General features: G+C 41.9%; 1 protein-coding gene across 1 annotated transcript; it reads left to right on the top strand.

Annotated features, from left to right (window-relative positions):
- The first annotated feature begins 14,093 nt into the window (after positions 1–14,093).
- Positions 14,094–63,343, top strand: YJEFN3 (YjeF N-terminal domain containing 3). Its single transcript, XM_070732641.1, has 6 exons — positions 14,094–14,176; positions 29,972–30,080; positions 36,659–36,769; positions 43,603–43,716; positions 52,872–53,022; positions 61,958–63,343. The coding sequence occupies exons 1-6, from the start codon at positions 14,112–14,114 to the stop codon at positions 62,155–62,157; spliced, it is 750 nt and encodes a 249-aa protein (XP_070588742.1). The 5' UTR covers positions 14,094–14,111; the 3' UTR covers positions 62,158–63,343.
- The last annotated feature ends 5,465 nt before the right edge of the window (positions 63,344–68,808 follow it).

Raw genomic sequence — 68,808 nt, 5'->3', positions numbered from 1 at the left:
TTTCCCAAACTCCATCACTCTGCTAAACAAATAATTCCCTCAACACTGTCAACTTTTTACTAAGTCCGCACTTCTATTTCTACTAGTTTTTTCTCACCATTCCTATCATCCTTTTCTTCCCACTTAGGGCTGTATGACTGTAACTTGTTGCTTGTATCCTAAGATTTTTATTAATATTGATTGTTTCTTCATTGCTTAGTTGACCCCTATGACCATCATTAAGTATTGTACCACATGATTCTTGACAAATGTTTCTTTTTCTTTTATGTACGTTGAGAGCATATGCACCAAGACATATTCCTTGTGTGTCCAATCACCCTTGGCCAATAAAGAATTCTATTCTATTCTATTCTGTACATTAAAAGAATCTAGAAAATCTGAAATTACATCTCTTTCCCCCCTCACCTTTCCAATCCAAGAAACTAGGGAAGGTCACTCAGAAGAAGTTTGCCATACCCCCATTCCTTTTGGGGACTCAGACTTCATTTATCAGACCATTATGCAATCTGCAATTCTTCCATCTATCTCCTAAGATCCTTTCCCACACCTACTATTAGAATAGAATAGAATAGAATAGAATAAGAATAGAAATAGAGTAGAATAAGAATAGAATAGAATTAGTTTATTGGCCGTGTGATTGGACACACAAGGAATTGGTCTTTGGTGCATATGCTCTCAGTGTACATAAAAGAAAAAGATACATTTGTCAAGAATCATGAGGTACAACACTTAATGATTGTCATAGGGGGTCAAATAAGCAACGAGGAAACAATCAATATTGTTTCCTACTCTCTTCATTCTCTACATTAATGACCTCTGTGACCAAATCGAAAGCAACTGTGTTCTTTTTGCCGACGATGTGAAACTTTTCAACACCACTGATAACACGCTCACTCTCCAAAGAGACCTGGACTTTGTCTCAGACTGGTCTAACACCTGGCAACTTCAAATATCAACCAACAAATGCTCTACCCTCCACATCGGCAAAAAGAATCCAAACCACACATACGAACTGAACAAACAATCTCCCACTGCTAACCCACACTCAGTAAAAGACCTTGGAATACTAATATCGAATGACTTAAGTACTAAAACCCACTGCAACTATATCGCCAAAAAAGCTTCTAGAGTTGTTAACCTGATCCTTCGCAGCTTCTGCTCAGGCAATCTCACACTACTCACAAGAGCCTACAAAACTTTTGCCAGACCCATCCTAGACTACTGCTCATCTGTCTGGAACCCATACCACACCTCAGACATCAACACCCTTGAAAATGTCCAAAGATATTTCACCAGAAGAGCCCTTCACTCCTCCACTCGAAACAGAATATCCTACGAAAATAGACTAACAATCCTGGGCCTAGAAAGCCTAGAACTACGGCGCCTAAAACACGATTTGAGTATTGCCCACACGATCATATGCTGCAACGTCCTACCGGTCAATGACTACTTCAGCTTCAACCGCAACAACACAAGAGTACGCAACAGATTCAAACTTAATACAAACCGCTCCAAATTTGACTGTAAAAAATATGATTTCAACAATCGAGTTATCGAAGCGTGGAACTCATTACCGGACTCAATTGTGTCAACCCCTAACCCCCAACATTTCTCCCTTAGACTATCCACGATTGACCTCTCCAGGTTCCTAAGAGGCCAGTAAGGGGCGTACATAAGTGCACTGGTGTGCCTTTCGTCCCCTGTCCAATTGTCTTTCCTTTCTCTCACTTATCATATATATTTTCTTCCTTTCATATATCCTCTCATCTAAGTTCACTTTTACCCTTATATATATTACCACATGTCTTTTTTTTCTTCCTATGTATTTGTGTATTGGACAAATGAATAAATAAATAAATAAAAATATTAATTAAAATCTTAAGGATACAAGCAACAAGTTACAATCATAGAATCATAGAGTTGGAAGGATCATTGGGTCCAACCCCCTGCTCAATGCAGGAAATGAGTGATAGAAATGATAGTCATACAGTCATAAGTGGGAGGAAATGAGTCATAGAAACGATGGGGAAAAACTAGTAGTAATACCAATGCGGACTTACTAAATAGTTTGATAGTGTTGAGGGAATAACATTTTTGATGGAGATAATACTGAGTACCAATGTTATTGTAATGCATGGTTAGAATCCAGACATTGCTGATAAGCCATATCCTATTACAGTGTTCCCTCGATTTTCGCGGGTTCGAACTTTGCGAATAGCCTATACCACGGTTTTTCAAAAAATATTAATTATAAAATACTTCACGGGTTTTTTTCTGTACCACGGTTTTTCCTGCCCGATGATATCATACGTCATCGCCAAACTAATAATTTTTGCAAATAAATAACAAAAAAAAAACAATTATTGTTAATAAATAATTATGTTTATAAATATCAGGATCATTAAGTGTCTTATTCAACAGTGAGTACCAGTAATAATGATGAGTAAATGGTTGTTAAGGGAATGGGAAATGGTAATTTAGGGGTTTAAAGTGTTCAGGGAAGGCTTGTGATACTGTCCATAGCCAAAAATGGTGTATTTACTTCCGCATCTCTACTTCTCGGAAATTCGACTTTCGCGGGCGGTCTCGGAACGCATCCCCTGCAAAAATCGAGGGAACACTGTACTTTCCACATTAAGCAACCCCAATCAGCAATCATGGGTGATAGATTAGGATTAAACAAACCGTTGTTTAATAGTGTGGGTCAATATCCTCAAAATGAAGGACATACGAGCTTATTACAAATGTTTTTACCTCAAAAAATCTTTCAGAACCAAGTTTTTCCATTACCTTTTGTTGTTTACAAGTCCTCTCAGAGATAAAAAGACTTCGGCCATTCTCTGCTTTTGAGACTTGGTGATAATGCAATTTTTTTAAAAAAACAAACATGAAAATAAATATAGTTTAGATGCTGTGCCTCTCTCTGAGTCACGACTGGAACTCTGTTGATACATGAATCAAGAGGAAAGAGAGAAAAATGAAGATAAAAAAAACAACATGAGGCACTTAGATATATTTTTATACCCAGATTTTTGCAGTATATTGGATATTATTATACAAAAAAATAAAGTCTTCAAACCGCCAGCTGTGAATTCTCGAGCCATGACAATTTTCAAAGGCTGGAGCCTTGTGGTTGCTATCTCAGTGATGGCGAACCTTTTTTTGGCTCTGGTGACATCCCGCGCATGGGTGCAACCACCCCCGCACTGTTCTCCCGCATATGCGCACAGGTCTCATTGAAGCCTTCGGACTCTTGAAGCCTGGGGATGGCAAAAAAACCCAGCCAAATGGGCCAAACAGAAGTTCGGAAATGAACTTTTTCTCCATCCCAGGTTTCAGGGAATCTTCCTGAAGACTGGGGATGGTGAAAAACAGCCCAATAGGCCAACTGGAAGTTCATTTCCAAATGGGCTGTTTTTTGCCATCTCCAGGGTTCAGGAAGCTTTCGTGAAGCCTGGGGAGAGCAAAAATGGCCGGAAAAAAGGCTGAAAATCAGCTGGAGCTGACATAGGGACAAGGCCTCGCGCACCTTCAGATATGGTTCTATGTTAAAGTGACAAGATTTTAAGATTGGGAAAGGGGGACACCATTGAGGGGGGGGGGCTAAAAAAAGTTTTGCCAAAAAATATTAGCAAAAAAATTTCTTTCTTTCTTTCTTTCTTTCTTTCTTTCTTTCTTTCTGTTTCTCTATTCCTTCCTCTTTTATCTCTTTCTTTCCCTCTTTCTTTCTTCTTTCTTTCTCTATTCCTTCCTTTTTTATCTCTTTCTTTCTTCTTTCTTTCTTTCTGTTTCTCTATTGCTTCCTCTTTTATCTTTCTTTCTTTCTCTATTCCTTCCTTTTTATCTTTTTCTTTCTTTCTTCTTTCTTTCTGTTTCTCTATTCCTTCCTCTTTTATCTCTTTCTTTCTTTCTTTCTCTATTTTCCTTTTTTATCTCTTTCTTTTTTTTCTTTCCTTCTTTCTTTCTTTTTCTCTTTCTTTCTGTTTCTCTATTCCTTCCTCTTTTATCTCTTTCTTTCTTTCTCTATTTTCCTTTTTTATCTCTTTCTTTCTTTCTTTCTTTCTTTTTCTCTTTCTTTCTATTTCTCTATTCCTTCCTCTTTTCTCTTTCCTTCCTTCCTTCCTTCCTTTCTCTCTTTTTCCTCTTTCTCTCCCTTTCTTTTCTCTCTCTCTCTCCCTCCTTCCCTCCCTCTCTTTCTTTCTCTCCTTCCCTTCCTTCCTCCCCCCCACGAACCCAGCCCCTTCCCTGGGGCTCAGTAGGCGCTCCGGCCCAGGAGCATCTTAACCTGGAGAGAGAGGGCGGGGCTTCCACTCCTCCTTCGGGCTCAGAGGCCGACGGCCGGGATGTCTGCAACACAGGAGCCGCCCGGCTTCCCTGTCCCGATGGTGCCCGAGTGGAGGCGAAGGCAGGAGAGGAGGCGGGGCAGGGAAAATGGGGGAGCAAAGACCCTGCACAGCTCGCCGGAAGTAAGGGCAGAGACCTCCGGCCAAGCTGGGTTGGGGCGGGGAGGGTGAGGCAGCAGGGGAGAGCTTGGAATCCCCTCCCTCCAGCCTCCTCCCAAGGGGACTGGTTGGGAGGGGGGGGGGAAAGTGGGACATTTTTCAAAGGGCGCGGGACGCAGCACAAATAATGAAAAAGTGTAACTGTCCCGCTGAAAACGGGACGTCTGGTCACACTACTTCTATGTGCCACCTGTGGCATGCATGCCATACTTCGCCATCACTGACTTAGTGTATAATAGGAACCTTTCTTTTTTAGTTTATGCTTTTGATATGGGATGCAACCTGTTACTCAATTGAGTAAATTTTAATTAACTATGGGAATGTATTAGTCTAGGTGCAGCTGCTATGGGCTGATTGACATAACATGCTATGTCAAATATATACAGACCTACACAAGTCATGTGTGAATTACAGTAGAGCCTTGAGTCTTCTGGTTGAAGATAGGGTGCGGAGAAAGAAAGGACCTTTTTTGCAGATTTTAAAAAAAAGAAAATATAATCTTTATTGGTGATAAATAGGGGAGGGGATACATAAAGCAAAAGGACTATGCAAATATTGGTAGAAGTATATGAATTTGAGTATACAGATATAAGTCAAAGTACACAAATATATATATAAAAGGAACAAAACTAAAGGGAAAGGAAGAGAAGGAGAAAAAAGGAAGAGGAAAGAGAAAGAAGGGAAAAAATAAGAGAAGTGAAAGAAGAAAGAAAAGAGGTGAATTCATATCTATAAATTTATCAGATGTCGTAAATAATGACCCGATTATTCTACAGCATTTAAATTCTTTACTATCCGTAGAAATGAAAATTTGGAGTTTCTAAACTTGAGTTAGAGTGTAAATTTAGATTTTTTTAAAATTATACCTCACTAAATGTATACGGGTGCCCCATTCAGCCTCACCCCATTAAACTGAATTTCAGTCAATTAAGCTTTTGAAAAGGCAAGGTGTGTGATTCCCTTTATACAAATCTCTCAGATTTCTCTCTCTGCTGCGCGGCTCTTTTATCCTACTCAGCAGCAATATGAAAAGGCTGATTATACTTTAACAGCAGAAATTGATTTGCATGCTTTGAGTCAACTCCGCATTTTGGATCACACCTTCAAACATTCCTGATCGGCTTGTGTGTCAGAACTGGAAAGTTGGGTGCTTGATCATCCTGAAGGGTTTAGAGACATAAGTTGCTATTCCACATTCCAGATCCTGCAAATCCAAAATGGCAATATACACATCAACTTAGAACTTGATTAAAAACTCATTTAAACAAGAACTTGACTTTCTGTCTACCACAATGCTTCTCAACTGTGGCAATTTTAATATTCCTGGACTTCCAACTCCCAGAATTCTACGCAGTGTTCCCTCTAATTTTTTTTGGGGGGGGGGGCAGAAAAGTATAGTGTCTGAGCGGCAGTCCCTTTGGGACTGGGCGGCACAGAAATAATAGATAGATAGATAGATAGATAGATAGATAGATAGATAGATAGATAGATAGATAGATAGATAGATAGATAGATGATAGATAGATAGACAGATAGACAGACAGACAGACAGACAGACAGACAAACAAATAAAAAACCCACCCTGTTTTGCTTCAGAGAATTTCAAAATAAAATACTGTACTGTGTGTCTATAACAGTGAGCTCATAATAGGGCAACTCTATCAATATCAAAATGCCACTTAAATAGTTGAGCTAGTTTCAAACTAGATTTTGATTTTCTTTCGCTCTTCCTTACTCCCATTCTTTTTCTTTCTCTTTTCCTTCCTCTCTTTTTTCTATCTGTTTCTCTCTCTTCCTCTCTTCCTCTCTCTCTCCTTCCCTCTCACTCTTTCCCTCTCGGCTTCTGGGCAGGTTTGGAAAACTCTGAGTTGATGATGATTTTTAAGTGAGCGATTGCTCACTGCTCAGCTTAGAGGGAACTATGACTACGGCTAGCTGCTCTTAAAGCTGCCAAAGATGAGAAACATTGATCTGCAATGTAAAATGTACGGTTTTAAAATCTGGGTCGCAGAGGTATCTAGTTGAGTAATAAAATATCTGCCAGAAAGCAACTAAACTCGGAGAACTTCAAGGATTCTATATCGATTGCCATTAGAGGGCAGCACAGCAATAAATTAGAATTTTCTGTATCACTTTGCTGCCCTTTAGTGGTCATTTAGATTGTTGTAACCCGGATAGGACAGGTCTAAAAACATACAGTGATACCTTCTCTTACAAACTTAATTGGTTCCGGGACGAGGTTCTTAAGGTGAAAAGTTTGTAAGATGAAACAATGTTTCCCATAGGAATCAATGGAAAAGCGATTAATGCGTGCAAGCCCAAAATTCACCCCTTTTGCCAGCCAAAGCACCCGTTTTTGCGCTGCTGGGATTCCCCTGAGGTTCCCCTCCATGGGAAACCCCACCTCCGGACTTCTGTGTTTTTGCGATGCTGCAGGGCAATCCCAGCAGGGGAATCCCAGCATCGCAAAAACAAGCGCTTCGCTGGCAACAGAAGTCCAGAAGTGGGGTTTCCATGGAGGGGAGCCTCAGAAGAATCCCAGCAGCGCAAAAACGGGTGCTTCGCTGGCAACGGAAGTCCGGAGGCAGGGCATCCCAGCTGCGGCGGTGGGTTTGTAAGGTGAAAATAGTTTGTAAGAAGAGGCAAAAAAATCTTAAAGCCCAGGTTTGTATCTCGAAAAGTTTGTATGATGAGACCTTTGTAAGATGATGTATCACTGTATTGTGATGGTGTGCTCGCATCCTGCACAAATAGTTATGGATTCCGAGGATGCAGAGACAGTGGATGGATGAGACAGGCATCCTGTATTCTTGGCATCTGAGAGTGACAGTGAAAGTGATGAGGGGTCAGGGGCAGAATGACAGCCAGGACCTTCAGCACTTCCTGGCATGGATGAGTCAACACTTCCTGTCAGGAATGAGTTAGCATTTCCAGGGCTGAGTGATTCAGTGGAAGAGGAGGAGCCGCTACTGGATGCTAGGGTTCGGAGGTCATATAAAAGGCATGAATGGTTGGCTAGAAGAAGAGTCACTCATAAGAAGTGCTCCATTTTGAGGGAGGGGGAATCTGCCACCTGGTGTTTTAGGCACCCTTTTTGCAATTGGGGAGGGACATCTGCCACCTGAAAACTTCATATTAAATCCTTTGCTTTCTGAGGGTTGAACAAGAAGCAATGGGTGTAAACTTAACAGGGAGGGAAGTAAGTTAGAACTAAGGAGAAATTTCCTGAGAGTTAGAACAATTAATCAGTGGAACAGCTTACCTCTAGAAGTTGTGAATGCCTCAACACTGGATGTTTTTAGAAGAAGGACTAGAAGACCTCCAAGGGTCCCTTCCAATTCTATTGTTGTTGTTGTTGTTGTTGTTGTTGATATCCTTATTTTTAGGAACAATGTGGACACTTTTGGACTTGGTGTTGGAGACATCTCCTGAGAATATCATGGACAGGCAACTTGATATCAAAACCAAGGATGGAAATCCCAACCACTTGCTTAGTTGGGTGTTCAGATGAACAATCTGTCCCAGGCAGCAGCATGGAAGCTCCTGGTCTCTGAGATCTCCCGCATCTCATCATTTCTATCATCCTTTTCCTCCCACTTAGGACTGTATGACTGTAACTTGTTGCTTGTATCCTAAGATTTTTATTAATATTGATTGTTTCTTCATTGCTTATTTGACCCCTATGACAATCATTAAGTGTTGTACCACATGATTTTTGACAAATCTATATTTTCTTTTATGTACGCTGAGAGCATCTGCACCAAGACAAATTCCTTTTGTGTCCAATCACACCTGGCCAATAAAGAATCCTATCCTATCCTACCCTACCCTACCCTACTCTACTCTATTCTATATTCTATTCTACCCTACCCTACCCATTCTATTCTTTTCTACCCTACCTTACCCTTCCCTTCCATTCCATCCCACCCCACCCTACCTATTCTATTCTATTCTATTCTATTCTACCCTACCTTACCTTTCCCTTCCCTTCCCTTCCACCCCACCCCACCCCACCCTACCCATTCTATTCTATTCTATTCTTTTCTACCCTACCTTACCCTTCCCTTCCATTCCATCCCACCCCACCCTACCCTACCCATTCTATTCTATTCTATTCTACCCTACCTTACCCTTCCCTTCCATCCCACCCCACCCCACCCTACCCATTCTATTCTATTCTATTCTATTCTATTCTATTCTATTCTACCCTACCTTACCCTTCCATTCCATTCCATCCCACCCCACCCCACCCTACCCATTCTATTCTATTCTATTCTATTCTACCCTACCTTACCCTTCCCTTCCCTTCCATCCCACCCCACCCCACCCCACCCCACCCCACCCTACCCATTCTATTCTATTCTATTCTTTTCTATTCTACCCTACCTTACCCTTCCCTTCCATTCCATTCCATCCCACCCCACCCCACCCTACCCTACCCATTCTATTCTATTCTATTCTATTCTACCCTACCTTACCCTTCCCTTCCCTTCCATTCTATCCCATCCCACCCCACCCTACCCATTCTATTCTATTCTATTCTTTTCTACCCTACCTTACCATTCCCTTCCCTTCCATCCCACCCCACCCCACCCCACCCTACCCATTCTATTCTATTCTATTCTTTTCTATTCTACCCTACCTTACCCTTCCCTTCCATTCCATTCCATCCCACCCCACCCCACCCTACCCTACCCATTCTATTCTATTCTATTCTTTTCTACCCTACCTTACCCTTCCCTTCCATTCCATTCCATCCCACCCCACCCCACCCTACCCATTCTATTCTATTCTATTCTACCCTACCTTACCCTTCCATCCCACCCCACCCTACCCATTCTATTTTATTCTATTCTATTCTATTCTATCCTATCCATTCTATTCTATTCTATTCTACTTTACCCTCGAAGTAGATTGTATTCCCCGATGCTCATTCTTTGACATTTTTCCTCCTTTTTACTAAAGTAGCTTGTTAAGACATGTAGTGTTCCTGCTGTGCCTTACTAATGAAAGAGAAGATGAAAGGACGCTTTGTACAATATATGGGGACCATATGAAGGCGACATCTGGAATTTGTCACGATACACTTATCTTTTCTGTATAATTTCTCTTTACTTCAAAGACTGTCTTCTGAGAGATTCAGCAGATGTTATCCAATGCTTGATACTTAACACCCAGGAGACCTCAGAAACTAGGATGTTTGTCTCAAAGAAATCCTGCACTGACATAGCACACTTGGGGGTATTGTTAATACAGAGAGTTGTTTAGCGCCAGAGTTTTACTGGCGAAATTCAAGGTATTATCGATGGGGAAATGCTTTTGACTCATTTTAAAACTATTTGGGGCCATGCGTTATAAGGAAATATGGAATAACTGGGTTTTGATAACGGCCAGAGTTTTATTCAGCAAAGTCTGGATTGGACTGGATATTCAACAAAGCTGGACTGGGCCTCAACTTGAACATTGGGCGCTATCTAACGAAATGAAATTCAGTGGTGGAAAAAGTAGGGTTCTATGTTTAGGCAAGAAAAACAAACTGCACAGCTACAGTATATGTGGTACCTTGCTCCACAGTAGTAACTGGGAGAGGGAACTTGGAGTCCTAGTGGACAACCATTTAAATATGAGCCAGCAGTGTGCAGCAGCTGCCAAAAAAGCCAACACAGTTCTAGGCTGCATAAACAGAGAGATAGAATCAAGATCACGTGAAGTGTTAATACCACTTTATAAGACCTTGGTAAGGCCACACTTGGAATATTTGCATTCAGTTTTGGTTGCCACAATGCAAAAATAATGTTGAGACTCTAGAAAGAGTACAGAGAAGAGCAACGAAGATGATTAGGGGACTGGAAACTAAAGAACAGTTGCTGGAAATTGGCAAAAATTGGCAAAATGTCATGAGTGTGCTTGTCCTTGCGTGAGATTTGGCTTTTTTTAGAAGCAAAAAATAGCTAAAAAATGGTGGCGGCTGCTGCTCTTCTGTGGCACGGGGAGCCGGCCGCAGTTGCTGTTGCTGCTGGCTGGGACTCTCAGGCACGTGGCAAGATTTGGCTGTTGCGCATGCGCAGCAACAAAAAATCTTGCGCGAGCATCATTCAAGAACAGGATTTGGGTGATTTTTCTGGTTTTTGTAAAAAAAAACAACCCACAAAAATCACCAGAATCTCACCGGTTGGGCCTGTGAACACCTGCCAGTCAGCTGGAGCTGCTCATGTAGCTCCATTTTTGCTGGAGTTGTGTGTGTAGCTCCATTTTTGCCGAAGCTGCACGCTCAACTCCATTTTTCCTACTGGAATGGCATGCCCCCCGTTCCAGGGGCTGCCCACCTGTGGGCGGTGCCATAGGCTCCATCTTGCTTTTCGCTTCTGCACATGTGCAGAAGCTGCTTTTAGCTCGGTTTTCAGCACTGTGCATGCGCACTTGTGCGGTGCAGCCATGCAACGCAGGAGGAAGCGAACCATCAACAAGGTAAGTCAGGACCCTCTCCCGAACCGTGTATATTCTGAGACCTTTTGCAAACTGCCTACACACAGCAGAGAGCAAGAGTAGGGTGGGTGACTGGGGAATCCTGGAAGCTGAAACATAATAATAATAATAATAATAATAATAATAATAATAATAATAATTATTATTATTATTATTTATTAGATTTGTATGCCGCCTCTCTCCGAGGACTCGGTGCGGCTCACAACAACAATCCATAATGTACAAATCTAATGTTAAAAGAACAATTTAAAACCCTTATAAAAAACAAACACACAACCTAACAAACCATACATAAAAATCAGTAGCTAAGGGCCATATCAGTTTCCCCATGCCTGGCGACATAAGTGGGTTTTCAGGAGCTTTTGAAAGGCAAGGAGGGTGGGGGCAGCACTAATCTCTGGGGGGAGTTGATTCCAGAGGGCCGGGGCCACCACAGAGAAGGCTCTTTCCCTGGGTCCCGCCAGACAGCATTGTTTAATCGACGAGATCTGGAGAAAACCAACTCTGTGGGACCTAATTGGTTGCTGGGATTCGTGTGGCTTAAGGCGGTCCCGAAGACATCCCGACCTCTTCAAATAAAAATTATTTCTAAAGCTTTTTTCGTGTACAAATCATCTTGTTTCCTTCCACCAGGAGTCACTCTCCATTCACAATTCTTTCTCCACTGGTAGCGACTCATAGTCTGTGTCTCTCCTCTGAGCTGGGACTCAGCTGGAAAGAATAGATTTGCAAGCGTTTACGGAGAGAGTTGAGATTTTTCTAAATAAAGTCCTGTAATGCTGTTGATTACCCTCACCTTTCTATTTTTAGGAAGTCCTCCTCCTTTTTAAAGTCCTAGCCACCCGGCAGCCTGTTGTAGGAACTGGCTGACAGTGGCCCTCATTCGTTGAATTTTAGAGAAGCGAAGAACCAGCTTTCTCAGTTTGGAATAAAAGCAAATGCATATTGCTAAACAAAAGCCCCAATTTATGAAGACCCACCCCCTGCTGTACGTTTTGAGCATGGGAAAACCAATAAGCCGTGCATTATGAAGCAATAACATGTTCTGTTCAGCCCTGATTGGCATAGGTCTGATTGGACCAATGATGCTATTCATCCTTTTTTATCTTACAGATTGTCTTTTGGGGCAGGTTGGGCCTTAAAAATGCATTTTTGTTCAAGAAAGAGAGAGAGACACACAGACAGACAGACACACACACACACACACAGAGACAGAGACAGACAGACACACACACACACACACACACACACACACACGCAGAGAGACAGAGAGATAGACAGAGAGAGAAGGAAAGAGAAAGGTGATAAGCATTTGAAGTGGAAAGAACCCATAAGGAATACCTGTAGATGGTGGAAATGGGGAAAAAAGTTTACCAACCATACCAGCAGATAATTTGCAAGTGAGCCAAGTTAGAGGAAAATATAAAAATTTGCTTGAGTGGGACAATTATTAAGCCGGGTGAATTATGGGCCATGCTCTCACCTTAATTTTTCCTAAAGATTTATAATTTTTCCTAAAGATTTATAAAGATTGAAGAATGCCTGCCTGCCTGCCTGCCTGCCTGCCTGCCTGCCTGTCTAATCTATCTATCTATCTATCTATCTATCTATCTATCTATCTATCTATCTATCTATCTATCTATCTATCTATCTATCTATCTACCTACCTACCTACCTACCTACCTATCTACCTACCTACCTACCTACCTACCTATCTCTCAAAGCCATAAAGCTTACAAACTTGAAATTTGGCATGCATGTTCCTCTTGGTTTCTATAATAAAATAAATTGGCAAGAAGGCATAGCAGGCTCTAAAGCAGTATTTCCCAACCTTAGCAATTTGAAGATATCAGACTTTGCCAATAAAATTCTATTCTATTCTATTCTTCAAATTTATTAACAATACAACGGCATATGAGCAGAAAGACAATACATTCCGTCTCATTTAATTACGTGGAATGTGGAACACTCAAACATTATGCCTTTGTTACTATATTTATACTATGAGTTTAAACCAGGTAAAGTTTAAAAAAACCAGCATTATCAAAAATTTCCATTGGGGGTTTTTACAATGTTTCCATTAGACCCTTATGGTGATATTCAAATCATTTCCTAGGTGCTTGCTGCAGCTGATCAGGTTGCCCGCAGTGAGTTTTTAATAATAACAACAAAATTTGGAAAGGACCTTGGAGGTCTTCTAGTCCAACCCCCCTGCTTAGGTAGGAAACCCTATACAACTTCAGACAGATGGTTATCCAACATTTTCTTAAAAATTTCCAGTGTTAGAGCATTCACAACTTCTGGTGGCAAGTTGTTCCACGGATTAATTGTTCTAACTTCCAGGAAAAAAATAAATAAATTAGGATTTTAAAAATCCCATCAATTCTTTAGGTCTCAAAATGCTATTTGGGTTACCAAGAAAACCTAGGCCAACGCAGAATCCAATATAACTGGTCTTATTTTCATATTTTTTAAAAAGTGATGGTCTGAAAAACCTAGACAACTTTCCAAGGCCACCCCATAAATTAGAGGTCTCCTGGGCATCTGCTATCCCACCTTCGTTTCCTAATCTGCCATGCCAACCTGAGTTAGAGAGCAGAAGGTGTAGAACAGTGTTTCTCAACCTTGGCCGTTTGAAGATGTGTGGACTTCAATTCCCAGAATTCCCCAGGGCTGTGGAATTCTGGGAGTTGAAGTCCACACATCTTCAAACAGCCAAGGTTGAGAAACACTGGTGTAGAAGATCAGCCACCCTAATCCCCCTCTTTTGAGAACAGAAAGAGTTAACCACTCCCCCCCCAGCTCTGCTTTTCCATTGGGTGACTGCAAAGCTTTCTCTCCCCCCCCTTTGATTTTTGTTCTTTGGAAGAGCCAGCCAATCAAGCGCCATCATGCTCCTGGGGTGCCCACATTGGCGAAACTGCCAGTCGGGGAGAAATTATTACCGCTGCCCATTTCATTAAATCTCTTCTCATTACTTCTCTCCCACCTTCTATCAGTCCTAGAAGAGAGGAAAAGGAGGAAGCTGTCGAGGGTCTTTTTGAGGGTGGGGGGCGGGGAGCAAAGGATCCCCCAGGTGTAAAACTTGGAAAGCCAGCCTCTCTCCTTCCCTCCCTTCCTGCCATGGAGAAACCCACTTGCAATTCGGCTCACAGCAAGAAGGCGATCCAACCCCTTCATTATCTTAGGTAAGTGACTGTGCACTGAAAGGAGTGAACCGTTACTACATCTTTCCCTTCCCAACAGGGGCTCCTGCCTCTACCTGTTGGGATGGGAGGCAGAGGTGAGTCAACCCTGTGCCTGTTTTTTTCCCCCGGAGTTGAAAAGGAACCACCTGAGTTTGCATGCTAATTGTCCCAGGCAGCGTGGGAGAATTCTAGCTAGGAGAGGGGCGTCCAGACACCAGTTGGGTTGTGGAGTTGCCACTAGGGCTGGACCAAAGAGGGAAATCCAGGCTGTGAACGATGCACCTTATTTGCACGGCGGGGGGGAATGTTATTTTTGGGGGTGTTGCTGAACAATGCAGGGGCTGAGATGGACGAAGAGCAAAATTGTTGCTAGCTCCTGCAGTACAAATGAGCAAACCAGTAAAACGTAGTGGTATGAGTTCTGACCCCTTCTTTTTTCCCCCACCTCCACCCCACACACCTGCAGTTGCATGCTTCAAGTGTCGTCAAGTGAACCCAAGAACAAGGGGGCACAATCTGAGGTTAGTTGGCAGAAATATGGGGAAAGATATGGATAAAATTGAACGGGTCCAAAGACGGGCTACAAGAATGGTGGAAGATCTTAAGCATAAAACATATCAGGAAAGACTTCATGAACTCAATCTGTATAGTCTGGAGGACAGAAGGAAAAGGGGGGGACATGATCGAAACATTTAAATATGTCAAAGGGTTAAATAAGGTCCAGGAGGGAAGTGTTTTTAATAGGAAAGTGAACACAAGAACAAGGGGGCACAATCTGAGGTTAATTGGGGGAAAGATTAGAAGTAACGTGAGAAAATATTATTTTACTGAAAGAGTAGTAGATGCTTGGAACAAACTTCCACCAGATGTGGTTGGTAAATGCACCGTAACTGAAGTTAAACCATGCCTGGGATAATAAACATAGACCCACCCTAAGATAAAATACAGGAAATTGTATAAGGACAGACTAGATGGACCATGAGGTCTTTTTTTGTGCCATCGTCTATGTTTCTATTGTGCAGCCGTTAACATGTTCGAGGAGGACCGGGGAGAACGCTGTTTTGCCCCTAAGTTTGTTGTTGAGTTTTGGGGGTCCGTCCCCACCTAACTAGGCTAGAAAGTAAGGATGCAGACTAAAAATAAACCGGCGAAGTCTCGTTTGCACACCCGATAATGCATTTTGCCGGCACGTTGATGCACAGCTCATAGCAGAAAAATGCAGCGGCCGCTGTTTTGCAAGTTTTCTTCCCCTGCTTAGGTCCACCAGCACCTCCCCAAAAACCTCTATAAATAATAAAAACAAAACCCAGCAGCGAGAAGAAGAGGTGGGGTGGTTGAACACCCCTTTCCCCCATTTCCTGGAGTAGGGTAGCAACCGAAATCGTCCATCCCACCCTCTTTGCAATTTGACAAGAGTGTTGTGTGAATAGCTTGGTGTATGTACCCCTTTGCCACCGATCACCATAGTGACCAAAAGGGAGCCGCTTTTCATGTGGGTGGCGAGGAAGGTGTACAAGGAAAAGAGGGGGGGCATTTCCCCCCCCAACGCTTAACGGTTTGATTGCTGGTGACGGCTGGTGTCCTTCTGAACCCAAGCTTATCGAGTCGGGTTTTATTTTTTTATTTTTTTTAATAGTTTATTGAATTGAAATAGTTTTTTAAAAAAGGGATAGGGAAGAGGGCTAGGAAACAGGGAGAGAGGAAGGGGGTACATAATGAAAAAAAAAGGGAAATCTTATAATATACATAAAATAATCTATATCCACGTATTATTTATTTATTTTGTTTATTGATTGATTTTGTCCATTGCACAATGAGAGTTATATTGGGTATACATATAGTAAATATATAATGAAGGTTATAGAGCAGTGTTTTCCAACCTTGGCGACTTGGAGATATCTGGACTTCAACTCCCAGAATTCCCCAGCCAGCATTTGCTGGCTGGGGAATTCTGGGAGTTGAAGTCCAAATATCTTCAAGTTGCCAAGGTTGGGAAAACACTGTTATAGAGGATATACTCATAGTAAAATATATCTAAGAAAGAAGAGAAGAGAAGAACAGCAATTGTATATTTTTATACATTACAGAGAATGAAAGATAAGTATGCCCAGTATACATAATATATACTATATATATATAATATATAATAATATATATAAGTATGCCCAGCATACAAATCTAATAAATTGAATTGAATTGAAATGCCCAGTATATAATAGGCAAGGGTAATCATAAAGCAGGAAGAAAAAAGAAAAAGAGAAAAAAAGAACAAAAGAAGAGGGAAGGGAGAGAAAAGAAAGTGTAGACATTATCCAAGTGTACGACTTTATAGTCTCGGGAGGTATTGGGTGGATATGGTAAGAGGTAGTAAGGTCAAATGTAAGATTAAGACTATAAGTCTTGGACTTCTTGTAACGTGGTAGATAGTTTAGTGTTTCAAAGTGGTTGAAAAATTATGCTGCAAGAGTCTGTTTTTAATTTTACCGCTGTCTAGAATTTTGGTCTTTCCCAGAATAAGAGGTTTCACACCACGGGGGTTAAAAAAAGTCCAACAACTGTAACAATGAAAAAAAAATTGAAAAGATCTTTCAAAGAAGGAGAAAAAGGATGGACGCCCCAAAACACAGGCATTTATATAGAATAGGGCCATGCACATTAACGCGTTTAGAAAATCTCTCGCTTTCTTTGATGTCTCCCTTATATTTCTACTAGCTCCATGTATATGAACTCTACTATTCCCAGTGATTATTTCTTCTTTATTATTCCTAACGTCTTCCCTTCTATTCTTCTATTGATGTCTTTTACTATAATTATATCCCCTGAAAACTACATTATGCATTAGAGAAAATAAAATAAATAAAATAAATTTGCAAGAAGGTCGTAGCAGGCTCTAAAGCAGTGTTTCCCAACCTTGGCAATTTGAAGATATCTGGACTTCAACTCCCAGAATTCCCCAGCCAGCATTCGCTGGCTGGGGAATTCTGGGAGTTGAAGTCCAAATATCTTCAAGTTGCCAAGGTTGGGAAACACTGCTCTAAAGAACTCTCTGCCACTGAATCGTCTTGAGCAAAATGCAAACAGCACAGCGTGAGGAAGATTATTTTTTTTTAAAGGAGAATTTACAGGATAGAATTCCCTGCTTTTGTGTGTGTGGGTGTGTGGGGGAAACCCACTTGGCATATTATTTATTTATTTATTCATTCATTCATTCATTCATTCATTCATTCATTTATTTATTTGATTTTTTAAATATATACTTTTATAGGTACTCATAATCCTACAAAAATAGCTTCTAGGGCTCAGGGAAGAAGACATTGATAAATAATAAATAATAAGTAGAAGCTTTCTTTTTTTGAAAAATAAAATAAAAATGAAGTATTATCGTTACAATGAGTATAACAGGGATGAGATATCCAGAGATACAGAGAACCCGTGGCTTTTTAGGGTAAGCAGAAGTCACCAAGATCGGCTTGTGTGCCGCTGTATTGTTTGAATCAGATTAGTTCTCTTGGAACAAAATCCTCCTGTTTCCCCCGTTACTGTAGCAACCGATGCAAAGGCTCCATCAAGCTGGGGGAAAAAGGGGGGAAAAGTCACTTGAAAGAGCTTCCTAGCAAAGTGGGTGAGACTCGCAGGGCTGTATTAACTCACGAGCCTGATGGGAACTTGCCTGTGGGGGCCATCAGCATAGGGGCCCCCATACAAATCTAATAAATAATAATAATAATAATAATAATAATAATAATAATAATAATAATCTCTGTATGTTAACCCTTCAGTGCACCATGTATCGTATAAATCAGTGTTTCCCAACCTTGGCAATTTGAAGATACAGTATTTGGACTTCAACTCCCAGAATTCCCCAGCCAGTGAAGGCTGGCTGGGGAATTCTGGGAGTTGAAGTCCAGATATCTCCAAGTTGCCAAGGTTGGGAAACACTGCTCTATAACCTTCATTATATATTTACTATATGCATCAGACAGTCACACTAAGGGGACAATAGTATGCCCCATTTGTATAGGGAGTCTTGGCAGATGCCGTGCTTATACCGGTACATATCTCTCAAATTTCAGCTTACTATTTTGTGCAAAGTTATGTAAGTCCCCAAGGCTTTTTAATTAGAAATATTAGAGTAGGCAATGTGCATAGTCCAACCAACAGCTCTGTCCATTCCCTCCAGCCCTCCATGGGGAATAGCAATAGCAATAACGCTTAGACTTATATACCTTCGGAACCGTCCTCTGCCGCATGAATCCTAGTGACCGATAAGGTCCACAGAATTGGCCTTCTCCGGGTCCCGTCGACTAAACAATGTCATCTAGCAGGCCCCCTGGGAAGAGCCTTCTCTGTGGCGGCCCCGGCCCTCTGGAATCAACTCCCCCCCCCCCCGGAGATTAGAACCGCCCCCACCCTCCTTGCCTTTCATAAGCTACTTAAGACCCACCTATGCTGCCAGGCATGGGGAATTTGAGATACCCCTGGGCTTATATGGTTTATGCATGGTATGACTGTGTTGTATGGTTTTAATGACGGGTTTTAGATGTCTTTTAAATATATTGGATTTGTCACATTGTTGTTGTTGTGAGCCGCCCCGAGCCTTTGGAGAGGGGAAGCATACAAATCTAATAAATTATTATTATTATTATTATTATTATTATTATTATTATTATTATTATTATTATTCCACTCCATAATGCTTTTACAGCCCTCTCCAAGCAGTTTACAGAGCCACCATATTGCCCCCCAACAATCCACCTCGGAAGGATTTTATTTATTTATTAATCTGACTTATATGCTGCCTAACTCCCGAAGGATGGACGGATGACTCAACCGTGAAAGAATGATAAATTCATTCAACCTCGAATGATAAATATTGCGCACACAAAAAAGAGAAATAGGCTTGCAGGCAGTCCTTGACTTAAGACCATTTGTTTAAAAACCATTCCAAGTTATGACTGTGTTGAAAAAAGTGACTTGGGACTAGTCCTCACTTGATGGTTGTAGCATGTCTGCAGTCACATGGTCAAAATTTGGTCACATGGCAACCGGCCTCTATTTAGTATGATTGTGGTTTCCTGGGGGGGGGGGGGTGTCACCTGACCCTCATATGTCAGAGCCAGGGTGGTGCAGTGGTTAGAGTGCAGCACTGCAGGCTATTTCAGGTAACTGCTAGCTCTAGTTCAGCAGTTCAAATCTCACCACTGGCTCAAGTTTGACTCAGCCTTCCATCCTTCCGAGGTGGGTCAAATGAGGACCCAGATTGTTGGGGGTGATATGTTGATTGTGTAAATTTAATTTAATTTATTAGATTTGTATGCCGCCCCTCTCCGAAGACTCGGGGCAGCTCACAACAATAATAAAAACAATATTCCAGCGAAAACAAAGCTAATATTAAAAAGCACATAAAACCCTATCATATTTTAAAAAGCAAACAACCTATACATACCAGAAAAAAAATATTAAAAAGCCTGGGGGAAAGGTGTCTCAACTCCCCCATGCCTGGCGGTATAGATGGGTCTTGAGTAATTTACGAAAGACAAGGAGTGTGGGGGCAGTTCTAATCTCCGGGGGGAGTTGATTCCAGAGGGCCGGGGCTGCCACAGAGAAGGCTCTTCCCCTGGGGCCCGCCAAATGACATTGTTTGGTCGACGGGACCAGGAGAAGGCCAACTCTGTGGGACCTTATCGGTCGCTGAGATTCATGCGGTAGCAGGCGGTTCTGGAGGTACTCTGGTCCAATGCCATGCAGGGAGAGGGCTGTAAAAGCACTATGAAGTGGTATATAGGTCTAAACACTATTGCTAATATGTGACCTTTTCAGGAGCTACTGATGAGTAAAATCAGTGGGGGACCTGGATTTGCTTAAAAGCTCTGTGACTTACAGCTGTGGCAAAAAAAAAGGTTGCAAAATCAGGTGCAGCTCATTTAACAAGCACATGGCTTAGCTATGGAAGCGCTGTCTTCGTTGTGGTCGTAAGTTGAGGACCACCTGTACTTTCTAGTTAACTTCTATCCAGTGATGGGCTACCATAATTTTTACTACCACGCTGTGGGTGTGGCTTATGCATTTTGTTTCAACATCTTTCAGTGCAAATTGGGTGCTCTGGGCTGGAGCTACAAATTTTTCTACCGGAACTGCGTTCCTGACAGTTCCCATAGGAGCCCATCACTGCTTCTATCCCTCTAGGAAGCCTTGAGGAATGTGCATATACTGTATATCTCTGATATATTTTGTCCATAATGCATGTAGTGTACAGATTCCCTGGTTAACATTCCTTCATTAGCCACCCTGAGTCCTTCGGGATTGGGTGGCATAGAAGTTGAATCAATCAATCAATCAATCAATCAAACAAACAATCAAACAAACAAACAAACAATCTAATGTTTGTTTACGCATGGTATGTTTGTATGTATGTTTGGTTTTATAATAAGGTTTTTTTTAGTTGTTTAGCATTGGATTGTTACATGCTGTTTTTTATAACTGTTGTTAGCCACCCCTAGTCTGCGGAGAGGGGCGGCATACAAATCCAATAAATAAATGAATGAATGAATGAATGAACAATAAAATAAAATAAAATAAAATAAAATAAATAATAAAATAAAATAAAATAAAATAAATATAATAACAACAGAGTTGGAAGGGATCTTGGAGGTCTTCTAGTCCAACCCCCTGCTTTGGCAGGACACCCTATTCTACTTCAGACCGATGGTTATCCAACATCTTCTTAAAAACGTCTGGTGTTGGAGCATTCACAGCTTCTAGAGGCAAGCTGTTCCACTGATTAATTGTTCTAACTGTCAGGGAATTTTTCCTTAGTTCTTAGTTGCTTCTCCCCTGGTTTAGTTTCCACCCATTGTTTCTTGTACTGCCCTCAAATGCTTTGGAGAATAGGTTGACTCCTTCTTCTTTGTGGCAACCACTGAGATACTGGAACACTGCTATCTCCCCTGGTCCTTCTTTGCATTAAAGTAGACATACCCAATTCCAGCAACTGTCCTTTATATGTTTTAGCCTCCATTCCCTAATCACCTTCGTTGCTCTTATCTGCACTTTGCATCTTTCTAGAGCAGGGCTGTCAAACTCCTGGCCAGCAAGTGTCATGTGCTGGCTGCTACATCAACGCCCGGTTTAGCGAAGGAGAAAAAAGTCGCAATATGTAACATGATGCCACTGTGATTACGTGAATTTGACACCCCTGTTCTACAGCCTCAACTTGTTTTACTTCATAGCAACCAAAGGTGGATTCAGTATTCCAAATGTGGCCTTACCAAGGCCTTATAAAGTGGTATTAACACTTCACGTGATCTTGATTCTCTCCCTCTGTTAATGCAGTGTAGAGAACTGTGTTGCCTTTTTTGGCAGCTGCTGCACACTGCGGGCTCATATTTAAATGGTTGTCCACTAAGACTCCAAAGTCCCTCTCACAGTTACTAACGCAACTTGGGCGTCCTCCTCGATCCACAGCTCACATTAGAGAAACATCTTTCAGCTGTGGCGAGGGGGGCGTTTGCATAGGTTCGCCTAGTGCACCAGTTGCGGCCCTATTTGGGCTAGGAGTCATTGCTCACAGTCACTCATGCCCCCATCACCTCGAGATTCGACTACTGTAACGCTCTCTACATGGGGCTACCTTTGAAGAGTGTTCAGAAACTTCAGATCGTGCAAAATGCAGCTGCGAGAGCAATCATGGGCTTCCCTAGCTATGTCCATGTCACTCCTACACTCCGCACTCTGCATTGGTTGCCAATCAGTTTCCAGTCACAATTCAAAGTGTTGGTTATAACCTATAAAGCCCTTCATGGCACTGGACCAAGATATCTGCGAGACCGCCTTCTGCCGCACGAATCCCAGCGGCCGGTTGGGTCCCACAGAGTTGGCCATCCCTGGGTCCCATCGACTAAACAATGTCGGCTGGCGGGACCCAGGGGAAGAGCCTTCTCTGTGGCGGCCCCGACCCTCTGGAACCAGCTCCCCCCAGAGATTAGGACTGCCTCCACCCTCCTTGCCTTTCGTAAACTTCTCAAAAGTTACCTCTGCCGTCAGGCATGGGGGAACTGAGACATCAGCCTATGTAGTTTTATGGATGATATATTTGTGTCTATGTTTTTTATATACTGGGGTTTTTAGGGTTTTTAATGTAAAAATTGTTATTTTAGATTTTAATATTAGATTTGTTACTATATATTGTTTTTTATCATTGCTGTGAGCCGCCCCGAGTCTGCGGAGAGGGGCGGCATACAAATCTTATTAATAATAATAATAATAATAATAATAATAATAATAATAATAATAAATCACATATACTGTACCTGTGTATTTTGTTTTTCTTGCCTAAATGTAGAACCTTACTTTTTTCACCACTGAATTTCATTTTGTTAAACAGCGCCCAATGTTCAACTTTGTCAAGATCCTTCTGTATTTTGTGCCTGTCTTCTGGAGTGTTGGCTATCTCCATGAAATGTAACATCAAATTGCTGCAGGCTGATTCTTTCCGAGAGCGAGCAGTTTATAAATGCAATAAATAAATAATTTGTTCTGCCTCAGGCGCAGAAGTAATAACCACAGTAAACTCTGCAGACTTTAACCAATCCCCCAGCCTCTCTTCTACCTCCTCTCATTCAGCTAAATAGCAGAGAAGGAGCTTCCATGATTAGCATTAAAAAAAAAAAAAATCTATTGCTTAGGGGTCCCCCGCCTGTCACCTGGACAGTGGGCCGAATTTGAACCATCTGAGTGAAGAGATAAGATTTCATCTCTTGTTCGTGTAGCAACAGACCTGATGCTTGGGGGCTGGGGGTGGAAACATCAATTTCTTTTTTCTGCTCTAATGTCTTAATGTTGTGAAAGGTGGAAGGAAAGATAAGAAGATGACCAGCAACAATTGAATGGACTCAGTTACAGCGCACCGCTGAGAGGCTTAAGGCAGTGTTTCCCAACCTTGGCAACTTGAAGATATCTGGACTTCAACTCCCAGAATTCCCCAGCCAGCGAATGCTGGCTGGGGAATTCTGGGAGTTGAAGTCCAGATATCTTCAAGTTGCCAAGGTAGGGAAACACTGGCTTAAGGGACCACCTTAGAGATAGTTCCTCCCGGAGAAAATGTTTCTGTGTGGTTGCTAAGAGTTTCACTGACTTGACAGCACGCAATTAACCTGTTGGGCAGACCGTCAGTCAGTCAATCAATCAATCAATTCCTTTGCTTAGTTGGTCATCTGAAAATAGCCAAGAAGGAGGAGATGGATGGTTTTTATCTGCAGCTCTGCCCCTTTCTTGCCACCTCATAGAAACATAGAAGACTGATGGCAGAAAAAGACCTCATGGTCCATCTAGTCTGCCCTTATACTATTTCCTGTATTTTATCTTACAATGGATATATGTTTATCCCAGGCATATTTAAATTCAGTTACTGTGGATTTACCAACCACGTCTGCTGGAAGTTTGTTCCAAGGATCTACTACTCTTTCAGTAAAATAATATTTTCTCATATTGCTTTTAATCTTTCCCCCAACTTGGTCTTCCCCAAATAGCTGTGTGGATGGAAAGAAAGAAAGGGGAGAAAGAGGAGGATGGGTGTGCCTTCTGTGACTCCATTCTCACGCGTTCATTCCAGTGATGGGTTCTACTACCCTTCATTACCGGTTTGCATTGTGATGTTACTAACAGGCAGCAGCCAGTGCTTCTAAGTGCAAAGCTCCGGTAGGAAAATTCCGGCTGTGTGCGCAGCTGCGCAGCCTAGTGCTCCCCATGCGAGATTTGGCTTCTGAGCCGGGGTGGCGCAGCAGGTAAAGTGCGGTACTGCAGGCCACTGAAGCTGACTGCTAGATCTGTAGGTCAGCGGTTCAGATCTCATCACTGGCTCAAGGTTGACTCAGCCTTCCATCCTTCCGAGGTGGGTAAAATGAGGAGCCGGATTGTGGAGGGGATATGCTGGCTCTGTTAAAAAGTGCTATTGCACAGTATATATATGGATAAATAAGAAGAAGAAGTAAAAGTAAAACTTATTTGAGAACTGTAAAAGTATCGAGTCTGCGGACAGGGGCGGCATACAAATCTAAATAATAAATAAATAAATAAATAAATAAATGATTTAAATTTTTTGTTTTATCTTGAGTATATGAAGGTTTTTTTATATAAGGTTAAACAAAATTTCTTCTTTTCTTTTAAATTAATATGTTGATTTAAAGTATTAATAATGTATCATTTTTTCTGTATGGAAATTTGACTTCTAGAATAAGAGGGGAAATTGCAGCCCCAATTTTATGTTAAATGTGTGTTTGTATGTTTGTCAATTTTTATGAAAAATCAATAAAGTTTATCTTTTTAAAAAAAAGTGCTATTGCTAACATGTTGTAAGCCGCCCTGAGTCTAAGGAGAAAGGCGGCATAAAAATCAACTCAACTCAACTCAACTCAACTCAACTCAAATCAAATCATAAAATCAAATCAAATCAAATCAAAAAATAAATATAAACAAACAAATAAATATAAACAAACAAATAAATATAAGCAAATGAATAAATAAATCTTGTGCAAGGACTTGCACGAGAGTGAAATTTCAGCTATTTTCGCTGATTTTTTGCTTCTGCACATGTGTGGATGCAAAAATATAGGCAAAAATAGCCAAAATCTCACACTTGTGCGCATCCTCGTACAAGATTTGGGTTGCTGCACATGTGCAGAAGGCTAATCTCACGTATGCATGACAGCCTCCAGGGAAGCTCTGGTAACAGGTAAGTGACATCATTACGTGACATCATTGTGTGCAAATGACCCTGTGTAGAGGGTTCATTGCCAACCGCTTTCAAGGAGCGGAAACTGGAAGGAGCGGTTTGGGGGCATGGCCAGCTGGCTATCGCTGCTAGTTTGGCAAGGGGTGGCAAATCCCCACCATCAGTACGGGCAAACTGGTCTGAACAGGTAGCAACCCACCACTGATGCATTCATGTTATCATTTTCATTCAATTCTTTAATATTAATGCACTTCCAGGGGTGGGCAGCAGGCAGGATGGTGTGGAACGTAGTTCCCCTGGCGGAAATGAAGATGCATGCGCAGCTCCAGCTGATCGGCAGCTGTCACTTCCTGGATTACTGGTCTCGGCTCGGTTCTCCTTTTTTTCCCAGCTGCTGCTGCTGCGTCTGTGCTCCTCGCTTTTTTCCTCTTTCCTCCTTCCTGGTCTCAGACGAGCTTCTCTGTCTCCTGCCTGGCTCCCCTCCAGCCTCACGCGGCCACCTCCCAAGGCCAGGAGAGCTGCACCACGCCGAAGCAGTCTGGGCTGCGGTCTTTTTCCCCTTGCGAAGCCCTCACTCTGCCCACAGCTGAGATGAAAAGGCATTGTGCGGCAATAACAGTTCACTTGAACAATGATGACTCCCACCTGGTCAGATAGCCAGCAAGCCACTCCTACCCAGTCATATGACCATCAAGCCACACCCACAAAATAAGCCACACCCACAGTGTGCCAGTAAAAATTTGGGCTGCCTATTACTGTGTGTATGTACACACACACACACACGCACACACAGCTTTTCTAAAATTATACACATTCAACCACATTTACTGCAACAGGAAAAAAAAAACCAAAGCCCAGAAGGGAAAAAAAGAAAAAAATTCAAAATTTTTCTACCGGTTCTGCGTACCTGACTGTACCTGTAGCAGCCTGTCACTGTTCAGATGCAAAAAGGGTGTGTGTGTGTATGCTAGCATGCACAAACTTGCTCACATCCATTCCCTCCCCCTCATGCGTGCGCAACCCCATGCTGTCTTCTATGCATGTGCATACACATGCGCGCGGATGCTCACCGACCTCACTAAAGCTTGGGACGGTGAAAAAAACAGCCAAAGGGGCAAACAGGAAGTTCAGAAAAACGGATTTCCTGTTTGCCTGTTGGCCGAATTTTTGCACTCCAAGGCTACAGGGAAGCTTCCTTGAAGCCTCTAGAGGGCGAAACAGCCTTCCCCAAGGCCGAAAATCAGATTGCACATGTGCACTGAATCTGACATAGGACGATGCCTTATATGCCCTCCGATAGGGTTCCATGTGCCATCTGTGCCACACTTGCCATAGGTTCACCATTATTACATTATTATTATTATTATTATTATTATTATTATTATTATTATTATTATTATTATTATTAGATTTAGATTAGATTTATTCAATTTGTATGCCGCTCCTCTCCGGAGACTCAGAGCGGCTCACAACACAAAACATGGTACAAATCCAACAATAAAAAGCTAATTAAAATTTATTACATCAGATGATGATGATCATGATGATGATGGTTGTTGTTTATTTATTTATTTATTTATTTATTGATTGATTGATTGATTGGATTTGTATGCCGCCCCTCTCCGTAGACTCGGGGCGGCTAACAACAGTAATAAAAAACAGCATATAAATACAATACTAAAACAACTAAAAAACCCTTATTGTAAAACCAAACATACATGTAAAGGCCTAGGGGGAAAGAATATCTCAGTTCCCCCATGCCTGACAGCAGAGGTGGGTTTTAAGGAGCTTACGAAAGGCGAGGAGGGTGGGGGCAATTCTAATCTCCGTGGGGAGTTGGTTCCAGAGGGCTGGGGCCGCCACAGAGAAGGTTCTTCCCCTGGGCCCCGCCAAACGACATTGTTTAGTTGACGGGACCCGGAGAAGACCCACTCTGTGGGACCTAACTGGTTGCTGGGATTCGTGCAGCAGAAGGCGGTCCCTGAGATAAGCTGGTCCGGTGCCATGAAGGGCTTTATAGGTCATAACCAACACTTTGAATTGTTGTTGTTGTTGTTATTGTTATTATTATTAATAATAATAATAATAATAATGATAATAATAATAATAATAATAATAATAATAATAATAATAATAATAATATTTGTATGCCGCCCTTCTCCAAAGACTCGGGGCAGCATACAAGATCCTTACATCCAGTAACTTGCACTTGTTTAACTACTGTATTGTCTATTCCCAAAGATTAGAATACCATTAGCAGATCCTCAAGGCTTCCTCCAGATCCACCTCGCCCCATTTTTCCTTCTAACCACCAACAATGGTGGTCAGTAACGTGACCTTTCTCTCTCTTTTTTGATCCCCCGGGTTGAATGAACTAACATATGTGAACAATTCTTTCCATCCCTCACTCCGGCCCTTACAGCGCCTGCTAGGGCTTTCAGGGGCGGTGAGCCAGGATTAGAACAATCGGAGTATTGTCTCCATTTTTGCCCTGTACAGATTCCTGTCTGTGGCTTCTCTCATTCCGGAATGGAAAGCCCAGAGGTAACTGTTAAGGGAAGAAAAATGGGGTGAGGGAAACAGTCTGTAGCAGTTATTGTCGGGAAGCCAGATGACCTGATTTTGGCTTGCGCAATTAAAATGAATAATATGGATAATATATTCACATACACACACATGCAAACACAGCTAAGCACTATTGTCTAAATGCAATCCTAATTAAAAAGTCAGCTTGTACAGGTTGAACAGAGAAACGTGACAGATTGAGGACATGTATATAGGAGGGCTGTCACTGCTGCATTTTCACACAGTGGTAAATGCCCAATTTATTTTATTTTATTATTAGAGTTGAAAGGGACCTTGCAGGTCATCTAGTCCAACCCACTGCTCAAGCAGGAGACCGTACTCCACCACAGTCAGATGGCAGTCCAATCTCTTTGAGTGTTGGGGGGGTGTTCACGACCTCTGCCGTTCCCTGATTGATCACTCTCACCGTCAGAAAGTTCCTCTTTATTTCCGGGTTGAATCTCTTCTTGGTCAGCTTCCATCCATCGCTCCTGGTCTGGCCTTCTGGTTTAATTTAATTTAATTTATTAGATTTATAAACTGGCCGACTCCTTCTGGACTCTGGGCCGTGTACTGTCAAGGATTAGCTCAATCCTAGGTGACATTCCATTATATTACCATATAAGGTAAAAGAAGGATGTAAGCATGAATGAATGCTGAGTCATAGGGTGTAAACTGCAACCTGATTGGGCCAGAGCATTATAAAATGCAAAGCAACTTTACAATGATTGTTGGCTGTTAGCTCTTGTTGGCTGTTTATGTTGGCTAACTGGAGCAGTTTTGAGCATGAGTTAATTATTAAGTTACATTGGTTTAGTATCTATGTGTAAGTAAGCTTTACTTTGTTCCTGTAAATAGAAGACAAAGACAGAAGACATTTTGATTACACTGAAGAGTAAAACTGTTTACTACTACTGTTTTCTACAAATGTCACTAGCTTAGAAAAGAACCTCCAACAAGATCCAACAAACAATCAGACTCTAAAACTTTTGAGGGACGCTAAACACAAAATAAACTCTATCGATCAACAAGAATTAATCAGAAACATAAAACAAACAAAACAAAAAATTATTCCGAAACAGCCAATAAACTAGGCAGATGGCTTTCCCAAAAAATCAAAAAAGCAAAAAGTGATAAACTGATATATCAACTAGAAGATAAAAATGGAATAACCCAGCATACAGAACAACAGAAAAAAGAAATAATACAGGATGTGTCTTTGTTATTTCTTTGCACTGGGTCATAAATTGCCACACTATAATTCTGGTATCTTGTCAAGTCCTACTGCATGGCTCTGTATATCCGGACACGTACAGCAAGTAAAAACAACAGAACACAGTTAAAACCCCTAAAAATATAATCATTCGTCCTTCTTGATTGGAGCTAGATGGTCTTGCTCAGTGGCACCAGGCCTGCTGGAAGAACCAGGTCTTAACAGCTTTCTGGAAGGCCAGGAGGGTGGGGGCAGTGCGGGTCTCTGGAAGCAATTGGTTCCTGGGTTGTTGTGGGTGTATTGGAGGTTTTAAAGAAAAGATTGTGCAATCATTTGTCTAGTGTTTCCAGCTTGAGCAGGGGGTTTATTTTATTTTATTTATTTATTTATTTATTTATTCATTCATTCATTCATTCATTTATTTATTTATTTATTTTGTCCAACACATAATACACATGGAAGAGAATAGATATGTAATAATATAAATAAAGAAAAGAATAGAAGAAAAGATATAAAAGTATAGGTGAACATATTTGAAAGGAAGAAAAGATAAATGAGATAAGGAGAGACAATTGGACAGGGGACGGAAGGCACACTGGTGCACTTATGCACGCCCCTTACTGACCTCTAAGGAACCTGGAGAGGTCAATCGTGGATAGTCTAAGGGAAAAATGTTGGGGGTTAGGAGTTGACACTACTGAGTCAGGTAATGAGTTCCACGCTTCGACAACTCGGTTGCTCATATTTTTTACAGTCAAGTTTGGAGCGGTTAATATTAAGTTTGAATCTGTTACGTGCTCTTGTGTTATTGTGGTTGAAGCTGAAGTAGTCATTGACAGGTAGAACGTTGCAGCATATGATCTCGTGGGCAATACTTAGATCGTGTTTTAGGCGTCGTAGTTCTAAGCTTTCCAGACCCAGGATTGTTAGTCTACTTTCGTAGGGTATTCTGTTTCGAGTGGAGGAGTGAAGGGCTCTTCTGGTGAAGTGTCTTTGGACATTTTCAAGGGTGTTGATGTCCGAGATGTGGTATGGGTTGGACTAGAAGACCTCCAAAGTCCCTTCCAACTCTGTTTTTCTGTCATTCTATTATTGTCTCCTGCTCCTGCATCTGGGATTTAGAATTAAACTAACTCTGGATGTGGACATTCCGTCAGGTAATTTGGTAAGAAATTCATCAGACTGTTCCTCCTGGCGCATTGATTACAGCCTAGCTTTTGGAAGAACATGTGCAAAATGGAATATTCAGGAGAAGTGTAACTGTGGTTCCCCTGTCCTTCTTCTGCAGCAGAGCGGAAGCCACGGCCATTGAGAAGGAGCTGCTAGAAGAGTTTAAATTTGGCCGCCAGCAGTTAATTGAAATCTGGGGACATGCATCTGCCATGGCAGTGACCAAGGTGAGTTCATCGTATCCACAATAGTTTTCCAGATTATCAAATATTGTTGGCATGTCTCGGTATAGCTAGGCTATGAGACCTTCGACATACACCGAGCAGAGAATTTTAACAGAGTGTGGGTGTGTGATAAAGCCAAAAAAACCAAAGACACAGACGTAGTTATGCTTAATAAGTACTATTTACATATAGACAAAAGATAGAAACAATTCCATAACAAGCACTAAGCAAATACAATAAAATACGGTGACGTAGTGGAAGTGATGTGCCGGTGCCTGGAGGCTGTTGGGGCCTGGATGGGTGTCAACAAACTCAAACTCAACCCAGACAAGACAGAGTGGCTGTGGGTCTTGCCTCCCAAGGACAATTCCATCTGTCCGTCCATTACCCTGGGGGGAGAATCATTGACCCCCTCAGAGAGGGTTCGCAACTTGGGCGTCCTCCTCGATCCACAGCTCACATTAGAGAAACATCTTTCAGCTGTGACGAGGGGGGCGTTTGCCCATGTTCGCCTGGTGCACCAGTTGCGACCCTATCTGGACCGGGAGTCACTGCTCACAGTCACTCATGCCCTCATCACCTCGAGGCTCGACAACTGTAACGCTCTCTACATGGGGCTACCTTTGAAAAGTGTTCGGAAACTTCAGATCATGCAGAATGCAGCTGCGAGAGCAATCATGGGCTTCCCTAAATTTGCCCATGTCACACCAACACTCCGCAGTCTGCATTGGTTGCCGATCAGTTTCCGGTCACAATTCAAAGTATTGGTTATGACCTATAAAGCCCTTCATGGCACCGGACCAGATTATCTCAGGGACCGCCTTCTGCCGCACGAATCCCAGCGGCCAGTTAGGTCCCACAGAGTGGGCCTTCTCCGGGTCCCGTCAACTAAACAATGCCACTTGGTGGGACCCAGGGGAAGAGCCTTCTCTGTGGCGGCCCCGGCCCTCTGGAACCAACTCCCCCCAGAGATTAGAATTGCCCCCACCCTCCTTGCCTTTCGTAAGCTACTTAAAACCCACCTCTGTCGCCAGGCATGGGGGAATAAAGACTTCTTTTCCCCCTAGGCCGTTACAACTGTATACATGGTATGTTTGTATGTATGTTTGGTTTTTATATATTAAGGGGTTTTAATTTGCTTTTAGTATTGGATTTTATTGTATATTGTTCATGATTGTTGTTAGCCGCCCCGAGTTTTCGGAGAGGGGCGGCATATAAATCCAATAAAACTTGAAACTTGAAACTTAGTTATGCTTAATAAGTACTATTTACATATAGACAAAAGATAGAAACAATTCCATAACAAGCACTAAGCAAATACAATAAAATACGCACAAAGCTAATTACACTCCCCCTCTCAAGGCAAAGTAAAAATGACTGAGCAGAAATGTGTGTCATAGCGTCATAGCGTCATTTGAGGGAAGGAGTACTGGCGCCCTCTAATGACGTAGCAGCCTAGAATATTTAACAGTTAAAGTAACAGTACAGTTTTACAGTGGCAACTGTAACATTTAAAGTGATAGTAGAAGTTTACAGTGGCAAACCCTAACACACATGTACCCTGTCCTAAGGAAGGAACCTCATTATCAATAAATTGCTTCAAAGAATCTCAGTTGGCTACCCTGGCAGTATGGACAGCTGGATGTGGGCCAAACTTTAAACAACTTTACGATGGGTAGACTTCACTTCTTAGAATTCCCCAGTCAGTCGGTCAACTTCCTTTCTGGAAGCTGAAGTCCACATATTTTAAGCGGGAGGTGAGATTGAGACGCACCGATCAAGGAAACAGCAAGGGTGATTTCAGGCCAAGTGTTGGGGTTTCATAGAAACATAGAAGATTGACGGCAGAAAAAGACCTCATGGCCAATCTAGTCTGCCCTTACACTTTTTTCTGTATTTTATCTTAGGATGGATCTATGTTTATCCCAGGCATGTTTAAATTCAGTTACTGTGGATTTATCAACCACATCTGCTGGAAGTTTGTTCCAAGCATCTACTACTCTTTCAGTAAAATAATATTTTCTCACGTTGCTTTTGATCTTTCCCCCAACTAACCTCAGATAGTGTCCCCTTGTTCATGTGTTCACTTTCCTATTAAAAACACTTCCCTCCTGAACCTTATTTAACCCTTTTACATATTTAAATGTTTTGATCATGTCCCCCCTTTTCCTTCTGTCCTCCAGACGAAAACAGATTGAGTTCATTAAGTCTTTCCTATAAGTTTTATGCTTAAGACCTTCCACCATTTTTGTAGCCTATCTTTGGACACGTTCAATTTTATCAATTTTATTTAAAAGGCAAGTTGTTGGTCACAGCAATGTGATGAAGCCCGTGCCCCTTTGCATGTTTGCTTGTTTAACCTACTGCAATATAGAGACTTTCAGCAGTTACAATCTGAAGCACCAAACACTGTGAAGAATGTTTATAACCATCAGTAATAATTGAAAGTGAAATCCTAGTACAGCCAATCAAAAAGAAGGCGCCGTCTCTAACTCTTAAACCTCTGTTTTTAATCATCTCTTGAAGCCTAGCAAAGTCGGAGCTATTGGATTTTGGAGGGAGAGGCAGGGAAACTTGAAGCCTTAACCCTGTCAAAGAATGTCTATGTGTTGTTGTTGTTTTTTTCCTGTACGGGATACAGAAACCGGGAGAACAAAATTGGAGGATATGTAGCATTGGCAAAATTGTCAGTTTATATATCCATAACAGAAGCTAACTCAATTTAAGCATGGATAGCTCCCATGGATGCAACACGCAACAAGACAAATTGAGATTATTTGGAGCATGATTTCTAGGAAGACAGTCATGAGACCAATAAAAAGTTATAGATGGCATGATTTAAATACATATTAGCTACAATCCACGGCGCTCAATGCCCATTGCAAAGTACAAATATTTAGGTCAGCGGTTGGGAAACAAATGGAAGGAAAGACAACATCACTATATATATATATATACACATGTATATGCCTTACAGGCAAATTGCCCAAATTCAAAAGCCGGTAAGGGTATGGCTAGCTGATGAGAGCAAAATAGCTTAAACTAGATCTATACTATAAGGCAATGGGTCCAGATGGCATCCACCCCAGAGTTCTTAAAGAACTCAGATCTGTCATTGCTACCCCCCTGACTGATTTGTTTAACCAATCCCTGTTAACAGGAGATGTTCCTGAGGGTTGGAGAATGACCAGTGTTGTGCCTATCCACAAGAAGGGCAGTAGAGAAGAAGCTGGTAACTACAGGCCAGTTAGCTTGACATCAGTTATAGTTAAAATGATGGAGACTCTACTCCAAAAGAGAATAAATCAGCACCTAAAAAACCCCAACTTATTGGACCCAAATCAGCATGGCTTTACTGAAGGCAAATCATGTCAGACTAATCTCATTGATTTCTTTGACTATGTCACAAAGGTGTTGGATGAAGGTGGTGCGGTGGATATTGCCTATCTGGACTTCAGCAAAGCCTTTGACACGGTTCCACATAAAGAGCTGATAGATAAATTAGTGAAGATTGGACTTAATCCCTGGATAGTTCAGTGGATTTGAAGCTGGCTGAAGCGTAGACATTAGAGAGTTATTGTTAATGGTGAGTATTCTGAGCAGAGACAGGTTACCAGCGGTGTGCCACAAGGGTCTGTTCTGGGTCCTATTCTTTTTAATATGTTTGTGAGTGACATAGGGGAAGGTTTGGTAGGGAAGGTTTGCCTATTTGCCGATGACTCTAAAGTGTGCAATAGGGTTGATATTCCTGGAGGGGTCTGTAATATGGTAAATGATTTAGCTTTACTAGATAAATGGTTAAAGCAATGGAAACTGCAGTTTAATGTTTCCAAATGTAAAATAATGCATTTGGGGAAAAGGAATCCTCAATCTGAGTATTGTATTGGCAGTTCTGTGTTAGCAAAAACTTCAGAAGAGAAGGATTTAGGGGTAGTGATTTCTGACAATCTCAAAATGGGTGAGCAGTGTGGTCGGGCGGTAGGATAAGCAAGTAGGATGCTTGGTTTCATAGCTAGAGGTATAACAAGCAGGAAGAGGGAGATTGTGATCCCCTTATATAGAGCGCTAGTGAGACCACATTTGAAATACTGTGTTCAGTTCTGGAGACCTCACCTACAAAAAGATATTGACAAAATTGAACGGGTCCAAAGACGGGCTACAAGAATGGTGGAAGGTCTTAAGCATAAAACGTATCAGGAAAGACTTTATGAACTCAATCTGTATAGTCTGGAGGACAGAAGGAAAAGGGGGGACATGATCGAAACATTTAAATATGTTAAAGGGTTAAATAAGGTCCAGGAGGGAAGTGTTTTTAATAGGAAAGTGAACACAAGAACAAGGGGACACAATCTGAAGTTAGTTGGGGGAAAGATCAAAAGCAACATGAGAAAATATTATTTTAGTGAAAGAGTAGTAGATCCTTGGAAGAAACTTCCAGCAGATGTGGTTGGTAAATCCACAGTAACTGAATTTAATCATGCCTGGGATAAACATATATCCATGCTAAGATAAAATACAAAAAAAGGTATAAGGGCAAACTAGATGGATCACGAGGTCTTTTTCTGTCGTCAGTCTTCTATGTTTCTATGTTTCTACTGGTCTCCCTTCCTTTTCCTTATCAGCAAAAATATGTTACACACACACACACACACACACACATATAGGTCTTGACATATTCAGGTTGCTTCCTGTGTAAGTTTCAAAGAATCCTGGCGATGTTTTGATGAGGTCCCACTCGTCATCTTCAGGTGAACAAAGCCCGAGCATATATACACCAAAGACAAATTCCTTGTATGTCCAATCACACTTGGCCAATAAATTGTTCTGTTCTGTTCTGTCACACACACACATATATAACAGAAAAATGCTGAACTTTATCCTTGTAATCTGCTAGGGGAAAAAATATGTATTGGGAAACTGCTAAAGTTAATCCTTTACTTACAATCATTCATTTAGTGACCATTCAAAGTCACAGCCCCACTGAAGAAAGTGACTTATTACCATTTTCCATGCTTATGCAGCACTGTAGGCTGAACTACAGCGAACCGCTAGCTGTAGTTCACTGGTTCAAATCTCACCACCGGCTGACTCAGCCTTCCATCCTTCCAAGGTGGGTAAAATGAGGACCCAGATTGTTGGGGGCAAGAGGCTGATTCTGTAAACCACTTAGAGAGGGCTGTAAAAGCAGTATGAAGCGGTATATAAGTCTAAGTGCTCCTGCTATTATGACTGTTGCAGCATCGCCATGATCACATGATCAAAATTCAGTCGCTTGGTAACTGGCATGTCACGCTGAATATTGCCAGCCCTAGAGACATTTAGTAATTAAAGAGTTAACTTTGTGTGCCTTACTAAGATCCTCCTATTATGATGTAATATCCTGCCACATCTAACATTACTTCCTTCTTCTTCATCCTAAAACTCCATTCTCCTTTCTATCCACCATCGTGTAAGATGTATTTGTTATGTTGTCCATCGTGACATGTTTTATTTTGTACTTTTATAATAAAAGAAATCTTGTTTTGAAAAAATGACTAAAGGCTTCATCCATCGACCTCCGCGGTGTTAATATTCTAACACAGTGTTTCCCAACCTTGGCAACTTGAAGATATCTGGACTTCAACTCCCAGAATTCCCCAGCCAGCGAATGCTGGCTGGGGAATTCTGGGAGTTGAAGTCCAGATATCTTCAAGTTGCCAAGGTTGGGAAACACTGTTCTAACGGACATTAATCATTTACAAACCGCAACACGGCATGTATTTATGATGTGTCCTGGGGTCACGTGATCACCTTTTGTGACATGCAAAGACCATGGGGAAGCCAGATTCACTTACCAACCATGTTTCTAACTTAACAGCTGGAGTGATTCACTTAACAACCGTGGCAAGGAAAGTTGTAAAATAGAGCAAAATTGGTTTAACAAATTCTCACTTAGCAACAGAAATGTGGGGTTTCAATTGTGGTTGTCAGTCAAGCCAGGCACCCAAACTTTGACCACATAACCACACGGATGCTGCAATGGTTGTTAAGTGTGAAAAACTGTCAGAAGTCACTTTTTTTTCAGTGCCGTCGTAGCTTCAAATGGTTAATAAACGAATAGTTACAAGTTGAGGATTATCTGATATCCAGTCAGCATTGCAACAGCATCGTCTGTTGAGCCAGGATTGGAGAATGTATAACCGGGTACAATCATTTATTTAATTGCATAATTCTATTTGTTATGCTTCCTGATTCCTAGCAACGCTGGTTGACTTTTTATCCATTTTATGAACTTCTTTTCATCCGCTAAGTTGAAGAAGTATATTATGTACTTTGTGTGCTGTGAACTGTGTTGGAATCCTGCCCCCTTCTAAGCTTTAGTTTTAAATTAAACTTGAACAATATTATTCTTTCTTTCTTTCTTTCTTTCTTTCTTTCTTTCTTTCTTTCTTTCTTTCTTTCTTTCTTTCTTTCTGTCTTTCCCTCCTTCCTTCTTTCTTCTTCCTTCCTTCCTTCCTTCTTCTTCCTTCCTTCCTTCCTTCCTTCCTTCCTTCTTTCTTTCCTTGTGCACCTTCATTTACTAGATTTTTTTTAAATTTCAGGTTTTCCCCAGACAGTCTCTCTCAAAGAAGCAGCCGACACTATTAGTGATCTGTGGTTGTGAACAGAATGGGGCCATCGGACTGGCATGTGCCCGGCATCTGCGTGTATTTGTAAGTATCCAATTTGTATTTGTAAGTATCCAGAGGGCCAGACGAGGAACAGCGGTTGGAAGTTGACCAAGGAGAGATTCAACCTGGAAATAAGGAAGAACTTCCTGACAGTCAGAGCGATCAACCAGTGGAACGGCCTGCTGGCGGAGGTTGTGAACGCCCCAACTCTTGACATATTCAAGAGGAGATTGGACTGCCATCTGGCTGGGGAAGTGTAGGATTTCCTGCTTGGGCAGGGGGTTGGACTTGATGACCTGCAAGGTCCCTTTCAACTTAACTACCTACCTACCTACTTACCTACCTGCCTGCCTGCCTACCTATCTATCTACCTGCCTGCCTCCCTAACAAATGAACTAACTAACTGCCTGCCTGCTTACCTACCTATCTACCTACCTACCTCCCTACCTGCCTGCCTGCCTGCCTGCCTCCCTCTCTCCCTGCCTCACTCACTCACTGCCTCACTCACTCACTCACTCACTCACTCACTCACTCACTCACTCACTCACTAACTAACTAACTAACTAACTAACTAACTAACTAACTAACTAACTAACTAACTAACTAACTCTGAATGTTGTTGGGGGCACACCATATTTATTTATTTTATTTATTTTTAGATTTGTATGCCACCCCTCTCTGTAGACTCGGGGCGGCATATTTGGATCATGGAAGTGATTTGTTTATATCAGTGATGGTGAGCCTTTTCCCCTCAGGTGCCGAAAACACATACACGCAAAGTATTGTACTTGCATGAGTGCCCACAACAGTGAAGGGCTACCCAAATTTTTACTGCCACACTGTGGGCGTGGATTATGCAGGACGACCTACATTTTCTTTCAACATCTTTCAGTGCAAATTGGGTGCTCTGGGGTGGAGCTCCATTTTCGCTGCCCCACCTCTGCCCACACCCATAATTCAATGTCTGGGGTGGGCAAAAACAGCTCCCCCCACCCTCTGGAGGCCTCCTGGAAGCCGCTCTGAGTCTCCAGAGAGGGGCGGCATACAAATCTAATAAACAACAACAACAACAACAACAATAGAAATGGCCCATTTCCTGACTTCCGGTGAGCCCAGTAGGCTCATTTTTGCCCTCAGCAGACTCCAGAGGCTTCTCTAGATCCTGGGGAGAGCGAAAATGCCCTCCCCCGCCCACCCGGAGGCTCTCTGGAAGCTAAAAATACCCTCCCAGAGCCTCCGCATGAGCCAAAAATCAGTGGCCAGAGTACGCTGGAGCTAAGCTAAGGTAACGGCTTGCATGCCAGCAGATGTGCCTCTGGTTGCCACCTGTGGCACGTGTACCATAGGTTCACCATCACTGGTTTATTTCTTACCTTATTATTTTCATAAATAAGGTGGTGAAAATACCTAATACTGTTCTCCTTCCTCCTGACAACAAGACAGAACTAGAACTCACAGTATCCTGGTGATTGGCCCAAAGTCACCCAACCGGCTTTCACGCCCAAGGTGGGACTGGAACTCACAGTCTCCTTATGATTGGTCCAAAGGCTGCCAGATAGTTTTCTTGCCTGAGGTGGTACTAGAACTCACAGTCTCCTGGTTTCTAGCCTGGCTCCTTCATCAGTAGACCAGGGAATGAATGACTGATGTCAAAGAGCAGACCTCTTGCCTTGCACAAGCTCAGGGAATTGAGTCAACCTTCAGCCGGTGGTGAGATTTGAACCACTGAACTACAGCTAGCATTTAGCTGTAGTTCAGCCTACAGTGCTGCATAAGCATGGAAAATGGTAATAAGTCACTTTCTTCAATGGGGCTGTGACTTTGAATGGTCACTAAATGAATGATTGTAAGTAGAGGATTACCTTTAGCACTTTCTCAATACAGTACATCTTTTTTTTTCCTTAACAGATTACAGGGATAAAGTCCAGCATTTTTCTGTTATATATATGTGTGTAGAATAGAATAGAATAGAATAGAATAACAGAGTTGGAAGGGACCTTGGAGGTCTTCTAGTCCAACCCCCTGCTTAGGCAGGAAACCCTACACCGCATCAGACCAATGGTTATCCAAAATCTTGGTAAAAACTTCCAGTGTTGCAGCATTCACAACTTCTAGAGGCAAGCTGTTCCACTGACTAATTGTCCTAACTGTCAGGAAATTTCTCCTTAGTTCTTAGTTGCTTCTCTCCTTGTTTAGTTTCCACCCATTGCTTTATTTATTTATTTTCATTTATTTACTAGAGATGGAAGGGACCTTGTAGGTCATCTAGTCCTACCCCCTGCTTGAGCATGATACCCTACACCACCCCAGACCAATGGCAGCCCAATCTCTTCTTGAAAGTCTCAAGTGTTGGAGCATTTACAACCTCCGCAGGCAAGCTGTTCCACTGGTTGATCGCTCTCACCGTTAGAAAGTTTCTCCTTGTTTCCAAGTTAAATCTCCCTTTGGTCAGCTTCCATCCATTGTTCCTTGTCTGGCTTTCTATTGCTTTGGCAAACAGCCTGACCCCCTCCTCAGTGTGGCAGCCCCTGTGATATTGGAACACTTTCTCTATTCTTTCTCTATTCTTTCATTGATATGAAAGGCATATAAATCTAATTAATAATAATAATAATAATAATAATAATAATAATAATAATAATAATAGTAGTAGTAGTAGTAGCCTTCGGAGAGGGGCGGCATACAAATCTAATAAATTGAATTGAATTGAATTGAATATAATAACAACAACAACAATAATAATAATAATAATAATAATAATTATTATTATTATTATATTCAATTCAATTCAATTTATTAGATTTGTATGCCGCCCCTCTCCGAAGACATTATTATTATTATTATTATTATTATTATTATTATTATTATTATTTAGATTTGTATGCCTTTCATATCAATGAAAGAATAGAGAAAGAATAACAACAACAACAACAACAACAACAACAATAATAATAATAATTATATTCAATTCAATTCAATTTATTAGATTTGTATGCCGCCCCTCTCTGAAGACATTATTATTATTATTATTATTATTATTATTATTATTATTATTTAGATTTGTATGCCTTTCATATCAATGAAAGAATAGAGAAAGAATAATAACAACAACAAACAACAACAACAACAACAACAATAATAATAATAATAATAATAATAATAATAATAATAATTATTATTATTATTCCTATATCTTCTCCTGTATTCTTTCTCTGATATATTTTATTACAAGTATATTCTCTATAACCTTCATTGTGTATTGGACAAAATAAATAAATAAATAAAAATTAAACACTGCTATCATCTCCCCCCAGTTCTTTTTTTCATTAAACTAGACATACCCAGTTCCTGCAACCGTTTTTCATATGTTTTAGCCTCAGTCCCCTAATCATCTTTATTGCAAGGTCCCTCCCACTGTTATTACTGTTGAGCAAGGTAGCACATATACTGTACCTGTGCATTTTGTTTTTCTTGCCTAAATGTAGAACCTTACTTTTTTCACCATTGAATTTCGTTTTGGCTGTCCCCTTTTGTAGACTATTTGCAAACGGTTCCCTTGGCTGAGTTGCTGCCCTCTAACTTGAGCTTAACTTGCCTTGCTCCATAATACTTTATCTCCAGTTATCTGCATTAAAGGCAACAATGCCACCGAGAAAGTTTGTCCAAGGCTTTCAGACCACGATAGCTGTTCTGTCTGGGTGCCCCCAGACTTCAACACCAACTGGAAAAAGCAGCCAGACACGCTGGTGAAAGCAAAAGCACTTTATAGTTTAAAAAATAAACACAGAGAAAAACCTGTTCTTCCCTACAGGCAGGCTATGAGACTTCACAGCAGAGTCCTGATGGCCAGACAATACAGCAGACTTCTTGCTGGCACACCCACCACTGTAGAGAATAAGACCCACACCTTTCCCCCCCAAGGTTTCAGTATTCAAAGTCACAAACCAGAATTCCAAGACGCCAAAGATCACAGCCAGGTCCCAGGACTCCTAAAGATAATACTCCACAAGCCAGGAAGGGTGGGTCTGCCTTTTCAGCCTTTCCAGAGAGCACCACACCCAAACCCAGCTGTTGCCTCTTTAGTGCTGAAAGTACCTGGCTAATTGTCCCCTTCGTTGTGTTGCTCTTCTCTGCCGGAGATCGATGATTGCTTGTGCATTTTCATCTAAGGAATCCGGGCTGCTTGCTGGGGAGAGCTCTCTCTCGGGGGACTCTGGCTGTCCTCCCTCTCCCTCAGCCTGAGATTCCTCCTCCCCGTCTGCCTGAACCTCCTGTTCCTCATCCTCCCCCTCTGAGCAGGAAGCCGGCAGAGGATCAGCCGTTCCCCGAGGGGCCTCAGACAGAATCACAACAATAGCAAACTTTGTAACTTGCTCCACGGCAAACATTTCTCACCCATTAGCAGGATTGCTACTATCTTGGTGTCCATATACTGTAGTCAGGGCCACCTAACATGATACATTCATTTTAATCGTACATATTTTCCCTTCAAAACTACATTTGTACAGTGGCTATTAAGCCAAGAATTGTATCACGTAATTCAGTGATTTGGCAATTGAGTAGATCACTGGGTTCCCAAGCATTTAGTAACTCCAGAAGTGCAAAGTTAGATTTCTTTAATAAGAATAAGTATTTAAAAAATGTTCTCTGAAGAATGTTTTCCAAGCTCTAAGTCTTTGCAGGGTTTTTTTCATTACTCTACTTGCTCTGAATGTTTCCTTCCAGCCCTGACCAGGCACTAACAATATTCCCAGTTCTTACCAGCTTGCATGCTCTTTCATTGTTACTATCTCCGAATAAGGTTTTTTTTAAGCCCTAACCAGAGGATAAAATAATGTGCCGAAGCTGACCAGACTAAGGATGTTAGCCAGATGAATACCTGATTGGCAGATTTCCCCCCCCCCCTCTATTTTCCTTCCCAAAAACTAAGGTGCATCTTATACTCCGATGTGTCTTTACACAGTGGTACCTCTACTTATGAACTTAATTCATTCTGTGACCAGGTTCTTAAGTAGAAAAGTTTGTAAGAAGAAACAATTTTTCCCATAGGAATCAATGTAAAAAGCAAATAATGAGTGTTGGGCGAACCGAACTCGCAAAGTTCGGGCTCGTACCGAACTTTGCGAAGTTCGGTATACCGAACCCAAACCTAAACTTTTCTGAAAGTTCGGCAAAAGTTCGGGTTTGGATTCGGGAGGACACCAAGAAGCGCTGCCGCCTGGCTGTCACCTTCCCAGAAGAGCCGGGGAGCGGTCGGCCGGTCGGGAGGCGCAAACGGAGGTGGGGAATCCCAATAGGGGATTCCAGGGGCGGAGCTTTGACGTCATGGAGACGTCCTTCCTGGAGTCCCCATTTCGGCCGGCCAGGAAGGACGTCTCCATGACATCAAAGCTCCGCCCTTGGAATCACCTATTGGGCCGGCCGATAGCCCCCTGGCTCTTCTGGGAAGGTGACAGGCAGGCAACGGTGCTTCTTGGCATTCTCCCGAATCCAAACCCAAACTTTTGCCGAACTTCTGGGTTCGGCATTTGGGAGAATGCCGAGAAGCGCCCCGGCTATTTCGGAAGATGACAGCCGGGTGGTGGCGCTCCCCAGCTCCTCGAGTTCATGTTTGGGTAAAATTCGGGTTCGGGTCCGGCACCGAACACGAACTTTTATGGAAAAAGTTCAGGTGCTGAACCCGAACTTCATTGGGTTCGCTCAACACTACAAATAATGCGTGTGATTGGGGAAGCCACAGGGAGGGGGGAGGCCCTATTTCCTCCAAGGGGATTCCTAGAGAGGCCCCACGGAGGCTTCTCCCCACCTTTTCTGACCCTGTTTCCTCCCAGGAGATTCCTTGAGAGGTGCCACGGAGGCTTCTCCCTGACTTTTCCAGTTACAGTTTTGGAGGTCGGGTTTGTAAGTGGAAAATGGTTTTTGAGAAGAGGCAAAAAAAATCTTGAACACCCGGTTCTTATCTGGAAAAGTTTGTAAGTAGAGTACAGTACTACTGTACTCCCAAAAATTTGATATGTTCCTTTCCTTTTCCTGCCTCTTGAATTTTAACCTAATTGGAATGATTTTTGGAATTAAACACATTTGCATTTAGCATTTAGACTTTTATATACAGCTTCACAGTGCTTTACAGCACTCTCTAAGTGGTTTACAGGTCAGCATATATATTGCCCCCAACAATGATTTTATTGATCTTGGAAGGGTAGAAGGCTGAGTCAACCTTGAGCCTACTGAGATTCGATCTACCAAACTGCTGGCAGCCAGTGATCAGCAGAAGTAGCTTGCAGTCCTGCACTCTAACCACTGTGCCACTGAGGCTTTAATTATACTGATTATACCCTTAATGCTTATTTATTTATTTTATTTATTTATTTTATTTATTTATTGGATTTGTATGCCGCCCCTCTCCGCAGACTCGGGGTGGCTAACAACAGTAATAAAACATTATATAACAAAATCCAATACTAAAAACAGTTAAAAACCCATTATATAAAAACCAATCATACATACAGACATACCATGCATAAAATTGTAAAGGCCTAGGGGGAAAGTGTATCTCAGTTCCCCCATGCCTGGCGGCAGAGGTGGGTTTTAAGCAGCTTTCGAAAGGCAAGGAGGGTGGGGGCAATTATAATATCTGCGGGGAGTTGGTTCCAGAGGGCTGGGGCCGCCACAAAGAAGGCTCTTCCTCTGGGTCCCGCCAAGCGACATTGTTTGGTTGACGGGACCCGGAGAAGACCCACTGTGTGGGACCTAACTGGTCCCTGGGATTCGTGCAGCAGAAGGCGGTCCCTGAGATAATCTGGTCCGATGCCATGAAGGGCTTTATAGGTCATAACCAACACTTATCGACAGCCATCTCCTGTTTTCTGTTCCAGGAATATGAGCCGACCATTTTCTATCCCAAAAAGTCGTCTAATCCTCTCTACAGAGATTTCACCACGCAGTGTGAAAAGATCGACATTCCTTTCCTTTCCTACCTGCCAACAGAGGTAAGGCGAGAGGCTTAATCGCATTTGGGAAAGGAAGCCGATTACAGTAAAAATCCTTTCATTTTCAGCTTTCACACGCATTCATGTTTTCATCCCGTTTTCGGAACTATTTGGGCAGAGACTTAGATTTCAGCATCTGAGCAAGCACAGGCGGTCTTTGACTTACAACAATACATTTAGGGATCTTTCAGAATTACAATGGCAACGAGCAAAGGCGACTTGTGACTATTTTTCACACACTCATGCCAGCATCGCCATGGTCACATGATCAAAATCCAGATGCTTGAAAATAAGGAACTGCAGGAACTGATGGGACGATGGGACAGGGTTAGAGGTTATATGGGCAGTAGAATTCGAGACCCCAAGGTATAAAGGTATAAAGAATAAATTGGAATTACTCTATAACAGTGATGGCAAACCTTTTTTCCCGCGGGTGCTGAAAGAGTGTGCGTGTGCACTATTGCACAAGCGCGAGTGCCCACACCTGTAATTCAATGCCTGGGGAGGGCGAAAACCGCTTTCCCCATTATTATTATTATTATTATTATTATTATTATTATTATTATTATTATTATATTTATTGATTTGATTTGATTTGATTTGATTTGATTTGATTTGATTTGATTTGATTTGATTTGATTTGACTTGACTTGATTTGATTTGATTTGATTTGATTTGATTTGAATGCCACCCCTCTCCGTGAACTCGGGGCAGCTAACAACAGTGGTAAAAACAACATGTGACAATCCAATATTAAAAACAGCTAAAAAACCTTGTTATAAAACCAATCATACATACAAACATACCATGCATAAATTGTAGAAGCCTAGGGGGAAAGAATATCTCAGTTCCCCCATGCCTGACGGCAGAGGTGGGTTTTAAGGAGCTTACGAAAGGCAAGGAGGGTGGGGGCTATTCTAATCTATTATTATTATTATTATTATTATTATTATTATTATTATTATTATTATTATTATTTATTAGATTTGTATGCCGCCCCTCGCAAAAACACCTAAGTTCTCGAAACCCCACCTCCGGACCTCTGTGTTTTTGCGATGCTGCGATTTCACTGAGGCTCCCCTCGCTGGGAAACCCCACCTCTGGACTTCCGTTGCCAGCGAAGCACCTGTTTTTTTGCTGCTGGGATTCCCCTGCAGCATCACAAAAACACGGAAGTCCGGAGGTGGGGTTTTCCATGGAGGGGAGCCTCAGGGAAATCCCAGCAGTGCAAAAATGGGCACTTCGCTGGCAATGGAAGTCCGGAGGGGGGGCATCCCAGTGGTGGCAGTGGGTTTGTAAAGTGAAAATAGTTTGTAAGAAGAAACAAAAAAATTTTAAACCCCAGGTTTGTATCTCTAAAAGTTTGTATGACGAGGCGTTTGTAAGATGAGGTATCACTGTACTTGGCAACTGACTCACATTTATGACCATTGCAATGTGCCATGGTCTGACGATCACCTTTTGAGACCTGACACGCAAAATCCATGAGGAAGCCAGATTCCATTTGCGACCGTTTTACTAACGTAACCACAGCAGTAATTCACTTAACAACTGCCGCAAGAAATGTTGTAAAACAGGGCAAAACTCAGTTAATTGTCTTGCTCAGTTACAAAGGTTTGGGGCTCCATTGTGGTCACAAGTCAAGGACTACCTATAAAATGCTCTAGATCTCTTTTTCCAAAGAACTGTAGTTAGCTGCCCTTCTGTTTAGAATAGTGAATCTCAACCTTTCTAATGCTCCAACCCCTTAATACAATTCCTCATGTTGTGGCGACCCCCACCCATAAGTCTAGCGGCAATTCTCCCAACAAAACTTTAAGCTGATTGGCAGGAAGGTCAGAGGGACATGCCCACTGTAAAGGCCTGATTGGTCGGATTGTAAAAATATCTTCCAAGGCACCAGAATAGAAGCTTCAGTTCCTAACACCATGGGAAAATTGTCTTTTCCCATAGTCTTAGGTGACCCCTGTAAAACGGTCGTTCAACCCCCAAAGGGGTCCCGACCCCCAGTTTGAGAATCACTGGTTTAGAAAGAGGTTAGGATGGATATCTCACCAGCTTTTGTCCTCTGGATGTGTTTGGCTACAGTTCCCTTAATCCTGTAGGTGAACTGTAGCCAAAGCTTTGCAGATAGTTGAAGAACATCAGATTGGGAAGGTACAGTATGTTTCTTTCTTTCTGTGTATAGTAGGAGTTCATTATCTTAACTATATATCCTGAGCCATCATCATCATAATCATAACAGAGTTGGAAGGGATTTTGAGGGCTTCCAACCCTACACTACTTCAGACAAATGGTTATCCAACATCTTCTTAAAAACTTCCAATGTTGGAGCATTCACAACTTCTGGAGCTAAGCTGTTCCACTGCTTAATTGTTCTGACTGTCAGGAAATTTCTCCTTAGTTCTAGGTTGTTTCTCTCCCTGTTTAGTTTCCACCCATTGCTTCTTGTTCTACCCTCGGGTGCTTTGGAGAATAGTTTCATTCCCTCTTCTTTGTGGCAGCCCCTGAGATATAGGAACACTACTATCGTGTCTCCCTTGGTCCTTCTTTTAATTAAATTAGCCATGCCCAGCTCCTGCAATCGTTCTTTATATGTTTTAGCCTCCAGTCCCAATCATTTCTACCTCTATCTGCAGTTTTCATGTGATCTGAATTTGAGGTTGAGAGCATAGTTCCCTCTAAGCTGAGCAGTGAGCAATCGCTCACTTAAAAATCATCATCAACTCAGAGTTTTCCAAAGCTGCCCAGAAGCCGAGAGGGAAAGAGTGAGAGGGAAGGAGAGAGAGAGAAAGAGAGGAAGAGAGAGAAACAGAAAGAAAAAAGAGAGGAAGGAAAAGAGAAATAAAAAGAATGTGAGTAAGGAAGAGAGAAAGAAAATCAAAATCTAGTTTGAAACTAGCTCAACTATTTAAGTGGCATTTTGATATTGATAGAGTTAAAGACACATAGTACAGTATTTTATTTTTAAATTCTCTGAAGCAAAACAGGGTGGGTTTTTTATTTGTTTGTTTGTTTATTTATTTATTTATTTAAGTAAGTTTAAGTTTAAGTTTAATCAGATTTGTATGCCGCCCCTCTCCGCAGACTCGGGGCGGCTCACAGCAATAACAATACAATGTAAAACAAATCTAATATTTAAGTTAATTTAAAATTTTTATTTATTTATTTATTATTTCTGTGCCGCCCAGTCCCGAAGGGACTGCAGCTCAGACACTATACTTTTCCGCCCCCCCCCCAAAAAAAAATTAGAGGGAACACTGGTTGAGAGTGTTTTGGTTATATTTTAGCATTGACTGCACATGTTTGATTCCCTCGAAGTCTAGCGCCAGCCCCAGTGCGATCATACGTATGATGCCATCGTTGCTGTTTCAATGCATATTTCTGCATCGTTGAATCTATAGTGCAGAGCACATGTGAAATAAAAATACTTGAAAAGGGATTTCAAGAGAGCCCTTAGCTTTCATCTCCAGAATTAGTTTTAGAAATATTAAAGGATAAGCACAGATAATCTAGTTATTATGATTATTCTGGGTTCTCAGTAATTCATCCGATTAAATCATTCTCAACATTTCTTTCTCTGCATTTAATAAAGTACATCGTTTTACCCTATTAACAATGATAAGTGGCAGAATTTTGGGGGTCTTTTTAGGGGGGGGGAGGCTTGGCAGGCAAGGGATGGGATATGTGGCGTGTGATTTAAATTAAACATGCTTGGATTATATTTGAATTATTTTCTTAGGGAAGGCAGTCGCAAAGGTTTCTGATGAATGCATCTTATACTCCGAAAAATACTGGTACCTACAATGATTCTGTAGCATGTCTAATACCTGATTCTTCCTTGGTCTTCTTCAAGTTGAAAAATATTTCTTTTACTAGAGTTCTCTCTGACTTAGATTTTAATTCCAAATACAGTGGTACCTCTACTTACGAACTTAATTCATTTTGTGACCAGGTTCTTAAGTAGAAAAGTTTGTAAGAAGAATCAATTTTTCCCATAGGAATCAATGTAAAAGCAAATAATGTGTGCGATTGGGGAAACCACAGGGAGGGTGAAGGTCCTGTTTCCTCCCAGGAGATTCCTAGACAGGCCCCACGGAGTCTTCTCCCCACCTTTTCTGGCCCTGTTTCCTCCCAGGAGATTCCTAGAGAGGCCCCACAGAAGCTTCTCCCTGACTTTTCCAGCCCTGTTTCCTCCCAGGAGATTCCTAGAGAGGCCCCATGGAGGCTTCTCCCTGCCTTTTCCATTTACAGTTTCGGAGGGTCAGGTTTGTAAGTGGAAAATGGTTCTCGAGAAGAGGCAAAAAAAATCTTGAACACCTGGTTCTTTTTAAAAAAAAAATTAAACTATTAAATTTTCCGTAAAAAGACAAACATGACATACTTACATTTAACATATATTTGGGGTTGCCATTACCCCACTTATTTTTGAAGTCTATCTAATACAGAAGAAAGAAAATTCAGTGATAACATTTAAAATTGATATAGAATGAAAAGAAGAATTTTTGTTTTTATATACTTTACACCTATAAAAATGATAAGATATAACTAATTCTAATACTTCAATATAATTCCAAATCATTTAAATCTTATTTTTCCCCTTTTATTTAACCCTGTATACAATTTGTTCCATATATCATAAAATTCTGATTCTTCACCTGGTTCTTATCTAAAAAAGTTTGTAAGTAGAGGCGTTTGTATGTAGAGGTACCACTGTATATGCTACTGAAAAATGTAAATTCAAAACACATCCATTTTTAATGGATACCTATATACATTTGTAAGTTATATGATTTATCATTTAATTTTTATTTATGTATTTAGATAATTTATATGGACACCCACTCACTCTCAGTTTTAATATTGGGTTGATGTGTTTTAAACTTTTTTATACTTTTTTTAAAAATTCACATGGATATATAGCTATGTTATAAACGTTGCATTCATTCTCATATATATTATTTTGCAAGTTGCTGTTTTTCCTGATGTTTATTTTGTTTCCAATAATTGGTAAAATCATGTCCGTTTAGGGCTTGGAATTTTATTATGCGTTGAAAGCCACCAAAAGGGCTAGGGAAATCCTTATTATTTCTTTGCATCTCTGTGCAAATATGGCACTCCCTTGAAAAATGTTTCATGAAGAGAAGGATTATGGGGTAGTGATTTCTGACAGTCTCAAAATGGGTGAACAGTGCAGTCAGGTGGTAGGGAAAGCAAGTAGGATGCTTGGCTGCATAGCTAGAGGTATAACAAGCAGGAAGAGGGAGATTATGATCCCGCTATATAGAATGCTGGTGAGACCACATTTGGAATACTGTGTTCAGTTCTGGAGACCTCACCTACAAAAAGATATTGTCAAAATTGAACGGGTCCAAAGACGGGCTACAAGAATGGTGGAGGGTCTTAAGCATAAAACGTATCAGGAAAGACTTCATGAACTCAATCTGTATAGTCTGGAAGACAGAAGGAAAAGGGGGGACATGATCGAAACATTTAAATAGGTCAAAGGGTTAAATAAGGTCCAGGAGGGAAGTGTTTTTAATAGGAAAGTGAACACAAGAACAAGGGGACACAATCTGAAGTTAGTTGGGGGTAAGATCAAAAGCAACATGAGAAAATATTATTTTACTGAAAGAGTAGTAGATCCTTGGAACAAATTTCCAGCAGACGTGGTAGATAAATCCACAGTAACTGAATTTAAACATGCCTGGGATAAACATATATCCATCCTAAGATAAAATACAGAAAATAGTATAAGGGCAGACTAGATGGACCATGAGGTCTTTTTCTGCCGTCAGACTTCTATGTTTCTATGAGTAATCCAGGGTGGGGTGGAGCTCATCAAGTGGCTTGTTTGACTGATAGTTGTCACCAGAGGGATGGCAGATTATTGATTTTATGGTTGTACATTGGGATTTTATTTTTTGTACCGGTAAGTTACCCAGAGTAAGAGTAAGTGGGCAGTGATATAAATTTTCTAAACAAACAATTGTATCTAGCTTTCAATCCACACTTCTGTTTCGTCTTTCAAACAAACCAGAATCCAACCTACTTCTTTGAATCACGTTTTCCAATACAGCTGATTCTGCCTTCTGGGCAAGAAACGTCAAGAGTAATGGGTTTGGCTGGATTTTGGTTGAAGCTTTCCAAAAGCATTATCTTTGAAATAATTGCTGGATTCTAAAGTTTTCCTAATTTCAGTACGGATAGAGGCAGAGAGGGGGGTTTTTTAAAGGTTTTGGCTTTGCAATTTAACCTCATCTCATGAAATTGAGATGAAGTTCCTTTCTGCAATCTTGCGGTATAGAAGCCACCCAGAAGTCAAGTGAAAAACAAAGATGTTTTGTGGGAGTACAAAGATCTTAAATAAAAGTTTACAACTGAAAACTCTAATGGTAAAAATAATATCATGGGCTTTCCTAAATATGCCCATGTTACACCAACACTCCGCAGTCTGCATTGGTTGCTGATCAGTTTCCAATCACAATTCAAAGTGTTGGTTATGACCTATAAAGCCCTTCATGGCATCGGACCAGAATATCTCCGGGACCGCCTTCTGCCGCACCAATCCCAGCGACCAGTTAGGTCCCACAGAGTGGGCCTTCTCCGGGTCCCGCCAACTAAACAATGTCGTTTGGCGGGGACCAGGGGAATAGCCTTCTCTGTGGTGGCCCTGGCCCTCTGGAACCAGCTCCCCCCAGAGATCAGAATTGCCCCCACCCCCCTCGCCTTTTGTAAACTCCTTAAAACCCACCTCTGTTGTCAGGCATGGGGGAATTGAGATATACCTTCCCCCTAGGCCTATACAATTTTATGCATGGTATGTTTGTGTGTATGCTTGGTTTTTAATAAGGGCTTTTAGTAATTTAAATATTAGATTTGTTTTATGCTGTTTCTTCTTATTGTTGTTAGCCGCCCCGAGTCTACGGAGAGGGGCGGCATACAAATCCAATAAATAAATGAATAAATGAATAAACAAACAAACAAACAAACAATATATATTACAATACACCAGGGTGATTCGACACAAAAATATGTAACCCTTCCTTGGTGCAGAGCTGAAGGGATTGGATACTGTAGCCTAGAGGATAATTCTCTGCCTTAGAAGGCAAAGGTTGCAGGTTCAAGTCCCAGCGGGTATGGCTAGCTGATGAGGCCAAAATAAGGCTGAAATAGATCTATCCTAGTCTCCCTTAATTTTCAAATTCAGCAAAAAAAAACATGTGACATATATATATATGGGGCCATGCGAAACATTTGCTCTGTTTTTCCTCTTTTCCAAATAGAGCTGCAGCTGCAGGTACAATGTTTCTGCTAAATATCCCTTCCATTTAATTGATCACACTGGTTTCACTCATTGACAAGCTAGTTCTGTTACTATGCATTCCCCTGTTCATTCCCTCATTAGATTTGCATCCAATTTTCCTCCAAGAGTTCAAAGCAGGGTACGACTAAGATTTTCCCCACGTGAAGCTGCTTGAGCTAAGTAATAGTAAACCATCTATAGCTGTGTTTCTCTACTTTAAGATGTATAGACTTCGACTCTGGGTGGGAAATTCTGGGAATTGAAGTCTATACATCTTAGAAGTTGCCAAAGTTGAAAAACATGAGACATAGAACAATCCTAGATAATTAGGAATACAGATGTTCCCTTCCAGCATTCAGAGACGCTATTTCCTGCACTCTGCAGATGCATTTGGTTGAGTTACATTTTGTCTTCAGGGCTTCCCATCAATGCAGAAGAATTCAAGATATTTGGGGTAATGAGCTGTCACAGCCTCCCTTCCAGGGGAGATGTTACAGTGCAATAATAATGCAGTGGTACCTCTACTTATGAACTTAATTCATTTCGTGACCAGGTTCTTTAGAAAAGTTTGTAGGAAGAAGCAATTTTTCCCATAGGAATCAATGTAAAAGCAAATAATATATGTGTGTATGTTTTTTAGATACTGGGGTTTTTAGGCTTTTTAATGTAAAATTGTTATTTTAGATTTTAATATTAGATTTGTTACTATATATTGTTCTTATGATTGCTGTGAGCCGCCCCGAATCTAATAAATAATAATAATAATAATAATAATAATAATAATAATAATAATAATAATAATAAATAATGCGTGCAATTGGGAAAACCACAGGGAGGGTGGAGACCCTGCCTTTTCCAGCCCTGTTTCCTCCCAGGAGATTGCTAGAGAAGCCCCACGGAGGCTTCTCTCTGCCTTTTCCAGACCTGTTTCCTCCCAGGAGATTCCTAGAGAGGCCTCACGGAGGCTTCTCCCTGTCTTTTCTAGCCCTGTTTCCTCCCAGGAGATTCCTAGAGAGGCCCCACGGAGGCTTCTCTCTGCCTTTTCCAGCCCTGTTTCCTCCCAGGAGATTCCTAGAGAGGCCCCACGGAGGCTTCTCCCTGCCTTTTCCAGCCCTGTTTCCTCCCAGGAGGTTCCCAGAGAGGCCCTACAGAGGCTTCTCTCTGCCTTTTCCAGCCCTGTTTCCTCCCAGGAGGTTCCTAGAGAGGCCCCACGGAGGGTTCTCCCTGTCTTTTCTAGCCCTGTTTCCTCCCAGGAGATTCCTAGAGAGGCCCCACGGAGGTTTCTCTCTGCCTTTTCCAGCCCTGTTTCCTCCCAGGAGATTCCTAGAGAGGCCCCACGGAGGCTTCTCCCTGCCTTTTGCAGCCCTGTTTCCTCCCAGGAGGTTCCCAGAGAGGCCCTACAGAGGCTTCTCCCTACCTTTTCCGGTTACAGTTTCGGAGGCTTTGGTTCCTGAGAAGAAGCAAAAAATCTTGAAAATCTTGAAAATCTAGAAAAGTTCGCAAGTTGGGGCGTTCTTAGGTAGAGGTACCACTGTACATATACGAGTACCACAGTCCAAGAAAGAGATTCAGGTTTGGCTTGGCGATGACATCTCTGCGTAAATTAAATCTGATGAAACAGTAATATCAGAATTTATTTGTAATATAGCCAATGTAACGCAATGTAAACAGAAACATATATTAAGCTTCCTGCGCAAAGGGCTAAATATAAAACTGGATGATTAAAAAAAAGACAACTCCAACCTGCACGATGAATTCTGAGTAAGCTTCTTTCATTTTGGAAATAATAAGGAAGAGTTTGGAAGGCTAATATGGCACTGAATGCAATTTTTTCCTTTCCTTCTGGCAGGTTCAACTAATCAGTGATGCATACAACCTGGTGATTGATGCCATGCTTGGCGTAGGAGACAGCCTGGGGGAACTTTCGGAGCCCTACTGCACAATCCTGGCAACTCTCAAACAAATTCGGATTCCTCTTGTCAGCCTGGATGTCCCATCAGGTGTGTAGATGAGATCTCTGTACCCCTGAACCAGTTCTTCTCAAATAGTGAGGTGCCTCCTCCCTGGAGGGGGTGTGTGTGAAGTGATGTCGGGGGGGCACGTGACCCCAGGAAACGTGCTCTTTTTTGCCCCAGGAAGTAGGAATTTTTTGCACTGAACAATAGCACACAGCACAGAGCAGGAGATATGAAGTGCAGATAATAAACCCTTAAGTGACACCAAAGAAAAGATGAAAAGAAAAGAGGAGAGAGAAGGAGATAATGAGACAAACGTAAGTCTCCTGAAAGCTAAGACGAGGAAATAGGACGGAGCATATATAGCGCTTGGCTTCACTGTAACTATGGTGGGAGACAAGAAAAAAACGCTATGTTTACTGTGTCAAATATGTTTGTTTATCTGTCTGTCTGTCTGTCTGTCTGTCTGTCTGTCTGTCTATCTGTCTATCTGTTTGTTTATTTATTGTTAGAGTTGAAAGGGACCATGTAGGTCATCAAGTCCAACCCCCTGCCTGAGCAGGAATCCTAAAGCACCCCAGCCAAATGGCAGTCCAATTTCCCCTTGAAAGTGTCCAGAGTTGGGGAGTTCACAACCTCTGCAGGCAGGCTGTTCCAATGGTTGATCGCTCTGACCGTCAGGAAGTTTTTCCTTAGTTCTAGGTTGAATCTCTCCTTGGTCAGCTTCCAGCCGTTGTTCTTCGTCCGGCCCTCTGGTGCTCTGGAGAATAGAGCGACCCCCTCCTCTCTGTGGCAACCCCTCATATACCTGTATACAGCTATCATGTCCCCTCTGGCCCTCCTTTTCTCTAGGCTATCCATGCCCAGTTCCCGCAATCTCTCTTCGTAAGTCTTGGTTTCGAGTCCCCTAATCATTTTGGTTGCTCTTTTCTGCACCTTCTCCAGAGTTTCAATGTCTCTTTTGAAAAGAAAAGGATTTAGGGGTAGTGATTTCTGACAGTCTCAAAATGGGTGAACAGTGCAGTCAGGCGGTAGGGAAAGCAAGTAGGATGCTTGGCTGCATAGCTAGAGGTATAACAAGCAGGAAGAGGGAGATTATGATCCCACTATATAGAATGCTGGTGAGACCACATTTGGAATACTGTGTTCAGTTCTGGAGACCTCACCTACAAAAAGATATTGACAAAATTGAACGGGTCCAAAGACGGGCTACAAGAATGGTGGAAGGTCTTAAGCATAAAACGTATCAGGAAAGACTTCATGAACTCAATCTGTATAGTCTGGAGGACAGAAGGTAAAGGGGGGACATGATCGAAACATTTAAATATGTTAAAGGGTTAAATAAGGTCCAGGAGGGAAGTGTTTTTAATAGGAAAGTGAACACAAGAACAAGGGGACACAATCTGAAGTTAGTTGGGGGAAAGACCAAAAGCAACATGAGAAAATATTATTTTACTGAAAGAGTAGTAGATCCTTGGAACAAACTTCCAGCAGACGTGGTAGATAAATCCACAGTAACTGAATTTAAACATGCCTGGGATAAACATATATCCATCCTAAGATAAAATACAGAAAATAGTATAAGGGCAGACTAGATGGACCATGAGGTCTTTTTCTGCCGTCAGACTTCTATGTTTCTATGTTTCTAAGTGTGGTGACCAGAACTGGATGCAATACTCCAGATGTGGTTGACAGTGGACAGCATGAAGCCAAATAAATTAAGGCGTCACTTAAATACATTACACCCCAATTGCACTGATAAGCTGTTTGAGTTTTTTCAGCAAAAATGTGCCGAATATTGGAAAAAATAAAGCTGGCAGAGTTGGTGTGTGTGTGTCGCAAAATGTGTTCTTCTTCCTGGGTGGGGGGGGACAGAAAATAATTGAGAAGCACTGCCTTGAACTCATCCATTAGCATTGGTCTAATGTCCAATCATTAGGTAAAGGAAAGCAGCCACTATCCTAGGAATCGGCTTTTGATGTTGTTAAAGAGCAGCTATTTTCTGGTTCTGCAGCTGCGAGAGCAATCATGGGCTTTCCCAAATATGCCCATATTACTCCAACACTCCACAGTCTGCATTGGTTGCCGATCAGTTTCCGGTCACAATTCAAAGTGTTGGTTATGACCTATAAAGCCTTTCATGGCATTGGACCAGAATATCTCCGGGACCGCCTTCTGCCGCACGAATCCCAGCGACCAGTTAGGTCCCACAGAGTGGGCCTTCTCCGGGTCCGGTCAACCAAACAATGCCGCTTGGCAGGACCCAGGGGAAGAGCCTTCTCTGTGGCGGCCCCGGCCCTCTGGAACCAACTCCCCCCAGAGATTAGAATTGCCCCCACCCTCCTCGCCTTTCGTAAGCTACTTAAAACCCACCTCTGCCGCCATGCATGGGGGAACTGAGATACACTTTCCCCCTAGGCCTTTACCATTTTATGCATGGTATGTCTATATGTATGTTTGGTTTTTATAATAAGGGTTTTTAATTGTTTTTAGTATTGGATTATTATTGTATGTTGTCCTGTTATTGCTATTAGCTGCCCTGAGTCTTCGGAGAGGGGCGGCGTACAAATCCAATCAATCAATCAACCAACCAATCAATCAATCAATTAATTAATTCTATAATGGAGGGGATGGGGGTCCCAGTCAGATACATTTGAGCCCCTTCAGATTCTTGGAGGTCAATTCAGCTGGTCTTTTGGGAAGTAGGTGGCTATATCCCAATTTTCCACCCCTACATTTATTGATCCCTCCATCCCTCCCTCCATTTTGCTAGGCCTATACAGGTAGTTCCCTACTTACAACCATCCATTTAGTGACTCTTTCAACTTTCACTATTTGAAAAAAAAGTGGTTTACAACTAGTCCTCACATTTATAACCGTTGCAGCATCCCCGTGGTCACATGATCAAAACTGGGCACTTGGCAACTGGCATGTATTTATAATGGTTGCAGCATCCTGGAGTTATGTGATTGTCATTTGCAACCTTCCCAGCCTGCTTCTTCCGACAAGCAAGGTCAACGGAGGAAGCCAGATTCAACAATAATAACAATGACAACAGAGTTGAAAGGGACCTTGGAGATCTTCTAGTCCAACCTCCGACTTAGCAGGAAACCCTACCGTCTTCAGACAGATGGTTATCCAACATCTTCTTAAAAACTTCCAGTGTTGGAGCATTCACACCTCCTGGAGGCAATCTGTTCCATTGATCAACCCTTCTGTCACGAAATTTCTCTTTAGTTCTAAGTTGCTTCTCTCCTTGATTAGTTTCCATCCATTGCTTCTTGTTCTACCCTCAGATGCTTTGGAAGTATAGGTTGACTCCCTCTTTTTTTTGTGGCAACTGTAAGGCACCCTGAGTCCCTTGGAGAAGGGCGGCATAGAAATCCCAGTAATAAGTAAATAATAAACAGATTAACTCACAATCCCAAGCCTTGCCTAGGGAAAGCCCATATATCATTGAGATTGACAAATGCTGGTTTAGCTAGATTCGAACGCCCCTCGCATGCTATCATTCCACTCATTCCTTAAAGCTTTGTGGGCGGAGTATTTGTTATGTAGTCATAGGGGAAAAAAATACTAAACTAAATTAGGACAAAACGCTCCCTGCTGGCTAGAGATGTCAATGACTACTTCAGCTTCAATCGCAACAACACAAGAGCAGCAACAGATACAATAATAATAATAATAATAATAATAATAATAATAATAATAATAATAATAATAATGTATTGGATTTGTATGCCACCCCTCTCCGTAGACTCAGGGCAGCTAACAACAATGATAAAAACAGCATGTGACAATCCAATAATAAAACAACTAAAAACCCTTATTATAAAACCAAACGTACACACAGACATACCATGCATAACTTGTAATGGCCTAGGGGGAAGGAATATCTCAACTCCCCCATGCCTGGCGATATAAATGAGTCTTGAGTAGTTTACGAACCGCTCCAAACTTGACTGTAAAAAACATGACTTCAGCAACCGAGTTGTCGAAGCGTGGAACTCATTACCTGACTCAGTAGTGTCATCCGCTAACCCCCAACATTTTTCCCTTAGACTATCCACGACTGACCTCTCCAGGTTCCTTAGAGGTCAGTAAGGGACGTGCATAAGTGCACCAGTGTGCCTTCCGTGCCCTGTCCAATTGTCTCTCCTTATCTCATTTATCTTTTCTTCCTTTCAAATATGTTCACCTATACTTTTATATCTTTTCTTCTATTCTTTTCTTTACTAATATTATTACCTATCTTTCTCTTCAATGTGTATTATGTATTGGACAAAATAAATAAATAAATAAATAAATAAATAAATAAATAAATAAATAAATAAATAAAAATAAATAAATAATAAATAAATAAATAAATTATAAATAATAAATAAATAAATAAATTCATTCATTCATTCATTCATTCATTCATTCATTCATTCATTCATTCTATAATGGAGGGGATGGGGGTCCCAGTCAGATACATTTGAGCCCCTTCAGATTCTTGGAGGTCAATACAGCTGGTCTTTTGGGAAGTAGGTGGCCATATCCCAATTTTCCACCCCTCCATTTATTCATCCCTCCATCCCTCCCTCCATTTTGCTAGGCCTATACGGATAGTTCTCTACTTACATCCACCCATTTAGTGACTCTTTCAACTTTCACTATTGAAAAAAAAAAGGTTTACAACTAGTCCTCACATTTACGACCGTTGCAGCATCCCCGTGGTCACATGATCAAAACTGGGCACTTGGCAACTGGCATGTATTTATAATGGTTGCAGTATCCTGGAGTTATGTGATTGTCATTTGCAACCTTCCCAGCCTGCTTCTTCCGACAAGCAAGGTCAACGGAGGAAGCCAGATTCAACAATAATAACAATGACAACAGAGTTGAAAGGGACCTTGGAGATCTTCTAGTCCAACCTCCGACTTAGCAGGAAACCCTACACTCTTCAGACAGATGGTTATCCAACATCTTCTTAAAAACTTCCAGTGTTGGAGCATTCACAAGTTCTGGAGGCAAGCTGTTCCATTGATCAACCGTTCTGTCACGAAATTCCTCTTTAGTTCTAAGTTGCTTCTCTCCTTGATTAGTTTCCATCAATTGCTTCTTGTTCTACCCTCAGATGCTTTGGAAGTATAGGTTGACTCCCTCTTTTTTTTGTGGCAACTGTAAGGCACCCTGAGTCCCTTGGAGAAGGGCGGCATAGAAATCCCAGTAATAAATAAATAATAAATAGATTAACTCACAATCCCAAGCCTTGCCTAGGGAAAGCCCATATATCATTGAGATTGACAAATGCCGGTTTAGCTAGATTCGAACGCCCCTCACATGCTATCATTCCACTCATTCCTTAAAGCTTTGTGGGCGGAGTATTTGTTATGTAGTCATAGGGGAAAAAAATACTAAACTAAATTAGGACAAAACGCTCCCTGCTGGCTAGAGATGTCAATGACTACTTCAGCTTCAATCGCAACAACACAAGAGCAGCAACAGATTCAATAATAATAATAATAATAATAATAATAATAATAATAATAATAATAATAATTTATTGGATTTGTATGCCGCCCCTCTCCGTAGACTCAGGGCGGCTTACAACAATGATAAAAACAGCATGTGACAATCCAATAATAAAACAACTAAAAACCCTTATTATAAAACCAAACATACACACAGACATACCATGCATAACTTGTAATGGCCTAGGGGGAAGGAATATCTCAACTCCCCCATGCCTGGCGGTATAAATGAGTCTTGAGTAGTTTACGAACCGCTCCAAACTTGACTAAAAAACAGGACTTCAGCAACCGAGTTGTCGAAGCGTGGAACTCATTACCTGACTCAGTAGTGTCAACCCCTAACCCCCAACGTTTTCCCCTTAGACTATCCACGACTGACCTCTCCAGGTTCCTTAGAGGTCAGTAAGGGGCGTGCATAAGTGCACCAGTGTGCCTTCCGTCCCCTGTCCAACTGTCTCTCCTTATCTCAATTATCTTTTCTTCCTTTCAAATATGTTCACCTATACTTTTTTTTATCTTTTCTTCTATTCTTTTCTTTACTTATATTATTACCTATCTTTCTCTTCAATGTGTATTATGTATTGGACAAAATAAATAAATAACTAAATAAAATAAAAAAATAAAAAAATCAATCAATCAATCAATCAACCAACCAACCAACCAACCAATCAATCAATCAATCAATCAATCATAATAAATAAATAAATAAATATAAAATAAAATAACATAACATAACACAAAACTAAACTAAACTAAACTAAACTAAATAAAATTAAATAATATTTAAAAAAATAAAGTAAAATAAATAAAATATAATAAAATAAAATAAGATTCTGAGAAGTAGCCTGGACTCATCTGAATACCAGGTAGGAGGAAAGCTGCTTGAGAGGATCAATTTCACCCACATGAAGTCTCCATTAATGTCGCCCCTGCACATTGCCATCCCCCCTTCCCTGTCCTTTCAGAACACGACACGCCTTGGTTCTCCCTCCTCTTCATTTTAATCCCTTCTCCACTTCTTCATACTTCCGTCCTCTTGCCAAATTCCAGCTTGGCTGGTTGGCACCTGCGGTGTCTGTCTGAAGAGGCGGTTCTTTTGAACGGCAGCGCTTGCTGTAAGAAGGAATCGCTTTTCCTAAAACGAGACATGATGTCATCTTCAGACACATTTTGCTGTGTCTAGAGTTGTGGGGCAGCCTGAAACCTGCTTTCACCATCAAGGGAAGCAATTCCTTCTGTGGAAGAACAAACAGGCAGATGAGACACGGATGGGAATAAACGTCTCCTCCCTGAAATGTTCCAATTCCTTTCCACTGACAATGGTACAATCGGAATTTAATTTAATTTTGAGTTAAATTAATGGAGCAAGGATGAGATATTCATCAGCACAAAGCATTGGTCTGTTTTTAAACAAGCTGGCCGGGGAATTCTGGGAATTGAAGTCCAGACAACTGGATGGGGCTAAGATTGAGAAACAACAGACCAAGTTTCAAGTTTTATTGGATTTATATGCCGTCCCTCTCCGAAAACTCGGGGCGGCTAACAGCAATCATAGACAGTATACAATAATAATCCAATACTAAAAGCGAATTAAAACCCCTTAATATACAAAACCAAACACACATACATACAAACATACCATGCATACAATTGTAACGGCCTAGGGGGAGAAGAAATCTTAATTCCCCCATGCCTGGCGGCAGAGGTGGGTTTTAAGTAGCTTACGAAAGGCAAGGAGGCTGGGGGCAATTCTAATCTCTGGGGGGAGTTGGTTCCAGAGGGCCGGGGCCGCCACAGAGAAGGCTCTTCCCCTGGGTCCCGCCAAGACCAGTGATGATGGATTGTTTTTGGCTTGGGTGCCAAAAGGGTGCGCACGCACACGATAGCCCACACCAATAATGCAATGCCCCCTCCTACGCGCGCATGCTCACAGTCCTCACTGAAGCCTCCAGACTTCCGATTGGCCTGTCGGGCCATTTTTCGCCATCTGGTTTGTTCCGGTCACAATTCAAAGTGTTGGTAATGACCCATAAAGCCCTGCATGGCACCGGACCAGACTACCTACGGGACCGCCTTCTGCCGCACGAATCCCAGAGGCCAATTAGGTCCTACAGAGTCGGCCTTCTCCGGGTCCCGTCAACTAAACTATGCCGTCTGGCGGGACATAGGGGTAGAGCCTTCTCTGTGGTGGCCCCAGCCCTCTGGAATCAACTCCCCCTGGAGATTCAAATTGCCCCCACCCTCCTTGCCTTCCGCAAGATGTTAAAGACCCATTTATGCTACCGGGCATAGGGAGACTGAACTTCCTGGCCTTGGATGAGCTTCCCTCTCTCTTGCCTGTCTCCCCTCCAGCCTCACGCGGCCATCTCCCGCCTGAGGTGCAAGCAGAAGGCGTGGGTGGAAGCGGCGCTGGCAGCATTTATGCTACTGGCAGCACCCATTCGCCTAGCCACCCAGCCTGAGGCGGGAGGGGTGACCCAGGAAGGAGAACGCGGGAAACGTGAAGTAAATTGTCACGCCAGCGAGCGACACTGGTGAGGTTGTAAGTCGAGGACTTAACAGTTCACTTGAATAATGATGATCATTTATGCCACTCCCACCTGGTCACATGGCTGGCAAGCCACTCCTACCCAGTCACATGACCATTAAGCCACACCCACAAAACAAGCCAGTGTGGGAGTAAAAATTTTGGCTGCCCATTACTGGGGACACCCCTACTGTAAACGCCTGATTGGTCAGATTGTAAAAATACGTTCCAAGGCATCAGAGTAGAAGCTTTAGTTCCTTTAGAATTGCCCCCACCCTCCTTGCCTTCCGTAAACTCCTTAAAACCCATCTCTGTCGTCAGGCATGGGGAAACTGAAATAACTTCCCCAGGCCTATATTGTTTATGTATGGTGTGTTGTGTGCATGTTTTTTAAATTATGGGGTTTTAGTTTAAATTATTAGATTTGTATTACATTTTGTTTTGCCACTATTGTTGTGCGCCGCCCCGAGTCTACGGAGAGGGGCGGCATACAAATCTAATAAATAAATAAATAAATAAATAGATAGATAAATAGATAGATAGATAGATAGATAGATAGATAGATAGATAGATAGATAAACAGACAAACAGACAAACAGACAAACAGACAAATAATAATAATAACAACAACAACAACAACAACAACAACAACAACAACAACAACATGGGAAATTTGTCTTTCTCAAGGGCTTAGATGTCCCCTGTGAAATGGTCGTTCAACCCCCCAAAAGGATCCCGACCCCCAGGTTGAGAACCACTGATTTAGAGTTTCCTTTAATTAAAGCTGAAAAAAAATCTCTGAAAATGAATTATTGAAGGAGAAATAGAGAATACACCCCCCCCCACTGGGGGATATCTGGATAATTAGAGCAAAGATCAGGTGGTGGTTCCTGGGGTTGTTGGATTTTCTTGCCTTATTTTTGCTCTTTCTTTGCAGGTTGGGATGTAGAGATGGGCAGCAGCGATGGAATCAGCCCCGATGTTCTTGTCTCTTTGGCGGCTCCGAAGCAATGCGCCACAAGATTTATGGGCAAGCACCACCTGGTAGCTGGGCGCTTCCTCCCCTACGACGTGCAGAAGAAATTCGAACTGAATTTGCCAGAATACCCTGGCACAGAATGTGTGGTTTCTCTGTAGAGCAGGGGTGTCCAACCATGGCAATTTGTAAGACTTGCGGACTTCAACTCCCAGAATTCCCCAGCCAGCATGGGGAATTCTGGAGAGTTGAAGTTGCCAAGGTTTAGAGATGGACACAATCATCCAGCAGTTTGTGGCTTCCGGGTATCTTGGCCCTGCTAAGAACTCCCTGGTTTGCTTCTCTCGAATGTCAAAACGAGATCCCCAGTATTAATCAGTTCCATGTCTAGGCGTTGGAATGTAGAATAGCATTGTTTAATTCATAGTACAAAACCTGGCAAAACCATTTGGAAGAAACAGAAGCGCTCAGACAACTGAGCCACCTAAGGGGAACCCTCCAGGAAATGTGAATTAAAAGAGATACACGTAAATTCCTCTTGAAATAACTGTTATGAAACCCATTAGAGTTCAACTTTGCCTACCCCTGGACTAGTCTATTGCAATCAAGACAGGGGTGGCTGCAAGGGAAGGGGCTCATATGTCCACCTCTTACACATTTTAAATATCTCACCCCACCCTGCATTCAGGTGAACACACCTGAATGGAAAGATCTCGATGTAAAGGTGAGACAAAGGTGCTGGGAAGAGGCATTCAAGTTTGCTAGGCCTTAACGAACAGTTTGGGACAGGAGTTGATGAAAAACGGATGAGTAATGTTCTATTTATTTATCTTTATTTATATTAAAATTCTTCCCTGCCCTTCTAATATATACAGTATACACGTCACGGAAAACAGGAGGTGCGTAATATGAAAAAAGTTAGAGCGATGCCGGGAAAAATTTCAAATGGCATTTTTAAAACTTTCTTTTCCCACAGAGTTTGGTATCCGCCTTCCCTTCTCTTAAAATGGACTTATAGGTAGCATTTGATTTGTGACCGTAGTCGAGCCCAGAATTATGGTTGTAAATCATGCTAGTTGTTAAGCGGGTCACCATATGATCCTGACCAGTTTTATGACCTTTTTTTGTAGAGGTTGTTAATTTAATTTTAATTTAATATACAGTGTTCCCTCGATTTTCGCGGGGGATGCGTTCTGAGACCGCCCGCGAAAGTCGAATTTCCGCAAAGTAGAGATGTGGAAGTAAATACACAATTTTTGGCTATGGATAGTATCACAAGCCATCCCTTAACACTTTAAACCCCTAAATTACCCTTTCCCATTCCCTTAACAACCATTTACTCATCATTATTACTGGTACTCACTGTTGAATAAGACACTTAGTGATCCTGATATTTATAAACATAATTATTTATTAACAATATATTTTTTTTGTTATTTATTTGCAAAAATTATTAGTTTGGTGATGACGTATGATGTCATCGGGCAGAAAAAAATGTGGTATAGAAAAAAACCCGCAAAGTATTTTTTAATTAATATTTTTTGAAAAACCATGGAATAGACATTTCGCGAAGTTCGAACCCGCGAAAATTGAGGGAACACTGTATATTCGACTTCTATGCCACCCAATCCCATAGGATGCAGGGCAGCTTACAACAATAAACACAATACAATAGTATAATAATAAAAAGAAGTTGAAAAGCAACAGTAAATAAAACCCCATGACCCTAACAAACCCATTATAAACCCCCCCCCCAAAAGCCACAAACATACATACCCGACAAACATACTTTGAGCACGTCTGATGTTAAAGTTCACAGCTCCCAGGCCTGTCGACAAAGCCAGTTTTAACAGCTTTTCAAAAAGCCAGTAGAGTGGGAGCAGTGCGAACATTGGGGGGGAGTTGGTTCCCTAGAGCCGGTGCGGCAACAGAAAAGGCCCTTCCCCATGGTCCCGCCAGCCTACATTGTTTATTTGACAGGACCTGGAGGAGGCCGATTCTGTGAGATCTAATAGGCCTCTGGGATGTGTGTGGCTGGAGACAGTCCGATCAATAGTCAGGCTCTAAGCCTTGTAGGGCTTTATAGGTGATAAGCAACCCCTTGAATTGTGACCGAAGACTAATCAGTAGCCAGTGCAGCACACAGAATGTTGCTGTTATATGGGCTTACCGAGGTACACCCATATTGGCAGTTCTGTGTTAACAAAAACTTCAGAAGAGAAGGATTTAGGGATAGTGATTTCTGACAGTCTCAAAATGGGTGAACAGTGCAGTCAGGCAGTAGGAAAAGCAAGTAGGATGCTTGGCTGCATAGCTAGAGGTATAACAAGCAGGAAGAGGGAGATTATGATCCCGCTGTATAGAGTGCTGGTGAGACCACATTTGGAATACTGTGTTCAGTTCTGGAGACCTCACCTACAAAAAGATATTGACAAAATTGAACGGGTCCAAAGACGGGCTACAAGAATGGTGGAAGGTCTTAAGCATAAAACGTATCAGGAAAGACTTCATGAACTCAATCTGTATAGTCTGGAGGACAGAAGGAAAAGGGGGGACATGATCAAAACATTTAAATATGTTAAAGGGTTAAATAAGGTCCAGGAGGGAAGTGTTTTTAATAGGAAAGTGAACACAAGAACAAGGGGACACAATCTGAAATTAGTTGGGGGAAAGATCAAAAGCAACGTGAGAAAATATTATTTTACTGAAAGAGTAGTAGATCCTTGGAACAAACTTCCAGCAGACGTGGTTGGTAAATCCACAGTAACTGAATTTAAACATGCCTGGGATAAACATATATCCATCCTGAGATAAAATTCAGAAAATTGTATAAGGGCAGACTAGATGGACCATGAGGTATTTTTCTGCCGTCAGTCTTCTATGTTTCTATGTTACACCCATAACAGCTCGTAGTTAAGTGAATGGAGCGGTCGTTGAGCAAAACCATTATGTGTAAGTAAACACAGGTTTCTAGCGAAAACACCATACATCGTAGGCTGGTTGCCGAGCTCCCAAACCAGTGGTGGGTTCCTTCCGGTTTGCCTCAGATTAGACGAACACGTGGCGGTGGGAGGCTCCGCCCACTTGCGTGAACATCTCTGTGTTTGCGCAAAAGTGCCACACACGCACGCTCCCAATAGTGAAACAGTAGCAACAGAAACTACTGTCCCAAACTATGATCACATGGCCACATAGAAACATAGAAGTCTGACGGCAGAAAAAGACCTCATGGTCCATCTAGTCTGCCCTTATACTATTTTCTGTATTTTATCTTAGGATGGATATATGTTTATCCCAGGCATGTTTAAATTCAGTTACTGTGGATTTATCTACCACGTCTGCTGGAAGTTTGTTCCAAGGATCTACTACTCTTTCAGTAAAATAATATTTTCTCATGTTGCTTTTGATCTTTCCCCCAACTAACCTCAGATTGTGTCCCCTTGTTCTTGTGTTCACTTTCCTATTAAAAACACTTCCCTCCTGGACCTTATTTAACCCTTTAATATATTTAAATGTTTCGATCATGTCCCCCCTTTTCCTTCTGTCCTCCAGACTATACAGATTGAGTTCATTCAGTCTTTCCTGATACGTTTTATGCTTAAGACCTTCCACCATTCTTGTAGCCCGTCTTTGGACCCGTTCAATTTTGTCAATAACTTTTTGTAGGTGAGGTCTCCAGAACTGAACACAGAATTCCAAATGTGGTCTCACCAGCATTCTATATAGCGGGATCATAATCTCCCTCTTCCTGCTTGTTATACCTCTAGCTATGCAGCCAAGCATCCCACTTGCTTTCCCTACTGCCTGACTGCACTGTTCACCCATGTGGGAGTGGTTGTTAGAACCTTTGAATCCCTGTTGCAAATAGCACTGGGTGGTCCATCATAGCTTCTAATAGTCGCTAAGCAACTAAGTTGAGGTCTACCTATACCATTAGATGGCGGTAAAGATATAGAAAAAGGCTTTTGCTTCCATCTAGTGATTGTTTAAATTTTTTCCAAATGAATTTTTAGGCTTCTAGAATAGTTCTTTTAAGACCATCAACAACCTTGTGAGTAGGACATCATCTAAAGGTAATTTATCTGGAGTTTTAAAAGGCTTTCCAGAAATGTCCCTCCGTTGGCCAATCTTGGGATGATTTGTGTCTGTTTACATCTCGCAACTCTGACCGAAATATCAAAATATTTTTTGTACACAAACTTAATGTGCATGGTCTGTAATGGAATTTCCCAGAGAAATACTCTGTTAACACAAATGTCCCTGATGTCATATTTGTAAACTTTTCCCCAATACAAGCTTTTAAAACATAAATATCACAGATGTGAGCTCTTCTCTTCTTGTTTTTTAGACAAAACAAAAGACTTTTTTGTGTAGAATTTACTGAATTACACATTTATTTATTTATTGCTTCAATTTCTATGCCAACTCCCAACTCCCTAGGGACTCTAGGCAGCTCACAGCAAAAATATAAAACACCAGTAATAGTACAAAAATCTCTAAAAACAGTTTTAAAACAATTTACAATACGAACAGTTAAACCTCTGCATACTATTCATGGCCAGATCAATGGCCCCAGGTTTGTTGGAAAAGCCAGCTCTTTAATGCTTTCTAGAAGGTCAATAGGGTAGGGTAGTTTGGATCTCAGAAGGTAACTGGTTCCAAAGAGCCGGGGCAGCCCCAGAGAAGGCCCTACCCCACCAACCAACACTGTTTAGCTGATGGGACCCAGAGCAGACCAACTTTGTGGGCCCTCACTGGGAGCTCTGTGTTAAAAGACAGTTCTGAGATACTTAACTTGCAGCTGTGAGGCAATTCACAGTCCTCCTTTCACAAAGTGAAACACACTTTGCTCTGGTTTAGTTTCAAAGCAGGGAAAAATCAGCACACAAAGATCAAAGTCAGCAAGGCAGTCACGAAACACAAGGATCAGATAATCCTCCACAATGGCCAAACCCACAGGCTGCTATTTATAGCAGCCTCACTAATTACCACAGCCCCACCGAACCACAGGTGGCCTCATTTTCTTTGATAATAATCTCTCAGTTGTTGTTGCCTATGCATCGCTCTCCGCATGCGTGGCTGTATCATTAACTCTTGTTCTGAATCCAAGGAGGAGCTAGATAATTGATCCCCTTCTGAGCTGTCTGCCACACTCTCCTCCTCCCTGTCACGCATGCCTTCTTGGTCAGAGGAGCCTTCATCATCAGATTCCACCAGGGGCAAAACAGGCCTGCAGCATGTGGATGTCTCCCCCACATCCACAGTCCTTGGGGCAGGAGCTGGGCCAGAGCTAACCACAACAGAATCTGGGTGAATTTATCTGACAGAAACCTAACAAATTCCTCAGCTCTCTCCTGCAAGACTCCTCTGTCCCCTCTACATTGAGAAGGGAACGAGTCATCCTAAAGAGGGTGGCTGGGCGCGAATTAGCGGACTCAATAAGTGTGGAAAAATGCGAACATTTTGCCGTCTGTATCGTCACTAAAAAAGTGCTAATAAAGGCTCTTAATGGTGTTTGGTCAGATTCAGAGTTACTGGTTCTCCAGCATCGCTCTAGACCAGTGTTTCCCAACCTTGGCAACTTGAAGATATTTGGACTTCAACTCCCAGAATTCTGGGAGTCGAAGTCCAGATATCTTCAAGTTGCCAAGGTTGGGAAACACTGCTCTAGACGTCTCTTCTGGCACTTCATCTCCCAGAGCTCTTTGGTAAACCATAGAGCTTTCCTGGATCCACCACCACAGAGAGGTCGCAAAGGCACAATTCTGTCCAGTGCCCCAGATGTCGCCCTATTCCAGGCTGCCAAAAGGGACCAATGAAGGGCCACCAAAGTTTTTACTACCACACTGTGGGCGCGGCTTATGCAGAATGCCCTGCATTTTCTTTCAACATCTTTCAGTGGAAATTAGGTACTCTGAGGTGGAGCTCCATTTTTGCTACCCTACTGTGTTCCCCCCCGTCCGGGCAGTAGCCCACCCCTGCCAGGGACTCAGCTGGATTGTGGACAAGGGAGTCAGGTATTTTCCCCAAGCTCCATCTGGAACCCCTCATGGTCCATTAGGCATCTGGGACGGAATCACTTAATTGGCTCTGCCTCCCTGTGTTGATCGAGTGGAGCCTTAAAATCTAACCTCAGCAAGAAATGATCCGACCATGACAAGGGAGAAACATCTATACCCCTTAATTGCAGATCATATATCCACTGCCCCGAGAGGAACACTAGATCAAGTGTATGTGTCCCCTTATGAGTCAGACCCTGAACTACTTGGGGCAGGTCCATAGTTGCCATGGAAGCCATGAATTCCCGAGGATTCACCAAGCGATGGTAAGTTGAAGTCCCCCAACATCATAAGCCTGGGGAACTCCACTGCCAATCCGGCTAGCACCTCTAGCAGCACAGGTAAGGCTGTTGTAATGCAGCTAGGAGGCAGGTACAAACATTTGGAAGAGGCTGATTAGGACAGCAACCAACAAAACATCCATGAGAGACTGCTATCAGGACACGATAACAGTCTACAGGTACTTGAGGGGTTGCCACAGAGAGGATGGGGTCACGCTGTTTTCCAGGGCACCAGAAGGCCAGACAAGGAACAATGGTTGGAAGCTGACCAAGGAGAGATTCAACCTAGAAATAAGGAAGAACTTCCTGACGGTCAGAGCGATCAACCAGTGGAACGGCCTGCCAGCGGAGGTTGTGAACTCCCCAAATTTGTTTGTTTGTTTGTTTGTTTACTTACTTACTTGTTTGTTTACTTACTTACTTGTTTGTTTGTTTGTTTGTTTGTCTGTTTGTTTATTTGACATTTTCAAGA

The sequence above is a fragment of the Erythrolamprus reginae genome, chromosome 1, assembly GCF_031021105.1.
Source record: "Erythrolamprus reginae isolate rEryReg1 chromosome 1, rEryReg1.hap1, whole genome shotgun sequence".
In the NCBI taxonomy this organism is placed as follows: domain Eukaryota; kingdom Metazoa; phylum Chordata; class Lepidosauria; order Squamata; family Dipsadidae; genus Erythrolamprus; species Erythrolamprus reginae.
The sequence above is the reverse complement of the archived record's forward strand: the minus strand, read 5'-3'. Positions and strand labels throughout refer to the sequence as shown.

Excerpts from the sequence above, each read along its gene's own strand:
- YJEFN3 (XM_070732641.1), top strand. The coding sequence starts at position 14,112 with ATGGAGAAACCCACTTGCAATTCGGCTCACAGCAAGAAGGCGATCCAA. Across the intron at positions 30,081-36,658 it reads CTGCCATGGCAGTGACCAAG|GTTTTCCCCAGACAGTCTCT; the intron begins GTGAGTTCATCG and ends TTTAAATTTCAG. Across the intron at positions 53,023-61,957 it reads CAGCCTGGATGTCCCATCAG|GTTGGGATGTAGAGATGGGC; the intron begins GTGTGTAGATGA and ends CTTTCTTTGCAG.